We start from the raw sequence: 58,376 nt of genomic DNA, 5'->3' as shown, positions 1-58,376 counted from the left end.
CTGCATCAGCAGGGGAGACGGTCCAGAGATGATGGGTGGGGCGGGCCCGGCGGGGGCAAAGCGACAGGTGGCCAGGGCTCCGGGAAAAGAACCATGGGGCAGGAAGCCCGGTACCCAGTCAGGGTGGGTTTCACTGAGAAGCTGACAACGGAGCAAAGACTTGCACGAGATGACGGGGTGGGCCGTGCAGATACCAGGATGGTTCTGGAAATTTCAGGAACAGCAGAGGCCAGCATGGCCAAGATGCAGTGTGTGAGGGTCACAGTGGCAGGAGAGGAGGTCAGAGACTGACCAGACAGGCCACATCCAGGGATGGGGGCTTTGCTCTGAGAGGCGTGAGGACAGCTACGGGGCACATACACATCTCACCCAGCTTCTCAAAGAGGGGAGACGTGGGGTGACAGACAAACCCCAGGTGGAAAGCCCCCTGAAGAGGGAGTGAGAAGTGCCAGGTGCAGGACACACTTGTGTTGTGATCTCCAGCCCTACCAGCTGGGGGTGTGAGAGAAAGCAGGGCATCAAAGATAAGGCCAAGGGGACTTCCCTGCTGGTCCAGTGGATGAGAAGCTGTCTGCTGATGAAAGGGACATGGGTTCTATCCGTGGTCTGGGAAGACCCCACGTGCCACAGGGCAACTAGGCCCGTGCGCCACAACTACCTACCCTGCGGACACTACGGTCCGTGCCCCCAACAAGAGAGGCCACCGCAATGCGAAGCCTGCAAGCAATTAAGATCAAGCACAATCAAAAATTAAAATAAATATCGTAAAAAAAAAAAGAATAAGGCCAAGGGCCTTGGTGCAAACAGCTTGGAGGATGGAGTTGCCCTCAGCTGAACTGGGAGGCCGAGGTGGAGAGGCTCTTGGGAGGTGAAGGAGAAAGCTGATCAAGGCTACAAATCTTCCACTCCCTGCAGCTCCTGAATTCTTGCTCATTTTCTTTCTTTCTTTCTGCCACACATGTGGCATGCAGTCCCCTGCAGTGGAAACATGGAGTCTTAACCACTGGCCCACCAGGGAAGTCCCTTTGTGGTCATTTTAAGTTTCAAGAGCTGTGCTTTTAGCCTTAGCCATCTTGTTTCTCCATTACCCACGCAGTTTCTAGAACCTAAAAGGGGCAAAACCTAAAGCAGGGGCATACGCTGAGTGGACGAAGAGTCTCAGGCTCTCAACCAGCAGGGCAGCCCCATGGGCCATGCAGGAGCCCAAGTGCTTTGGGGCAACATGGGTGATGCCCCCAAAATGGACTGCTTGGCAATTGGACGCAGGGAGGAGGGTCTCATCCTGGGGCATCTGGGATCTCCCACGGGAGCTGTCCATCACATGGGTGTGAGCAACAGAGACGCCTGAGGACTTCCCGTCACCTTGTCCACTCGGGATGGAATCACAGACAGACCAGGACAGATCATGCCGGAGCCCTTCCTGCCTGCCCGAGCTGGCCACGAGGAGTTGGCTTAGCGCTGTGAGCCACCTCATCCTCCACGCTTCACTCCAGATGTCCCCGAGGTGGCCAGTCCGAGGAGGGAGGGGATGCTGGGTCCCGATGACCTGCAGGCTCACATCAGCGTCTACAGGACCCTAGTGGAGGTCCCGGAAGGACAGTGACTCACCTGTTCTCCTTCCTTCCAGGCAGAAGCTGGTTCTCTAGGGCACTTTCCCCAGCTGCTGCGGCTCTGGGCCCCGTCCCCTCCCTCTCTCAGGAAAGGCTGGGCTGCCCATGGAGCTGGTGTTGGTGTTGAGAGAGAGGCTGGCGGGGGACACAGCGCACCAGCCGGGTGGGCCTTCCCTGTGCCTGCACAGACTAACGAAACAGCGAGACCCAAGGGGCCCCCGCATGGAGGAGCTCCACCTTTTATAACATCTCACAGTGGTTTGGGGCCACTGAGACCGTGTGCCACAACCCGTAGGCTTTAAACACCTGAAGTTTGTCCTCTCGGGGTCTGGAGGCTTGCAGTCTGACATCAGGGCCGAGCCCCCTGCAGCCTGAAGGGGAGGGTCCTTCCTCCCTCTTCCGGCTCCCGTGTCACCGGTGGTCTTGACTTGTGGCCGCATCTGCCCAGCCTCTGCCTCCACCAGCACCTGATGTCCTTCACGTGGCCGTTTCTTACGAGGACTCCAGTTGTACGGGGTTAGGGGTCACACCGCTCTGCGACGACCTCCTCCTAACTAGTTCTACCTGCAGTGGCCCTATGTCCAGAGGAGGTCAGGTTCTGAGGCTCTGGGGTTAGGACTGCAGCGCCCTGTTTGGGGGGGGACACTCGGGCAGCAGCACATCCCAGAGGAGCCCCCCACCCCAGGGTGAGGCAGGAAGGGAGCAGAAGTGTAGACTGCATTTTATCTACATGAAGAAATCGGACTAGAGCCCAGTGGCCAGTCCTCTACTGGTCAAGCCAGGCGCCTGGAGCAAAGACTGGGAGGGGGACTCTGCATCGCAAACCCAGATGTGTGGGGATAGGACCCGGATGGGTGGCCAGCCCTGACCAGGGGCCAGAGCTCGTCACGGGGTGGCCGTGGGTGGGCCGCATGTCTCCTCTGACACCAGCTGAGCTCTGCCCAGAAGGTCTAGGGCAGAATCGGGGCACCTAGCCGGCTAGTCCCCAGGCCCTGGAAGGTCACTGTCTCACCCTCACACCAGGCCACCAGCCACAGCTCTGTCAGGCATGGGGGCTTCATCCTGCTACCTCACCCACCCTGCAGAAGCCAGAGGTGATGCTGCACCCTGCGTGGATGGGGACCCCGAATCCTGGAAACGGAGTTGCATTTCCCACCCCCCACCCGGAAGCTCCATTAGCCTCTCCATTAGACGCAGAGTCGGGGTTTGAACCCAGGGCTTCTGACTGTACGCCTGCATGGTTTTTTTGTGTTTTTTTTAGGTACAAATCCACATAATATGGGCTTCCCAGGTGGCAAAGTGTTAAAGAATCTGCTTGCAATGCAGAAGACGCAAGAGACATGGGTTCGATCCCTGGGTTGGGAAGAACCCCTGGAGAAAGAAATGGCAACCCAGTTCAGTATTGTGGCCCAGAGGATCCCATAGACAGAGGAGCCTTGTGGGCTACAGTCCCTGGGGTCTCAAAGAGTTGGACAGGACTAAGAACATAAACACACCCCCCCACACACATAATATGAATTTAACCATTAACCATTTTAAAGGGAACAGTTTGGTGGCATTTAGGGTGTTCACACTGTTGTGCAAACTTCACCATCATCTGGTTCCAAGAAGTTTCATCGCCACAAACTTGCTGCCATTCACTCCCACACCCCTCTCCCGCCCCAGGTACCACCAACGTACTTGGTATCTCTCCAGCCCCAACATCCTTTGTCATTTCATGTAAATGATACCAGACACTCCCAGGCATCCAGCCATTGCACTGAGCGGAGGGTTTTCACAGTTCATCCACCTCATGGTAGGTCAGTGCCTCACTCCTTTTTATGGCTAAACTGGACAGTCCCTTGCGTGCATGGACCGCCTGCATTTATCCATCCATCCATCGATTCACTGATGGCCAGTCCTGAACTCTCAAGCCCTGTTTGCCACCACAGTATTGCTTCTGTAGACCCCTCAACGAGCAGGGCCAGCCTTCTGAGCACATCAATCAGACCCCACAGTGGCTGCCACAAGCCTAGAGCCTGGCTGCCAGGCAAACTCTTGATGTTTTCTTTTTTTAACTTAGTGGAGAGCACCATGGAAAACCTAGCTTCAGTGTCTCCAGCTTTGCTTCCACCTTTACTCAGAAGTCCCCAGGCCTTGGTTCCACTCAGAATTACAGACAATCACCATGTCCACCCTGTGAACTTCAGAAAATTGGGTGACCTTGCTGAGCAGCTGGAGGGCATTGGAAAGCCTGTGTGAGGAAAGTCACAAAGCCTTCCCTCCACAAGAATGGGGCGTTTCCAATGAGAGAAATGCAACTTTCAGGAGCCCCCAGGAGAGCTAAAATAAAGCCACTTGTGGCCAGAAGAAGTCACACCCATCAATCTAGTCAGGAGGACAGGTGGCCTGGTTGGCTGAGTGGGAGGTCACAGCATCACAGCTACAATCAAAGGCCCACAGTGGGTCTGAACCTGGCTGACCACTCAGTGTCTTATAATAAGCCAGTGTCTTATTCCTCCAGCCACAATCGGGGTCAAGCTATGGCTGATGCAATAATTAAATGACACAAAAGATCTTCAAGTCCGGGTTTGGGCTCAACAGTCAATGTGGCGGAGATGCCACACACGTGTGGGGGAAACAGAACGGAAGTTCTGAGACTGCTGAGGGCAGTTCACACGTGCAGACAGGAAAAACTAACAGAGGAGCTCCACCAAAGCACGACTTTTAAGAACAAGTTTCCTGAAGAGGAAAAGACACTTGCTACGTGAAAAGGACACAAACCTGAGTCCCATACGACTGTGGACAGACATAGCAGGGCAGCCGCACAAGGCAGGGTGGCTTCCACATCAGTGAAGGGCTTGTTGGGTACATTTTTTTCCAGGAAAAAGAGTGAGTTGAGAAAACGATCCAGGCCCTAGTAGGAGTATGCATATTCAGGCCATCACCCTTGGGTTCTGCAGAGGAATCACAACCACAAATCTTGAGTGGTAAGAAGTCTGAGACTGTAACAGCAAGCAAAGACCCATCCATTTACCAGCGTCCCAGCCTTCTGCCTCCTTGCCACCATCCGTGGTCGCTTCCAGCGAGACAGAGGGATGATATAGGTCAACCTAGTCAGAGAGGGAGGCTGCTAACTCTCGCGCTCTCTGAGAGGCTGTACACGCAGTGTCTCACTTAAACTTGAAACAACATGAGAAAGAAGCACCATTATTCCCCTGACCCTGGTGCAAATGTGGAAGGAGAGGCTCAGGCTGACCCCTCACCCCCGCCCCCAGAGCATCCCCTGGAGCCTGGGACACCAGCCCATCCGCACATGCGAGGAAGTGCAATCCTGGACCAGCTGTTGAAGCAGGAGCACCCTGAGTGCAACCCAGGGGCCCGGGCAACTCTTAGACCTTGGGGATGCCCTGCCTGTCAGAGCCCAGGGTCTGTAGGTGCCGCAGAAAGTCACTCGCTCTCAGTGTCTGTTTTGAGGGTTGTATGTATCCATAGAAACAGCAGGCTTTAGGAATTCTCTGGTGGTCCAGGGGTTAAGACTCGGTGCTTTCACTGCTGGGGCCTGGGTTCGATCCCCGGTCAGGAAACTAAGATCTGCAAGCCACATGGCACAGCACTCGCCATCCCCCAAAAAAAGAAACAGTAGGATTTGCTTCCAGTGAAACGCACCTCCTGACGACTTTTGCTTGGAATGCCACTTGATGTTGACTCCACTTCTGCTGATTAAAGATTTTTTCAGGCCATTCAGCTCTCTCCAACTGTTTCTTTCCCAAGATGAAAAATTTCAGAGTTTGTCCCTCTCCACAAATAGGCAGAGACCAAGCCAGACAGGCAGAAAGGCATCTTCACAGAGGCTCACGTGTTCCCTGAGGAAGATCGCAAACCAGGGCAGGAGAGAAGGGTGCAGCTGGGTTTCGAAAGGAAGGCTGAATTACAAGGCTCCTTCTGTGCTTGTGACTAAATTTTCTTTCAGTGTTGGGAATTTGAAACCGAACTCTTAAACAAGATTCACCATGTAAAGAGAGTATGTTCCACTGTAGATAGTTTAGGAACAACAGAGAAATAGAAAGAAAAAGAGGTCAAACAGCAGGTTCACCACCGCCCCCCCATCTGAAGGTGGCTGCTGTTACCATCTTGGTATAAATTTCTTTGATTTTTCCAGCCACTTTATAGGCACTACTACTACTACTAGGGGTTGAGTTGTTCCTTTGGGATAGACTCTGATCTGAGCACTTCACGTATATTAGTTCATTTGCAGTAGGTACTATTAATTTCATTTTACAGAAAGTGAAAATGAGGCCCAGAGTGGGGTAGGTCTGCCCAAGTTCCTTTAGCAGGTATGCAGCGGGCCCAGGCGGGGACTCAGGCAGTCTGACCTTCAAGCCATGGTCTCTGCCGCTGCCGTGAAATCGCCTTCGCATATTCTTTGCCCCCAGTTTTATTGACATATAACCTGGTGTGCGTTTCAGACGTACAGCATAATGATTTGATACATGCTTATTTTGCAATGTGATGACCACAGTAAGTTCAGTTCTCATCTACCACCTCACATAGCTCCACCGTTTTTCTTGTCATGAGAACTTTTCAGATCTACCCTCTGAGGAGCTTTCAAGTATGCTGCGCAGCGTTATTAACTATGGTCGTCAGGCTGTACATTAGACGCCGCCCCCGCCCCCAACCGGGACTTATCCGTCTCTTAACTGGAGCTTGTGCCTTTATCCACCGTCACCCGCTTCCCCACCCCCTCCCCATTTTCTGAAGCCCACATTTTGCCATGAGGAATCTGAAAATTCACTGAAGGTTTGGAAATAACAGGACAGAGTTCAGAGAGCCGGCAGAAAATCTCCAAGGCAGCTCCTACACTGGCCCAACGTCCAGCCTACCCTTCCTGTAACGGGCTTTTCTCTCCCAAGGCTGGACCCAGAGCCGCAGAGCCCCCAGACAGGAGAGACTTCCCCAAAGGGGTCATAGTGTGCAACCCCTGACCCAGAGACACAGCTCCTCCCATTGAAGTGTGGGGACAGGTCCCCGCTGGGCTCAGCTTCTCCAAGGCCAACACTCCCTGTTCTAAGAGGCCCTGGGAAAGGCTCCTCCGCGGAAGAGGCAGCGACCTTGGGCCCAGATTGCATCCTGCAGCCGAGAGTCAAACTGCTTGTTCCTCCAAACGTGGCAGCTCTCCCACAGCTCAGCACGCACCTGGGCTCCACCAGAGCACCCCCAGGGCCCACCAGATAGGACTCTGGAACGCTGCACTCCATTGTTTCTCTCATCTGTATATCAAGAGCGCATTGTGCTTAGAGGTGTACCTCCGGGTTTTTAATGGCTACACTGGATCCCACCACACGGATGTAGCAACATTTACCAAAGCCAGGCCCCAGGAAGTTTGGGTTATTTCCACGGTTGGCGACTCTGTTCTTAAAACTACAATAAACAGTCATGTAGCCAAAACTCAGCACAATCGTTACGGCCTTAGATCTATTTCTGCAAGTGGAATTACAGGTCAGGTGAGACACATGGTTTTAAAGTTTTTGACTGAAACTCCCAAGCTCTCCCTGTAGAAATGCCCAAGTTATTCTCCACCCATCCTTGTGAGAATAAATGACATAACTTTTTTTTTTTTTATTCCTACAAGTGTTGAATGCCCTGATTTATACAAAGGTAAAGATGAGTAAAGAGTATCAGAGTTCCCAAGGCTCACATGACAGATAAAACTAGGCTTTTTCAAGGAATAAGATAAATCTTGAAAACCCTTCCTTGAACACATGTCCCCCTATTTTATTTCTTTGTCCTCAAGTCAATTAGGTAAATGACATAACTTTTAAGAAACCGCCGGCTAGCACTGAAAACAGTGGGCTTCCCTGGTTGACTCCATGGGAAAGAACTCGCTTGCTAATACAGGAGACCCGGGTTTGATCCTTGGGTCTGGGAGATCCCTTGGAGAAGGAAATGGCAACCCACTGTAGTATTCTTGCCTGGGAAATCCCATGGACAGAGGAGCCTGAACGGCTTCAGTCCATGAGATTGCAAAGAGTTGGACACTGAGGGACTAAAACAACTGAAGAGCACCGCAGAGTGAGCAGAACCTGCCTGCGACAAGAAGTTCCTTTGCTGTCCACCAGATGGTGCTGTTAGCTAAGGTTTTTGCATCCTGCACGCCAAGTCTCCTGTCTGCTGTGTCTTCTGCATTGGCAGATGAGTTCTTTACCACCAGCTAAGAGTTCCAGAAAAACATCTATTTCTGATTTATTGACTATGCCAAAGCCTTTGACTGTGTGGATCACAATCAACTGTGGAAAATTCTGAGAGAGATGGGAATACCGGACCACTTGACCTGCCTCTTGAGAAATCTGTATGCAGGTCAGGAAGCAACAGTTAGAACTGGACATGCAACAGACTGGTTCCAAATAGGAAAAGGAGTATGTCAAGGCTGTATATTGTCACCCTGCTTATTTAACTTCTATGCAGAGTACATCATGAGAAACGCTGGGCTGGAAGAAGCACAAGCTGGAATCAAGATTGCCAGGAGAAATATCAATAACCTCAGATATGCAGATGACACCACCCTTATGGCAGAAAGTGAAGAAGAACTCAAAAGCCTCTTGATGAAAGTGAAAGAGGAGAGTGAAAAGATTGGCTTAAAGCTCAACATTCAGAAAACGAAGATCATGGCATCTGGTCCCATCACTTCATGGGAAATAGATTGGGAAACAGTGGAAACAGTGTCAGACTTTATTTTGGGGGGCTCCAAAATCACTGCAGATGGTGATTGCAGCCATGAAATTAAAAGACACTTACTCCTTGGAAGAAAAGTTATGACCAACCTAGATAGCATATTCAAAAGCAGAGACATTACTTTGCCGACTAAGGTCCGTCTAGTCAAGGCTATGGTTTTTCCTGTGGTCATGTATGGATGTGAGAGTTGGACTGTGAAGAAAGCTGAGCACGGAAGAATTGATGCGTTTGAACTGTGGTGTTGGAGAAGACTCTTGAGAGTCCCTTGGACTGCAAGGATATCTAACCAGTCCATTCTGAAGGAGATCAGCCCTGGGATTTCTTTGGAAGGAATGATGCTAAAGCTGAAACTCCAATACTTTGGCCACCTCATGCGAAGAGTTGACTCATTGGAAAAGACTCTGATGCTGGGAGGGATTAGGGGCAGGAGGAGAAGGGGACGACAGAGGATGAGATGGCTGGATGGCATCACTGACTCGATGGATGTGAGTCTGAATGAACTCTGGGAGTTGGTGATGGACAGGGAGGCCTGGCGTGCTGCAATTCATGGGGTCGCAAAGAGTCAAGACACGACTGAGCAACTGAACTGAACTGAAGGTTCTAGATTTCCGGTAAGGGAAGTCTGAGAAACATTCACACACACATAGACAAATCAAGTCTACCCTTGGAAATCTAGTACAGTCTCATACGAAAACCAGGTAGAAACTGACAGTGGTGGCACAGCTTCCAGGAGATGGTGGAAACACCACTGGCGGTTGTCACCATCCAGCTGTTAAGCCTTCTGCAGGTTCCCAGGAGCCCCCACTGGAGACACTGACAAGTCCACATGCTTATCCCATCCCTCCCATCTCCCTTGTTCATTCCTACTCTGGGAAAGCTGTCTTGGAGTGGCCTGGTTCCTTCCACCTGGTTCTCTGGCCCCTTAGAGCCCTGGGCTTATCATGGTTGTTAATTTTACACTCTGATGTGCAATTATTGATTGCCTGGCTATGTCTGGAGGAGGTGCTCCAGGAGGTGCTCCAGGAGGTGCCTGCTATGGGAGTACAAGGTGGAGGAGCTCGGGACCTCTCCTTAGAGCATTGCAAATAACTGCCATCCTGGTGAAACAAATTTAGTGATAAACCACAAGAGAGGCGACAGAATGAGCACCACGTAGGTTCAGGGCACTAGTCAGACAAGTCCCGTTTTCTGCTGAGACGGTTTCCTCATCTACAGTAATATCAGCAGCTCCTCTATTAAATGACACTTTGTACACCAAGGGCTCACGCCTGATAAAGGCTCGGCAAGTTTGCTTAGCTTTGGTTGTCTGGTCTTTGCCAAGCAGCACCCTCTAAAAGGACAGTGGGAAGAACAAGAGCTGAGAGGTTATTCCTGATTCCAAGTCACTGACTTAGACATCTTGCAAGCTAATATTTGTGCTGTGTGATCTTCCAGCTGCCAAGGCTTGTGGAAGTGTTTGGTTGGAACACTGCAGAGGAAGGGCTGGCCTATTGGGGAAGGGGGCAGGGGTAGGGGGGTGGGATGTGGAAGGTCCAAATGATATGCCTTGGCTAAATCCCCCTGAGATGGGATTCTAAATTCTTTCTCTGTGCACACATCAGTTTCATCAGCAAGCATGTCTGACTCTTTCCTGCTTGCAGGCCTGTGGTGACTGGTTATCTTGCATTTCCCCTTCTGACTCTGAGCACTGGTTACCTGTTGCCCCTCCGACCCAGGTGCCTCTGGAGTCCTTCAAGGCTAAGGCCCTTTCACCCTGCAGACCGGGCTCCTTCAGGAAACCCTCATTTTGTCAGTGTAACTCTGCAGAGTCCGGTTTTCCCAGATTCTTTGTCGCTGCTCCTCCAAGCCATGAGCCCTTGAATGCTGCTCATTGGCAAAGCGGTTCCCCCTGCGATAGAATGAGAATTTCCGAGCCCAAGAATGAATGAGCTCAGATGCGGACTCAGCGCGACCCTCTTCTCTGAGACTGCGCTACCTCAGCCCTGGGATTTAGGGTCTCAGGCCCAGCCTGGATCTCGAGAGCTCGCCACCCCCTCACTCCCCAGAGGCAGTTCTGATCATCTTAATATATTCCCCAAGTCCCCAGGATGAGCGGACCAAGCGGGGTCCTACCACCTCGGGCCTTGGGCACCCTCCAGGGCGGCAGGCATTGCCTCCTCTGACTGAGCCCCCAAGGCGCCCCAAATCCCACTCATCCTCTGCGGTGGCTCCAGGTCGTCGGCCCTGCTGTAACCCACCCGCTTCCGCTCGAGCAGCGGGGGTCCCCAGTGCACGCGGGAGGGGGGCGGCGATGACCACGGTGCTACTGTGGGAGGCGAGGAGCCCAGTGCTCCGCTCGCGCGCGCGGCGGAGCCCGGTTTCCCGGGACCACGTGGGAAGTGGTCATGCAGGTCACCGCGTACTTCGCGTGCGCGGAGTTGGGGCGTCCGGTTCTTCTCAACGGCTGCGGGGACCACACCCCCGGGGCGAGGCGCGTCAACGACGGCCAGCGGGCTGGGGGCGGGGCATGGCCCGCTGGGGCGGGGCCACCGTCCGATATAAATGGCGGAGGTTTCCTGGCTGCCGCAGCGACCGCGCTGGGAGAGCCGGTCCTCTCCGGTGGGCGGCGCGCGCCCGGTGTCCGGACTTTCCCGGCCCTGCCCGGCCCGACCCTGCGCGGCAGCATGGCGGGCTCAGGCCCCAAGCGGCGCGCGGCGGCGGCCACCCTCCCGGCGAACGAGGAGGAAGAACGGCAGGCACGGGAGCGGATGCTGGCGGCGCGGGGCGCGGACGGCGCGGAGGGCGAGGTGACCCTGCAGCGCAACATCACGCTGCTGAACGGCGTGGCCATCATCGTGGGCACCATCATCGGCTCGGGCATCTTCGTGACGCCCACCGGAGTGCTCAAAGAGGCGGGCTCGCCCGGGCTGGCGCTGGTGGTTTGGGCCGTGTGTGGCGTGTTCTCCATCGTGGGCGCGCTCTGCTACGCCGAGCTGGGGACCACCATCACCAAGTCGGGCGGCGACTACGCCTACATGCTGGAGGTGTACGGCTCGCTGCCCGCCTTCCTCAAGCTGTGGATCGAGCTGCTCATCATCCGGCCCTCCTCGCAGTACATCGTGGCGCTCGTCTTCGCCACCTACCTGCTCAAGCCGGTCTTCCCCACCTGCCCTGTCCCCGAGGAGGCTGCCAAGCTCGTGGCCTGCCTCTGCGTGCGTGAGTACTGACCGGGCCCTGGGACATCGGCGGGCGCGGGGAGGGTTGGAGTGGGGGTGGGTGTGCCGAGCCGTGGTCGCCGCATCCTTGGCCCTCCCCGCACTCCTGGACCATCCCTACACCCCGCGCCTCCCGACCCCCGCCCCGATCCGACCCCGCAGTTCTAGACTGAGGGCAACGGCCCCAATACCCACGTGCGTTTCATTCATTCTTTTCCACACCCCCTTGAGAACTCCGCAGTGAGTCACACAGCAGGGTCCCCGCCCTGAGCCTCTGGCCGGTAGCGCCTTCCCACTCCGTCCATCCGGAGCCTTACTTAAGCTGACCCTTACTTACCTCCTGAGAGGCACCCACGTGGAGTACCTGAGAAGCCTGTCTGTTTCTTGTGTTCTTTGACTTCCCCAAGCCTTACTGTTTGTGGAGAGAGATCGTAGTTAAAAAAAAAAAAAATCAACAAACGTCATTCAAACATGCTCAGTCAGGAAGGACTGACTGATACAAACCCAATAATAGTAAAATTGTGCGTGGGCAGTGAGTGAGTTGCTCTTTTAGACAATGGAAGGTTGCATCCTCTAGCCAGTCTTAAAAGAGGGGTGCTTAACTGCATCTTAAGTGTGTGCAGGGTGGGTGCTGGCTTTGGGATCCCAAGCTGTGCTGAAATACAGCCACTGGGCACAGCCCAGATGTTGGTGGAGGAGGTCCCAGGATGTTGGTGGAGCAGGTCCTGGTATGTTGGTGGGCTGTTTTCTGGTGGTATTTCAGGAAAAAATTTTTGTACTGAAAGCCACACGATTATCGTATCTTTGTCTATGGCTGCAAACATCTCGGGAGACGTGCAGGGTGGAAGTGTCCGGCCACCTGATTTGAGGCGCTGCCTAAACCTTGAGGTGCACAGAGGTGTGAGGCCAGCAGGGCTGGTTTCTGTCCAAGCCCCGAGACTCAGGGAGCCGTGCCATTGCTTGGAGCGGCTTTTGACCAGCAGTACACGCTGGCGCTGTTGGAATTCTGGAGCCTGGGCACCAGCTCACTGTGTGTGTTGGGTGGGGGGCTTTCAGAGGCATACTCTGGGAAGTGGTGTCCCTGGGAGACCTGAGACCGCAGAGCGGCCATGCCGGGGGAGGAGGACGTCTTGCCTTTGAGGGGAATTTCAGCAATGAACATCTCAGCTTATAAAAACCTTTGGCCCAAATCTAGGAACAGTCACAGAGATAGTTGATCTGCCTGAGGGCGGGGGAACCTGTGGCTTCCAGTGGGCTTCTCAGATGATACTTTGTGCCGAGTGAGGAAAATCCCCTCTTTGTTGACTTTCTGTCAGTAGAATTTTCATTGTCCGATTTTCATTGTTGCTAGGTCTTGTTTGGTGTGTGGGCCCAGGATGTGATGATATAACACTGCCTTCAAGGGCCTCTCTGTGATCTTGGAAAGTGGATCCCTCACTTTCTCAACCTTTTGGGTTTAAGCAGATGAAGCCGCAGGATGGATTCTAGAGCGGCTGTGGCGGGTACGCCCTCACCAGGACTCCCGTGGGCGCCAAGGAGGGTCACATAAGTTCCACTCCTTCTGCAAGCGTGTCCATCGGCCATTCTCTGCTCTTTTCCTCTGAACCACCCTTGCGAGTGTGTTGTGTGTGTGTTGTATTTTCTGGTGAAAAGGAGATTTTCAGTAACACAGGGATATGCTGTCTGAAAGAGGGAGCGCTAGTCTAGAGCCTGCCACACCTAGAGGGGGATGAGGGCTTGTCCGAGGCTGGCAGGAAGGTTACAACCACCCAAGAAAGGGTCTGCTCTTGGGCACATCTGAGATGGCAGTGAAAAGCCACAGTTTCTAATTGTTGTTTGATTATTGCACACAGGCCAGGTTCTAGAACTTCTCCTCCTCGAGAGGAGAAAGGGCCCTCCACCACGCGCTCCCTGAGCGCTCCCCTTGTGGCAGCAAGCCCATGCGCTCCAGCCCAGCAGCCCAAGGCCTGAGCCGATGCCTGGTGAACGGCCCAGGGGCCCACCCTTTGAACAGCATGTCGTGGACCCACAGTTTTGCCGGTTGTCTTTGCTGCCCCAGGCATGCCCCAGGACAGCTGGCCTCTATGCATGGTGGCTCGCACTGGCTCTGGTCCTTAGAATGATCCTGCGGACAAGATAAATGGGGGAAGGTCCCTTTTCTTGTAGGTCTCACGTGGAAATGACAGCCCTTTCATGGTGCGACCTTGGGGTTTCTGTCTTTCTAATGAGTCGTGAAGGTGAATGACACAAGCTCCGTGACTCTTTGCTGACAGCCCGGGAGTCCGCTGTGACAGCCCGGGAGTCTGCTGTGCAGGGGTCGTCCAGCACGTACTGATGGCACCTGAGATTCAGGTGACCCTGGGTTTTATCAGGGCGGCAGAGGTCACTCAGGTGAGTGACAGGATCTCTCTGGGCCCGACTCAGAAGCTGAGTTGTGGACACAGAAGGTGACCTCAAGTCGCCCAACCTCCCCCTCGCCCTCTCCCACTACCCCCTAGTTATCACCCATCTGGTGGAACCTGGCAGGTCTGCTGGTGGCCGAGAGCGGGACTCTAAGTCCACTTCCAGCTTGGTGGCCCTTAGTGGGCCTGGAGAGCACAGCTTCCCTCCTTCTCCCAGGGGTCGGGTGGGGTGCCCAAGGCTCCCCTAGGGTGAGGTGGCCCCCCCACATCACCCTCCCTGGGCAGCCCGCGTGGAGTGGGCGTGGGGTCCTCAGCTGTTGGCCTCTGGGACCCATGACCTGGGGTATCTTATACTCGTATCAGGTGAAGAGCCTGCATTCTACATGTGGACAGACTTGGGTTCTGTTTGAGAGAAATTCACTCAACCTCCCAGCCTGTTTCTGCATCTGTGTTTGTGGGAACTCTGCCATGACGGGTCTAATGCACGTGGCACCCCACACAAAGGGTCACACCATGGCCGTGATTGTTCTCGCCCTCCATGTCGAGCTAGAAGCCATTCTCTGCACCCCCTTTTAGCGTGGGGGGTGGCAGCGTTTCAGCCCACCCCACCGGCGGCCCCTCCCAGCACTGGGGCAGCCGTTGCTAGCTGGCTCCAGGGCAGGATGGTCAGTTGAGGTCCCCTCTTCCTGGCAGTGAGAGACCCTCCTGGTGTGTCCACCACTGTGTCCCTGGGCCTCAAACCAGGCCTGTCCCAGCAAGGCCAGCACACCATCCGCGGCCACTGCAAGCTGTCTGGATGTCTGCCAGCTGCCCAGCCTAAGCCCCTCGCCTCGCAAAGCAGAGGCTTCTGGGTGTTTCCAAGGAGCTGGCGACCCTGGGATTGCAGGCTGTGAGCTGAGTGCAGACGACAGCCGGGTAATTAGCCCTGAAATCCGACTTTGCCAGACAGACATGAAAGTGCTCCGGCCCAGTCACGGGGCACAGCGGGTACTCAACAGAGCGCGTGACCCGAGGGAGGCAGGAGACGGCATTTCTGACCCCTTTCCCCTGGGCCACGGGCCCCTTGATGATCCCTCAGAGTAGGCAGACCCTGCCCAGAGATGTCCACCCTAAACCTTCAATCTCAGGTTTCCAGACCCCTGGAACCGCTACCCCTATCTTGACAGAAACGCCCAGCATTGAGATCTGCCATCCCCCCACTTTACAGCCAGGGAGACAGGGTGTCCTCGTCCCGAGCTGCCTCTGTCACCCGGCGTGGGGACGCGGCCGTGTCTGTGGTGAGGGTGGAGGGTGCCGGGGTCTGGGACAGTGGCCGTCACCATGCCTGGTCATCGGGGGGCAAACACTAGTGGATCTGAGGTTTGTGTCCTGGACTCCCTGGGAAGCACTCCCCCCATATCCACCCCTCACGCCGTACTTTCCCCCACTGTGGGGAGTCAGACCCCTTACAGGGAGCTGTCTAGGAAAACACCGTATTCCTCTCATGACCTTCCCTTTGCAAATGACTTTCCAGAGTAGGGTGGCCAACAGCTGCCCCCTGGGCTCCAGCTGCCCCGTGGCCACGGTCGCTGTCCTGTGCCCACGCTGGCCTCCAGTTCCTGTCCTCTCCTTCCGTGAGAGGTGCCAGGGACCAGGCATACGTGATTCCACACCCCCGGTTGGTGTGACCTTGCTGGGTCTGGATCATTGACCAGGGGAGCTCCCAGAGCACGTGTGACCGCCCCCCTCCAGTTTTGCCCCTTCCCTTCCCCACAGTGGGGCCACTGCTCCATCCAGCAGTGGTTCTTGGCTTGTGGTTGGGGTCCTGTCTGCATCCTGGCGGCAGGCCCCCACCCAACTCTTCCCTTAGTCCTGGAGGAGTCCTGAATTCTTGCTTGGGAGGGTGGGCTGGTGGGTGGCCTTGACACCCTCCTAATGCCGGAGGGAGGGGTGTCCTTCCCCCACACCGGTCCATCCATAACCAGCCTCCAGGCAGGGGCAGTTTGCTGGGCCCCATCCACCCCACCCCTGGGGGATTTGCCTGTTCAGAAGCCTCCAGCATGCTGTAGGCAACCCAGTCTGCCCTCTGAGTCACCCTGACCTTGGCTGCTGGCTGACAACCCAGAGGAGAGTCACCCCAAGTGTGGCCAGTACAGACCGAGGCCTCTGCCCAAGACCGGTACGGGATTCAGCCCTCAGCAGGGACACAGGCTACAGGGCTGGGTCTTCTTCAGCTGGTCCTCGTCAAGGACATCCTGTCAGCCGAAAGGCTCCTGAGGGCCCTGGCTGTGTGACCCAGGGCTGGGTGCTGGGCCTCTCTGGTCCTGGGTTTCAGAACCTAGAGCAGAGCAGTGCAGGCAGGTTGTACATGTGGAGGGTGTGTGAGTTCTGACCCATCGCAGCAGGGGTCCAGTTTTGGAAGGACTGGCCAGGCAGGAAATGACAGAGCTGATGAGCCTGGCAAGGGGACCAGGAGCTCCAGGCCCACTGGGCACAGGGAGGGGCTGTCCGCTCAGGGGGTCTGGTCAGGGAGAGAAGCTCACCAGAGTCTTGACAATCATGCATTCATTCCCTGGGTTGTGGGCATGAGTCGGGGGGTCCCTTGAGGGTTGGTGGCTGGCCCATCATGGGGGACCAGGGGAGTGTCCTCGGGTCGTGTGGGCAAGGGGCCGTCTGCCTGCACTTTGGTGCAGGGTCCTCGGGCCCTGAAGTCAGCCCTGTTTGGTCCATGTGAGGACTCGTGCTGGGTGTCGAGGCTGAGGCAGGGGAACAGGTTGGGGACTGGGGCGGCCTTGCTGGGTGGCAGACGCGCATGAACGGGGGTGTTCACAGTGGACGGCAGGCTACTTCATCGTGCTTCCCCACATCCTGCTCAGGATCCCTGCCCCAGGGCCCCCACCAACGTGACAGCCCGCTTCAGAGTCAGGTCAGAACCAGCTTGGGCTGGTCCCCTCCCCTCCAGGGATGTCAGCAGTGTGTGTGTGGTGGGGCCCTAAGGACTTGGCCCAGCTGATGGGTCCCCACCCTGACTGCACTTGGGACCACCTGGTTGGGAGGTGTGATGCCCAGGCCGCCCAGGCTGACCAGGTCTGCAGTAGCACAGTGTGGGAGCCTGTCACAGGCACCGGGGCTGAAGACCCTAGGCAAGGGGCCACCGCACAGGAGTGGGGCTCAGGAGGCCTGGATGTCCTCACCCCCCTACCCTAACTAGCAAACTAGGTTTCGGAGTGGGGGCCGCGGGGTCCCATCTCCCTCAGGTGCAGCGGGTTTGCAGTGAGGTGGGGCTTTCCAGACCATAGAGGTGCGAGCCGGGGATGGATACTAACTGGAGACACCCGCACACACAGCCTCGGCTCCTTAGCACATCTTCACTTGGCCGCGACCGCTCAGTTTAGTAACTTGCAGGCTCGACAGTCAGGGCCTGCAGCAGTATTCCCACTTAGCTGATGAGGAAATACAGAGGCTTAGATCCGCTAAGTCACCAGCCCAAGATCACACAGCATGTGAGAAATCGGGACCAACTTTGAAGGGCTCCTTCCTGTGGCTCCTGGGTGTTCTTGGGGTTGTGGGAGAGGCCTTGGGAACCTCTGTTTATTCTGCAGGGCTCTGCTTTGGAAGAACCCAGTAAAATGAGATGTGGCTATATGTGGAGTTTCCTGCTAACTTCAGAGCTTGCGTGTCAGCAGATCTCAGACTGTACTGAACCTGCCTCTTTCTGGTGTGTTTGAAATGAAGTGTCAGTCCCGGTTTCAGAGGCTGGCTGAGACTTCTGCCTCCGAGCAAGGGTGGGGGAGCTCTGGCCGGGTATCACCCAGCCCAGGTTAAAAATGGAAAACACGAAACACATGTTCCAGGGCTGGTCGCATTTGAAAATGTGACTCGGCCTATTAGTAACTGTTTTCATAAGAAATCAGTGATCGACAAGGGCTGTGTCCCAACTGGACTGCGGTTTTGTGTTTGCCTGCTCCTGCGTCCACGGCCTGTCTCTGCAGAGATTGGACATGGGAATTAGATGGAATCCTGGGTCCCATCCGAGCAGCCCCTGCCCCTGGAATTCCCTCATTTTCATTCAGTGCTCCAGACTCTGGAAGCTCCAGTCTTGAGTGGCCAGTGCTGGGGTCGTTGGTGGTCCTGGAGCCGAGCTGTCGCCCTGCGCAGGCTCTGCACTCAGTGCCTCTGGAGGCGAGGCTGGCCTCCTCAGATGTTTGGGGTACGGGTGGGTCCTGGGCATTCACTCTCTTGGAGCCAGTAAAGGGGAATTACACGTCGTGAAGTCAGCTGCTGGTTCTCCATGTGGGTCCTCTGGACAGCACCTCTCAACTGTCAGAAACGGTGGGTTCTTGGGCCTGCCCAGTCAGATGCTCTGGGAGGTGGTACACTCAATGGGAGACCAGTCTGTTATTGGATGGGGGGAGTTAGGGCAGGAAGGGAAAAAATGCGGGGTGCAGAGTGCAGGCCACCATGGAGGCTGGGCCTGGGGGTGAGGGGGCTCGCCCCAAGCCCAGAGAACGTTAGGGAGTCCAGGACCAGAGCGGAGGGGCTGGTTCACCGAGTACCCTCTGAGCCCTGGGTCCCTGCATGGCGAGTGGATTTGGACAATAGGGTCAAGGCAGGACACACACCCCAGAGCGACTTGCTGCTTTTTCAGCAGTCAGCCCCACTGCCAGCCACTCTCCCAGCCGCCTTGGCCCACCTGCAGCCAGGGCTCTGGGTCCAGATGCCCAGTGAGTGACCCTGTTTGACGGGTAGAGGCTCCGACGATGGGCAGGCTGGCTGCCTGGGTCCGGGGCTCGTCCGGCCGCAGTCATGGTGGTCAGCACCTGCTGCTCTCTGGCCCGGTACCAGTTGCTGCCCCAGGAGACCAGCTGGCCTGGCTTCCTGCAACCCGTGTGGCCTGCCAGCCACTTCCTCTCCCATCTCAGGGCCCACCGAGGGCTGTCTTGGGGCGCTGCCGGGGGCCTGCCAGCAAAGCTCTGATAAAACAGTGCTCATCTCCCTGGCATCTCAGCCCCTCCCACCTGTGTGGGGCCTCAGACTGTCTTTTCCTCAAGTGTTGGTCCTTTTTTATCAAGGATCCAAAAAAAAGGCACCTCTTTCAAAGAGACTCACTGGCAGCTTCTTGATAGTGAGGTTCCAGGCTCTGGTCCATGGGCCCTTCATCCTTTCATTCTGGGGGGTGGGGGCGGATGGTCCCTGCAGACCTGGGGACAAGGGAGGGCCCATGGCTGCAGCCCCCTCACAGACATGGGGACGGTGGCTGAATTCTCTGATGAGTGGGGCCAGCCAGTCCCCAGATGCTGTGGTTCTGGATGGTTCTGTTGCCTGCCCACGACCTTGCTCTGGTGTGTTTGAACTCCGGCAGAGGCGGTTAGGGTGAGGGACCCTGAGGGCACTGAGTGCGGTGTAGACAGTGGATGCTCATCCTTCGCCCCAGCTGTCAAGGTTGTTATTTTGTTATTGGCATGCACAGAATCCAAGGGCAGCCCTGATAAGGCTCATGAGGGTTTTACCCTCGGTCAGAGAGGGAAATGGGTTTTGGTGTGTTTTGTTTTGGTGTTTTTAAGTGAAAACAGCCCCCACTGTGTTTCAAGTCCAGCATATACTGGGGGCTGGGAGGCTTGCCCCCCGTGGCTGACAGCTGACAGCCTGTGTGTGAAGAGTTATCGGAGGTGGATCCTAGGCCTGGAAAGTGAGATAACCGGTCAGGCCGGGGTGAGAGATCAGGCTGAGCAAGGCTGGGCAGAGCCTTTAGGTGCTGCTCAGATAGATAAGTTCCCTGGTGCACGCCTCCTGTTTGTATGCTCACCCTGCTCAGAGTGCCTTCTACCTGCAAGTCGGCATCGCGGGTGGGGGTGGCTGGCAGTCTGCGGACAGGACTCTGAACTCAAGCCACCTGGTCGGCCAGGTTGCAGCTGGAGTTGGCGCTCCTGGTCAGGCTGTAAGCGTGACCAGTGGTCCAGGCGGCCATGGGTTGCGAGCAGCCCCCCCAGGCCGGCCGGGGGTGTCCCTCCCTCACTGGGCAGCATGTCCTGCCCTCCCAGACATGAGGATGGGTGCAAGTGAGGGAACAAGAGTGCAAGTGCAAGTCTGTGAGTTCGTTATGGGGGGATGGTGACTTTGCAGGAGGTGGCTGGCCCACTAGCGGAAACCTGAGGCCCCGACCCCCTTGCAAGGTAGAACTGGGGCACCCCTGCAGGGCAGCAAGGTGGCATGTCACAGCCAGACAAGGCCAGGACAGACCCGGCCCTGAAGGCCTGTGGGACCAGCCACCAGGCCCCGCCTGCCCTGCCATCTGCCCACAGCCCACAGCCGCTCCTCTCCTGAGCCCACCAGTCTCTATCTTCCGGCCCCAGCTGTTGCCTGGTGTTTATCTGGGGGGTGTCAGCACTGGGAACCCCAAGGGGGCCGGCTTCCAGCCAGTGCCTGCCTGCTGGTTCCCTGGGGCGGACTGTGCCCCCTGCCCTGAAGCACAGGTGGGGGCTGCCCCTAACCATGGTGGTGACAGCAGAGACCCTGGTTCCACCCGGATGCCCCCTCCATCCTGTGGTGTGGAAGCTGAGGCGCCTTGCTGAGGTGATGGACTTAAAGCCAGGGCAGCCAGAGGCCAACCCAGCTTCCCAGACGTCCTCCCAGCCCTGCTGTCTAAGGCTAGGATGGAGCCCCGTATAGAAGACATTATGGGGAGTAGTAAAGCATTTACTTATCGGCCAAAGTCAATGAACATTAACGTCTCCTATGTTTTTATTCTTTCTGTAAAAGAAAGGAATATTACAGAGTCCCCTTTGTCCTGGGATCCAGCCCATTTCCCTCCCAACCGCAGAGCCTCCACTGTCTGAGACAGAGCTAAGCTCAGGGTCCACGGGGCCCTGGGGTCCTGGGGCTGGGCTTGGCCAGCCACACCCCTTTCCTGGGTCCACAGGGGCTGGGACGCCTGCAGGGTAGGGCTCTGGTTCCCTGAAGGGGGGCCCTGGGGCTGGGCCTGGCCAGCCACACCCCCTTCCTGGATCCTCAGAGACCTCATCTGTGGGGTGGGGAGGGGAGCTCCCGCTCACCTTGGGGCGGAGACCCCAAACCCGCTGAGGTGTGCAGAGATGACAGCAGCGAGGGCTGCTGGGCAGGAGCGCCGTCTCCCCTTCCCCGTGGCTCTGGCCACGCCTCTTCCCCGCCCCGCCTTGCCCGCCCCCCTCGCCCCGCCCCGGCTTCCGGCTTCCGCCCTGGCCTGGAGCATGAATGGAGGAGTGATGCAATCTGCCAGCCTCTTGCTGCATACGGAAACCAAGGCCTCAGGGTTGTCACTTTCCATCTGAGGAAATGTAGAACTGCCCGGAAAGGTCCCTCCTCCCCCCACGCTTCCTCGCCCTCTGCTGTGCCCAGGCTCCTCGGGCCACTGGTGGGCGGGCACTTCGGCTTGGCCTCCCAGGGCCCCCTCACCCTGGGTCCCAGCCACGTGGTGAGTTGCACCATCCTGGATGCTCAGGAGAAGGAATTCCCTGCCGCTCCACCTCTCCCCACCCACAATGGGGGGGGTGTGTATCCGAGGGGCCCCAGAGTCCCAGGTCTGCCCCTGTCACAGAGAACAGGGGTCCTTTCTAAGCCTCTGGCTCCTCTTCTGTGCTGGGAGTGGCAGTGCTGATGTGTGTAATACAGGACAGCTGTCTTGGGGCTGACCTGGAGGGCCTGGACTGAGTGTGTGTCCACCCCCGAGCCACACGCTGAGGTTCACTGGTGCCCCTTGAACACGTCGGCCCCTTCATCTGAGCCTCTCCCAGCCAAGGCTCCGCTCCTGCCGCTGAAGACAGCTTTGGTGCCCTGACAGGGACTCTGCCCCCACATTCTCAAGGCCTCACATGGGCCCCACCGCCCTGAGTCGGCTGTCCACCAGCTTGCCTCTGACAAGTGCAGGACCACCAACTGGGAGCCCTAGGGGCCTGGCCAGCGTCCCCATGAGTGAGGGCCACTCCGGGTCCATTTGTCACAGCCCTCCACTGTCGTACCTGGTGTGGGGAACATCTGAAGGTTTCAGTTTAGGAGCAGGGGCCAAAGGCAACTGGTTTTAAGGCAGATTTTAACCCCTACTTTCTGGGGCGTGACAGACAGTCCTGATCAGCCATTGCATCAGCCAGGCTTAGCACAGCAAAGAGAAAAGGACAGGGAGGGTGGTATTTCGGTATCAGTTAATTTCCGAGAGAGAAGCTGTGGGTAGGGGCTGGTGCTAACCAGAGCTCATGGGGCCATTTCCTGTTTTTCGCCCACCTGGACTGTCGTGTCTCATTTGGTTAATTAGCGTGGATTTATTTCTTTGGGGGCCTTTCTCTCACTTTGTAAAAGTACATGTAATTAATTTAGCTCAGGAGGGAGCCATGTGGCACCTGCCAGCCCAGGTTGGTTCTGTCTGGAGAAGCGCTGTGTGTGGGGCATGGTGGACAGATGTCCTTCCCATGGCTCCAGGCTGTCCGGTTAATGTTTGACTGCCAGCCCACCCAGCATAAAAGGCCCCACCTGCGCCCTGGCCAGCCCCCTGGGCAGCTGGTGTCAGCAGCGGCATGAGGCAGAGCCACTCCGAGAGCCGTCAGGCCCGGCGTGTTTCCGCGGGGGACGTGGTGGAGGAAGGCATGGGTGTTGGGGGCTCGTTCGTTCCTTTGTTTTCATCTCATCCACAAGGGATGCGGTGGAGGAGGGCATGGGTGGGGCTGGTTCCTTTCTTTCTTGTCATCTCATTCTGTTTGCTTTCGAGTTACAGAGTTGGCTGCCTTCACGCCAGGCCCCTGAGCACTCAGCCCCTGCCCCCGCTCAGGTCTGGGGTCTCCCCAGGTCCTAGGTGGGGCCTGCCTGTGTTGTTGAGTTTGTGGAGTCCGGCTTGCCTGCCCTGTGCCCCGCCCCACGTCCCCACCCCGCCGCGGGGACTGCCTTAGGGTGGGGTCTTCAGTACCTGCCTTGACACCAGCAGCAGAGTTGGCGCTGGTTCTCTGGTCTAACCAATGGGACCCCCGGCTGTACGTCTCCTTCAGCACCCCCTGCACCCTCCCTCCCTGGCTTGTCAGGCTTAGGCCTCATCCGCTGTGTCCCCGGGGGATCCTACGAGGACCCTCTGAAGAGAGGGTTCCCCCCTTGAGAGGTTAGGGTGTCGGATAAATTTGCTGAAGTGTCAGGTGGGAGCAGAAAGGTGACTGCGTGCACACCCCGCCCCCCCAACCATGGAAGCTTGTGCTTCTCAAGGGTGCCCCCTGGAGGGACTCAGGTGCAGGTGCAGGTGGGGTTTTGATTCCCCGTGGGAGGTTGAAATCTGTCCATCAGGAAACATTCCGTTATGGCAGCCTGGGGGCACCTGTGCTCAGCCTGTGGCCTTGGGTACCCTCCCTTCTAAAGTCCAGATGGTCAGACCCAGGGAAGGGGCTGGGGAGTGCCTGCCCCTCTGCCCGCGTTTCCACAGCACTCACTCGCTGCCCTGTCTCCACAGTGCTACTCACTGCCGTGAACTGTTACAGCGTGAAGGCCGCCACCCGCGTCCAGGACGCCTTCGCCGCTGCCAAGCTGCTGGCGCTGGCCTTGATCATCCTGCTCGGCTTCATCCAGATCGGGAAGGGTGAGTGCGCCTAGGGTCGGGGGGCTGCCCCTGGACACCTGGCCCCAGATCCACCGCCTTGGCTAAGGGGATTCACTGGAGTCGGTGGGTCGGGTGGTCCCAGGAGAAGCGCTGATGTTGAGGTAGGCCAAGTGAATGTGGTCACCGGCAAGTTGTCGGTCCTGGAGCAGTGGGAGAAATGGGTCCACCACGCAGACCGTGGTCCCCTGTCCACACAGGGCAGGCGTGGTGGTGACGGGGGGTTGAGGGGAGAGCTCGGTGATGCGCCTGCCGTGTCAGGAGTGCGGCCAGGAGGTGCTGTTGCCAGTGCTGGTGGATCTTCCACTTGGGAACGTGCCCCCAGCCCCCGTGCCCCACCCAGGGCCCCTGGTGCCATGCAGATGCGGTGTGGCCATCCCCACCCCTCCCACGATGGCCACCCACGTGGCATGATGGGTGGCCCACAGAGCTTATCCAGGGCGGGCAGGGGCAGGTGGAGTCAACCCCGTCTCTGAAGGGGGTGTCTCGGTGAACAGAGGCACAGCTGGATGGTAGGCCAGGCTGGCCATCTGCTCAGCTGCCACAGGTCAGTGGTCCTGTGGGGCTGAGGTCCCCACCCCAGCCCCGTGTGTAAGGAGAGACCCTGGAGCCTCACTCTGCATCTAGGTGCTGATAGAGTCGGGGGCAGGAGGTGGGAGATCAGCCTGTGTCCCCTGGCTTCCTGGGATCTCACGCCCCAGCATTTTCCTGAAGACAAGACTGTGTCTATAGCACGCTGGCCAGGCCAGGCTCCAGGTGTCAAGGGGGTGTGGTCAAGGTGGAGGGGACTCCCTGCCGTCTGGAGCTTATGGTGGGAACCGACAGGTAGGAGAAGAAACCCCTCCTGTGCCACCAGCTTGTCCCGCTGGGAACTGTGTCATGTCTCCCAAGGAGGACTTGCTGAGGGAGACTCGCTTGGACGAGGAATGCAGGGGACTGGACTTCTGTGAACACAGATTTCAGCAGGGATAGCAAAGAGCTTTTGTTCAGCTTGAATACATAACGTGTTTATAATTCTGTTGCCGTGGAAAACATCCTCCCCCTGAAGCCATTCCTTTCTGAACCTGGGAGGCAGTGCAGCGTCTGCAGAATTCCTGTCCACCGGTTTTCCTCCAGATGGTCCCCTCCCTTCTAGAGGACTTTGTGGAAACCGCCCTTTCCCCACGACCGCCGCCTGATCTCCGCTGCGGTGGCTGCCCCAGGGTCTCGTGCTGAACCTCGGCAGGAGGGCCAGGACCCTTCAGGCGGGGCTCAGCACCATGGTGCCTGGAAGGCCGCGGGCCGCACTGCACCTGCAGGGCATGACCTGTGTCTCACAGACTGGCCCATGCATTGTCTCTGGCTGTCCTTCACCCAGTGCCTGGCCCCTCCAGCCTGCCTGGAGCCCAAGGGTCCCGGGGCTGCAGAAGGGGCTGGGGTGTGGGGCCAGCAGGTCCGGTCGCAGGCCTCGGTAGCCTCACCTTTGATGCCGTGAGACTCACAGGCAGTGTTGCCCTCCTTCTCATCCTCCTTCCCCAGGACCAGACCCATGAAGAGAAAACTCGGATTGGGGAGGGTCAGCCCTGATGAGGATGGCTTTTCTGAGGCCCGGAGCGGGGGTTGGTGTGACCAGGGACCGCTCTGCAGTCCTGGCCTGAGATTGCAGGAGTGGGAGGGGCTCGCTGGGGGTGGGGGAGTTGGGCGTATGGGCCCTCGAGACCACGCCTAGCCTCTTCAGGAAGGGGGAGACTGAGATTATCTCAGATCCCAGCGGGCACGGCTCAGCTGGGGGAGGCCACAGAACAGCAGGCCCAACGGCAGGGTTGGGAGTGGAGCCCTGAGGACCAGGGCTGAGCAAGAAGAGAAGCGTGGGCAGTTTTTTGTGTTTTTGCTTTTGTCTGTTGGCCGATTACCTATAGCACCTGCAAGGCCCTCAGCCGAATGTTCCTGGATTGGAGGGTGGGAAAGGTACAGAGAAGGCGAGTCTCTGGAGCCCAGCCCTGCCCAGAGGACACACGGTGGGACCTCGTGGGTGCGTGGATGCTGTGGCTGGGGTCACCCTGCAGATAAAGGGTGCCCCTGCTGGAGGTCATGGGAGGGGACCAGGCAGCCCCACCCCACACCCCCCACAGCAGCCCCTCGACCTCACCTGGCACTGGGCTCAGCAGGAGTCCTGGGTGTGGAGGCCACTGTGGACGGTCACCATGTGCAGGGACATAGCTCCCTCGGGTCTGCCCACCCTGTATCCTGCCCCAGGGTGGTGTCGGCAGGTGGTGGGGAAGGCCCTGAGCAGCTCTGCTGGTGGTCGAGGTCGGTGGGCGGGGAGCTGTGGGGCCTGGAGGAGACCCTCATCCCGGGAGGATCTGGGGCTCGGACCAGTCTCTCCAGGAGACTGTGCCTCCTGGAGCCTCACATCCTCATATGATAAGTGGCCACAGCAGCCCCAGGCCTGTCTTTGGGTCGTGGGCAGGCGCCTCGAGCAGCCTGTGAGCAGAGCTGCTCTCTTCAAAGTCGGGGGGAGATGTTTCGGATGCTCCTGGGCCCGGCCACCCCAGTGCAGGACTCAGGGTGCCCGTGACAGAGGCCGTCTTAGAGGGGTCGGGACCACACTAGGACTGCAGGACGCTGACTGGGGCCCCAAGGCTGGGCTTCCGTCCTCCCCCAGCCACCCATGCCCCAGGAGACAGGGCCGGCGCTTGGCGGGCCAGATGCCTGGAGTAGCAGGTCATGCGCAGATGGGCCGCCTCAGCCGCGGTGGCAGGACTGATGCAGGCGGCTCACCCCCTCGGGTGCTCTTTGATGGTTTTTAATTGAGACCTTTCTGTTGGTCTGTGCAGCCCACATGCTTTGCTTGTGTGGCCCGCCCAGAAGAAATCAAAGGCCTGGCAGCTGGCTCTGTCTCCCTGCCACCCCCACTCAGCCCCGCCCTGGGTGGTCAGCAGCAGGCCGGCAGCAGCAGGGCAAAGCCCTGTGCTGGGTGCTATTGGTGCTCGGGGGTCTCCCAGCCTGTGCAGTGGGCACAGTTGGTGCTCGCAGATTTGCCTGCCCGTGCAGTGGGGAGAGGGTCCTTTGAATCTTCATACCAGGGCAGCTCCTCCAGGAGTTTAAAAGATGGATGACACAGTAGACAGGCTGGCCGTGGGAACCGTCCCATCCTCGCCCCCCACCCCCTTAGGCAGAGCCAAAAAACAGGCACCAGACCCCAGGTGCCCAGCCCAGGGTGGGGAAACGGGAGAGAGGACCCCTGACAAGCCCACTGTAGATGAAACACCTCCCCACCCCACTCCACCCCCGCCAGGGATGACTGGTCTGTGGATGGAGCAGAGGGCACAGCTGACTCTCGGCAGAGCTCAGCCCTGCGGCCAAGCACCTGCTTGCTCGGCCAGTGATGAAGAGGCAGGGTCCATGGCCAGGCTGTTTCACGTCCCAACCGTGCCCATGTGTTGCAGAGTGGAGACGGGGGCGTCTGAGCCCTCACTCTGCAGAGTGTCCTGGGGTGGCCGCAGCACAGGGCACGGACAGGGCTTCAGACACTGCAGTTTCGGTCTCAGAGTCTTGGGCCAGCAGTCCCCAGTCCAGGCCGAGCTCCCTCCGCAGCTCACAGGAGGGGCCTTCCTGCCTAGTGCTTCCCAGGTTCGTGGCCACATCACACGGCCGCCATCCTCATGTGGCCCCCATGTCTCTGTCTGACAAGGACGCTTGGGGAATAGGGCCCACCTTAGTCCATGGTGTCTCACTTTGCTATCCTTGCCTTGATTACATCTGCAGAGACCCTTTATCAGAGCATGTCGTGTTCTGAGGTTCCAGAGGGGACATGAACTGTTGGGGGTACCCTGTTTAGCACCTGGTACCACGTACACGATAACTGTGTGGAACCCCAAGAGTTATGGAGGGACCAAGCGAAAGATTCCAGCACAGTGGACGTCCTCCGCCCTGGTTGAGGGGGTGACTTTCTCACAGTCGGCCTCCCATCCGGGGAGGGGTTTTAGGGGCTGTGGCAGGAGGGGCGAGTCCTGGTCACGCTGAGGCCCTGGGATTTTTCTGGCTTTCCGCCAGCCACCATCTCCAGACTGGCTGCGGGTTCCCATGCCTGGGCCCAGGCCCAGCTGTGGTGAGGGTGACAGGCCAGGCCGGTCTCAGGGGGACACAGAGATCTTGGCGAGCCTTTGTCCTCTGATCCAGAGGGGCTGGCACGTCCCAGTGCGCACACGGCCCCTCTGAGGGTGGGGCGCCTGCACCCCCGGGCTCTCTTGGCTGGTTCCCACGGCCCTGTCTGCATGACGCAGGGGTTTGGGCTGCTTTTCCTGAAATGGGCTCCCTGGGGCCTTGTGAACACTCCCCTCCCAATCCTCCTTGTTCTCAGAGGGATCCTGGCGGGCAGGCAGGCCTGCCTGGTGCCCAGAGCTGCCCAAGGGCTGGTGTGTGGCTATCTGCTAGCATTCACCTTCCTGTGGCCCTGTGAGGTCTGCAGAGAAGCCCCAGAGAAGGAGGGGCCCAGGGGACCCCACTGAACTGCTGGAGTTCCCACACCCCAGGCCCCGCAAGAGGGCCTCCCCGCTTGTCTGCCCTGGTGACTTTCCTGTCTGCCTCTCGTGGGCCTGGGGGCCCTGTGAGGACAGAGCTGGAGTGGGGAGCTCCGTGGTCATGGGCAGGGGTGGGGTATCGGCACAGTCATTTCTCTTCGTGTCTGTCTGGTGCCTGGAGCTCTATGTTTACACAAGACTCGCACTCCAGCTTGGGGTCCGTGGGAGCCCTCGCACGTGGCCCAGACACCTGCCACCACTCTAGGGCAGGATCCTGCCCTTCAGCGTCTGCTGGGGGAGCCTCCTCGTGCCCTGTCCAGCGGCACATGCCTTCGCCCACCAGGTGGCCCCCACCCCACCCTTACCCCCATGACAGCCCCAGGTGTATCTCCGGTCAGCACCATGTCCCCTGCTTGCCGGGGCTGGTGGGTGGCTGAGACCACTGTGTGGAGTCTGGGTTCTGCCCTCCCAGAAGGGCTACCCCATGTGTGTCCCCTGCGCTGGCCGCTGGCACCGGGCAGCTGGCTGCACACATCACCCCGTGGGGCTCTGGCCACCTCACTCGGCTTTTAGCTGTTCTGGAGACAGGCGGGTGGCCCCCCTCAGTTCTCCAGAGCTGCGTTGAGGGCCCCATTCCTGACGGGATGTGTGGAAGGCATGGGCAAGTGGGGCCACTGTCCCCTCGCCGCCACCCCAAAGCTGTGCCCGTCTTGGGGGTCCCCGGCCAAGTGCCGTATGGAGCCAGCAGAGCCGGCGCCTGCTCCAAGGCGCTCGTGGGGAGGAGAGCAGCGATTGGACAGCATTTGGTTGGGTGCCTGGTGCAGCTGCGGCCCTGGTCTGGGAGGTCCTCCAGCAGACAGAAGCTGGACAGACCCAGGGGCTCCGCTGAGGGGGCCTGTGTGCGTTCACTTGGGGCAGTTCAGCGGGAAGGAGGTGACGGGGTGGGGGCAGTCCAGAGGGGCTTGCAGTAGTGGGTCGGAGCCCAAAGCTGCCCGATTCCCAGCGGAGCTCCCCCCAACCCCCACGCTGTGCCAGGAATGATGGGGTGGGGGTGGGGATATGGGGTCTGGGATGCAGGGATGTCCACTTTCCTGCAGGGGAGCTGGACACTTTGTAGACAGGGAATGAGGCCCCAGACAACCCAGGAGCTCCCCGAAGGACGGCCCAGCTACACCTGTCCTTCAGAGGCCCCTGGGCAGCCCAGTGAGATTGTTCAGTCTGAGTTCGGGCATAGCCACTGTGTTCTCTTGGGGTTTCAAGGCTACAAGTCACCCTGTACATCCAGGAAATTCTGGGGACAGGAATTCCATCCACCGTCTCGGGGCGATGATGCTTTCACGTCAGGACACCAGGCTGGTTGTCCACAGAGCTGAGTAAACCCTTGATGAAAACAAGCTTCCAGATGTCAGGGGTAAAAACCGTGGTTCTTACTTGAAAACCCAGCCTGTATTTCAAGCCTCGAATTTCTTCAGCAAAAACAGCAGCTGTTCTGCGTAGCGGTGTCTCCAGCCCATAAGTGCACGTGTGTGTGTTCCTGGGTGTGCACCCACGTGCACACACATACAGGCAGTGTCACTGCTTCAGGGTTGTGCTTGAGGTGGGAGCCAGTTCTAGCAGATGCACCGAGCTCTATCTCGCAGCCTGTGTGCAAGGAAGCTGCCCATGAATCCGCAGGAGACAAGGAGGCGTGTCCTGGTGGGGAAGTGGCGCAGGTTGAGGAGAAAGGCAGGTTCGCTTCTTGGAAGGAGCCCTTGTTGGCAGAGACCTTTGATGCCCTAGAAGCCAGTGGCGGCAGCAGCAAGGCATGTGGGGGTACGGGATCTGTGCAGACCGGGGATGGTGGAGCCACTAGGGGCTCCCCTGGGCTCTCAGGAGCAGCTGCAGAATTCTGAGAGCTGCGGGCGCCTCATGGTCCCAGAGCCAGGCCCCTGGCAGGTGGCCCGAGCCTCCATGTCCCTGATGGTGGGACAGATGTAAAGGGATGTACATTCCAGAACATTGCGTGGGGACTGGCTGGGCTCTGGGTGCTGTGCTGAGGTGCACTGTCCAGCTCTCTGCGCCGCCCCCGGCCCTGCTGATCACCCTGTGACCGGGCAGTCTCGGGACCCAGGCATCCTACTCGGATCACATGTGGGTGGTGGGCTGGGTGAGGTGCCAGCCGCCTCAGAGCCCATGCTCATCACGAGACCATGGCCTCATCTGGTGGGCAGAAGCGGCCATCCCCCATCCATCTCCCAGCTTAGGCTGGAGGTGAAGGGCAGACAGTGCAGGCATGCGGACCCAGAAACAGGCACTCAGAGTCCATCTCTCCCCCGAGGAGCTTACTGGAGGAAATGGGTGCACTTCCTGGAAGGAAGTGCAGGCTTCAGCTGGGTGGAAGGAGGGGTTCACGGGAGCCTCCCTGTCGTGCCCCAGGGGTGGCATGGCAGCCTCCGTCTCCCCATCCCCTGCTCAGACCCTCACCTGCAGGTGAGAGATTGTCCCTGTCTCAGTTTGACGCTCGGCTCCTCCAGCTCCGTGTGCCCGGCACGCTGACTCTGCTCCCCTTAGCACCTCTGCTTCTGTTGCAAGCCTCTCCCACGAAGGTGATAGTCGCTGAGTGTATATCAGTGCCACCACCACCCCCAGAGCTGGGGAGCCAGGAACTGACCCCCCGTGGGGAGTGGCTGATCCCTACTGTGTCAGCACCCACTGTCAGGCTGGTGCCTCATTATGGAGCAAGTCTTTCCTGCCCTGGGTATGAAGGGGCCATTTCACTGATTGTGTAACAGTCCAGAACAGGCAGGCCAGACACCGTGCTGGTAGCCAAGGACCCTTCTGAGACCCCCATGTTTCATGTCTATTGTGCCAGGTTGAGGGGGGGCCCCTGTGAGACGTCTAATGGAATCTGGATTTGGCCTCATTTAGGAAAAGGGAGGGATGGAGCTGAGGCCAGCCTGGTTTCCTGGGGCCCTGAATCCGGTGACACATGTCCTTTGGGGACGCAGGAGTCATAGCCAGAGGTGCCAGCTGATGGTGGGGCAGAGGTCGACCCGTGCGGCCACAAGCCCAGGACACCTGGGGCCCTTTAGGGTAGAAATGGTCAGCTGAGAAGCCAGCCCCCTTGTGTCCAAGAGCCCGTATGTCCATCTGGGTTAAAGAGCAGCCCACCGTCCTTCCTCAGCTACAGCCCCTTGGGTCTGCTGCGTCCAGGGGCAGGGGTGAGAAGCCTGGGTTTACAGCTCTGGGCTCCTGGTGCTGAGGGGGAGAGCAGGTCTCTGCCCCAGAGCCATGTCACGGGGTGTCCTGTCCCCCAGGCACAGACAGGCAGGGGTGCTCGGCACAGCTAGGGGTCTGCAGAGCCACCAGTCCCATCTGGGAGTCCAGAGGAAGGCCCTGGGGGCTGCGTTCCTCACGCTCAGGGCAGAGCCGAGCTCCCTCGGCCCCCACGCCCTTGGCCCCGGGTGGCTCGCAGGTGCATCTAATCTGTTGCATTTTTGTCTATGACCATGTTTTGCTCCAGGAACATTCCGGAACTTGTGGCTTGCCCTCGGTGCCGCACTGTCTAACCCAGAGCTCCTTTCTGTCTGTTTGGCCTCTGCCAGGTGGCGTAGCCAATCTGGATCCCAAGTCCTCCTTTGAAGGCACCAAAGTGGACGTGGGGAACATCGTGCTGGCGCTGTACAGCGGCCTCTTTGCCTACGGGGGATGGTAGGTTCTAGAACGCCTGGGCCCCAGAGCGCCCAGAAACCCACATATCTCGGTCGGCGGTGGTGATTCTGGGAACAAGAGACCCCTCACATCCCAAGGAAGCACAGAGGGGCCCTGGTGCTCTTCTCGGCCCCCAAGAAGGGGCTCCCCAGATAAACCGCTAGGGACACTGCTGACCCTTTGGAGACTGTGCGGCTGCCTGGGCGTGCGGGGAGGGGCAGGACCATCGCCATCTCAGTAGGGGCCTGGGGGTTGTGGGGGTCCCCCTCCCCACCCAGGGCAGCCAGGAAGGGTCCCATGGGACCTACGTTCTTTTGTTCCGATGAGAAAAGGAATGTATGGTAAAAGTCTGCTCTCTGAATTCTAGGAATTACTTGAATTTTGTCACAGAGGAGATGATTAATCCCTACAGGTACGTGTGTGAACAGAGGTGTGTGTTTTCATCATTTTCACCTGAGAGGAGGAAGAAGCCTCGCTGTATCCAAGAGCCCATCCTTGGGCCCAGCCAAGTGCAGTGCAGGGAGGGTCCCTGGGGTTGGGCTCATGGGGGGCGGGAGGCCTTGAATAGCATATTCCCACAGAAAGGGTAGGAAGCCCACTTCACAGATGCGGGCTGGGTTGCTGGCCCACGTTTGCACGGCTGCCCTGCCCCATGCACCGCCTTCCAGCCACGTGCCGCTCCCCGGCAGTGAGGTGTGGGCTTAGCCACCGAGGGGTCAGCTGGCCCCGTGCTGGGCCTTGTTTTGTTGACTTGCCCGCCCGGTCCTCTCAGAAACCTGCCCCTGGCCATTATCGTCTCACTCCCGATCGTCACCCTGGTGTACGTGCTGACGAACCTGGCCTACTTCACCACGCTGACCCCCGAGCAGATGCTCACGTCGGAGGCCGTGGCCGTGGTAAGATGCCAGCCCTGCCCTCTGAGCTCAGACAGGAGCGGAGTGGGCCTCTCCTTTGCAAACCACCCTCCCACCAGGAGGGGTTGAGCTGGTGCTTTGCCAGGCCCACCAGGCGTGCAGGGTGCTGGCTGCACGTGGGGGTCCCAGGAGGCTTTAACGGCGCTGGTGCTCAGGCCGCCCGGATGGTTTTAGATTGGCTCAGCGATGCTGGTCCTGGCACCAGCTGTTTTTAGAGATGAGGGGCTGAGTCCATTACACACCTCTAGCCCCACCTCAGAGGCTGGTCCACCATCTGAATAAATACTGAGCTCCTTGGGGAGGGTCGTGTGAATGAGGGCCGGGGGTGTCTCAGGAAGGGACTGCAGGGCAGGAGGTGTCCCGGGCAGGGCTCACAGTCCGTGTCCATCCAGGACTTCGGGAACTACCACTTGGGCGTCATGTCCTGGATCATCCCCGTCTTCGTGGGCCTGTCCTGCTTCGGCTCTGTCAACGGGTCCCTCTTCACGTCCTCCAGGTGAGCCCGGCCAGGGCGGCTCTGTCATGCGGGCCCCGCGGGGCCAGAGCAGGACAGGGTGTGGGTCACCACTGCACACAGCTTCCTCACGTGAGTTCTCAGGGTTCTCTTTCTTGTTACTTGTAATAACATAGCTGTCAGGATGTTCACGTGACTCGGAAATAATCCCCATCCCTGCCTAGAGGTGACAGAGCTACCCTGTCCATCCAGACCGTCGTGGGTTCCTCTGGACCTTGCTGGGCCAGGGCTAATGGGACCCCTCAGCAGCCGTCCCCGAGGGACACCGAGGCCCACAGCACAGGCCCCTCTACCCCCACATGCCCGGGTCCCTCGGCTGAGGCTGACCGCCACCCCTCTGTCCACAGGCTGTTCTTCGTGGGGGCCCGGGAGGGCCACCTGCCCTCCATCCTCTCCATGATCCACCCGCGGCTGCTGACGCCTGTACCCTCACTGGTGTTCACGGTGAGTCCCCGCTCTCCACGTAGGGGGTCACTGGCAGGTGGAGGACAGGCGTGTTCCTTGGGGATCACTTGAGATAGGGGGCCACGCCCTGTCTGGGGACCCCTGTGCTGGTTCCACCTGGTGCCGGCCAGGCTGAGGATCAGGCTGAGACGAGACGTACACAGGTGAGCGCAAGTGAGTACCCTTCATCACACGCGCCCCTGGATGCCAGAGAGCACAAGATAGTGTTTTGTTTCTCCAGAATTAATACACGGTAGTTGTTAAAAAAAAAAATCTGAAATCAGCATAGAGGCACTTGATGCCAAACCTCCCAACCAGGGTAGACATGGCCTCTGCCACCTCTGTGAAGCCCAGGGCCTCAGCCACCCTGCCATCAGCACGTCCCTTTGCTCTGAGGACCCTCGCGTGGTGCAGACCACTTATTCCGCTAAGACAGGAAGGGGCGCGTACGGTCATCCCTCCCCCCGGCACGTCCTGAGGCTCACAGCCTGCCCTCTGCTTGCAGTGCGTCATGACCCTGCTTTACGCCTTCTCCAAAGACATCTTCTCCGTCATCAACTTCTTCAGCTTCTTCAACTGGCTCTGCGTGGCCCTGGCCATCGCTGGCATGCTCTGGCTTCGCTACCAGAAACCGGAGCTGGAGCGACCCATCAAGGTGAGGGCTGGGCGTCCACGCTGTCCCCTCCACAGATAAGGGCTCAGGGCGTCCTCCCCAAGGGCACCTTGATCAGTGCGTGAACACCTGATCTGGACGAGGGACTGAGTTTGGTAGACGACTGTTGATGGCCAAGCGTGTGATTCCAGGTGCTGGGGTTCATTCAAGATCACAAATGACCCCCTAAAGCTCTGCTCTCCTAGAGCTTGTCTTCTGCCAAAAGAAGAGGGGCAGAAGAAGGCTGCCACGCCAGGCGGGTGTGGGGGGCAAGGGGACTGAATAGCCTGGGACAGCACTGAACTGCCTGGCCGAGGGGGTGGGGAGAGTGAGGATTGCCACGCTGTCTGGGGACGCCCGGGCGCTGGCGTGACCAAGGATGGGGGTGCTGCGACAGGCTGCAGGGTGGGACATGTCCCCCAGCTTTGTCCCCGATTGGTCCATTCAGACTGTCTGCCCCCTGTCCGCCTAGCCTGAGAGGGCCTTCTCCCTTTCCTCCACTTGGTAATGGGGGCAGCTCCCCAAGGGCAACCGTTTTTTGCACAGAGAGGGCCACACACCTGCCAAGGCCCTGGCGAACACATTAGCTCTGTCCCCCAACGGTGGTGTCTGATCAAGGGCGGAGCCCCTCTGCAGCTGACACAGGCCTCTTGCCTGCTTCCCCACCTAGCAGTCCTGCAGAGGCCAGGCCTGGCCTTCCTGCCTTGGACAGGTTCCCCGGGCGCCAGGGCGACCTCAGTGCCCTGGTCCACCTGGCTCCCTGCTTGTGGGGGTGCTGTCCCCGTGAGGCCAGCCGTGGTGCGGGCAGTCTGGGCTGACCTTATGGGACCCTTGCTCTCCCCAGGTCTCTAGCCAGTGTGTAGACAGAGGGTGGAGTCCGCGTGTAGGCAAGCCTCCTGGTAGAAGGCACAGTGTTTGCAGAGGGGGACGAGTGTCCCTGGGCCCCTGGCTGTGTGTGGGTGGGGCTCTCTGCCCAGCGGCTGTGTACCTGTGGTCCAGCCTGTCCACAAGGGCCCTCAGAGAAGGCAGCCACACCTTGCTTGTTAGTGGTGGCCGCGGTCTTCCCAGAGGTGTCACCCCCCCATCAGGCGACCGTGGTGGGGGGCAGGGTTCCCTCCTTGTGATGTGGGAACCTGGGAGTCCACCCTCCTCTGACCTTGAGAAGCCTGCTTGTTGCTGCTCACCCGCCGGCTCCCACTGGTCTTTGGGTAATTACTGCCTGCTGCCCGGTGCTGAGCTGGGTAAACGGAGAACACGGCAGGGTCCGCTTCTCAAGAGGCCAGCGCAGCTCAGGGAGGCCAGCCCGAGGGAACCTCAGGCCCTGGCAGACAGCAGAGACGCTGCTCAGGCAGCATGGTGGCCCTTTTGGATCAAGAAGGCTCAGCCAGGCACAGGGCTGTCTGGGGGTCTGTGGGAGAAGCCGGGTGGGCCCCGGGGAAGGCCGGCTTCAGCAGGGGTGGAGAGAGGGCTCCAGGGGTGGCTGGGTCATGGCAGGTGTGGACGGGAGGAGACATACGGAGGAGACTCCAGGCTCCCCGGAGTCAGCTGCGGCACCCCCGGCAGGTTCATCTGGCCCTCCCGGTGTTCTTCATCCTGGCCTGCCTCTTCCTGATCGCCGTCTCCTTCTGGAAGACCCCCGTGGAGTGCGGCATCGGCTTCACCATCATCCTCAGCGGCCTGCCCGTCTACTTCCTTGGGGTCTGGTGGAGAGACAAGCCCAAGTGGCTGCTCCAGAGCATCTGTGAGTGCCTCCCTGCCTGCCGGGCCTCCTCCGTCCCCCAGGGGTCTGTCCCGCCCACCTGGCTGTGCTCCTCTGACCTCAGTCCAGTGGCCAGGAGCAGCACAGCGGGCAGTGCCCCCCGCCCTGGGTCACTGGCAGGAGTGGGGGTGGTCCGCATCAGGATGTGCGAGGTCCTGGCTGAGGGGCCCGCAGTGGCCAAGCCAGGCCTGTCTGGCGGTGACCTGGCCCACGTATTTCAGGATAAGACGCTGAGCCTGGCACCAGCTAATCTCAAAACAAAGGATTCCAGAAAACTAGGCTGCTCTTGCCAAGTAACAAAAGCATCCCCCCCCCCGCCCCCCCCATCTGCCGCCAGCTTAAAGCCAGCCGGCTGACCTAGAAAAGCAAGGGAGGAGAAAACGGGATCCCTCAGAGTGGTCACAGGACTTGCTGACAGGCCTGTTCAGGACCTGCGCCGAGACCGCCGTTAGAACAGGCTCCTGGGTGGGCTTAAACACCCACCAGGGAGCAGTCCCAGAATTGCTGGCCACCTGCCTGGGGCCCAGGGCACTGTCTGTCAGTGAAATGATGTTAGTGGTCACACACACGCAGGGCCCCTCCGTCCTGAAATGCCCCCCTAGTGATGCTCGTGGAGCATCACCTGGGCCATAGCACACACGCCTGCTTCAGCCCCTCTGAGGCCTGTGGTGGGTGTGCGGGCAGCCAGGCCCATCATCCTGTTATGGGTCCCGGGGTCTGAACTGGGGTGAGGGGTGGAGGCAGCTCACTTGCTGCCTCCATTGCTAGGATCCTCCTTTGCTAGGATCCTTGACCATCCCCGCCACCTTCCAGTAATAGTCCCAGCAGATAGCCAGGGGCCTGGGGCGTGATGCCCACACGTGAATTCCTGGCTTCTCTTACAACCTCGGGACTCAGACAGCAGGGCTGGGTGAGCCCACGTCCCGTGCAGCCTTGACCCTCAGGCACCAGGCCAGGGCACCCAAGTAATGCCCTCTCTTCCCGGCAGTTTCCACGACGGTCCTGTGCCAGAAGCTCATGCACGTGGTTCCCCAGGAGACGTAAGCGACCAGAACCAGGAGGCTGCCCTGAGAGAACAGCTCGGTCCCACCATCCAGGCAGCTCTGCCGGGGCCCCCGCTGTCCCTGCCCCGGGGCCAGCCGGGCCACGGTGAACCCTGGTACGATTTTAGTCCCTTGAAGGCGGACGTCCGCGGATACCTCTCGAGCGTGGAGGCAGGAACATCGGACCAAGGAGGCCGCGGGCTTCCTCCCGAACTGGGCCTCCTCCCTTCTCACCTTTGTTTATTTGTATTATTTTTTCTTAACTTAAGTCTTGGGTCGGGTTAACATTACCAAGACAATTATTTTTTTAAGAAATGGGGTGGAAAGGTTTTCTCCCCAGACGCTGTCTGCAGCACAGCATTCTTCCGAGGGGCCAGGTCCTGTCACCAGATTCTGGATGGTGGCCTGGACACATGTGCTCGGCTTCCCTGTTTCTCCGTTGTTGTAGATGCAGTGACTTTCGTGAAACTAACCTCCGGGCTTACGTCTCATTGCCTTAAAGCCCTGCGCTAGCTCCCTCCCCTCCCCTGGAGAAGAGAAAGAACGCCTAGAGGCTTGTAGAAGCAGGGCCTTCGGGCTGGTGGACAGCGGTGCCTTGGCACCTGCTGCGGGCAGAGGGCTCCAAGCAGAGATCAGGGGCAGCTGGGCCTCCCGTCAGTACATGCAGTTGTTGGGGGTGCGGGGGGCTACACCCTGCCACTCATCTCCAGGGTACTGTCTGTACAGCCCACCCTGAACGCCAGCCTGAGCAGAGGCCCGAGGAGTCCAGTGGCTCCTGTGGCAGATGGTGGGCAGTGCGGCCTCAGGCCTGTTCTGCATCAGTTTTGAAATCAAGCTCTAGCTCTTTCAAAGCCTCACACTTGAAATCTGTAAGCAGACACCTCGACCCCTCAGGGGCTTCTCATCTGTGTCCCATGAGTGCACCCCTCCACCCCGGGCCTCAAGGGATGGGTTGCAGCCCTGGCAGCTGTCTGGGGTGCTCCCAGCTCCTGGCCGAGGCCCCGCCCCCATCACCTGTCCCTGGCGCCCAGCCTCAGCACCCCAGCTGCACCTGCTCCGGAGGCTGCCTGAGTCCTGCTGGGGCCAGCACGCACACCCGGCCTCCCCCAGCCCCGACAGGAGGCTTTTGTTGTAGTTCCCATAGCGTTCTCCCCGGGAGGCAGCCAAGGCCCAGAAGCTCGTCTGGTGTTGCTGGGCAGGCTCTGTCTTCCACGGAGCCTGCTTGGGGAGCAGTGTCATCTGCGGTCAGTTTCCCTCTAGGCCCTGCCTTGGCCTATGACCCCTGACCTCACCAGGGTGGGGTTGAGCCGAGCCCTTGGGCCTCGTTGCTCAGCTGCAGCTGAAGAAGCTGCTGCTGGTTCCCAGGGGCCACGTGAGCTCCGCGTGGCCAGTCCAGCCATCACCCACCTGGGCTCTGGGGCCCCATGTGGTCCGATAGGCCCAGAGAGAACAGCTTAGGGGTGCCCATGATGGACATTGAAGCTGAAGTGGAGGCAGCCAGATGTCCAGCCCTCCCTCCCCATGCTGGTCAGGAGACCCTGCTAGCCTGTAGCTCCCAACATAGCATCCACTGACGTCTCCTCACCAAGCGAATCCTCCCAGGCCACGGTCTGGGGCCCGGCTCAGCGTCTGGAGGCAGAACATCACCGAGGAAGCTGGAGGCCTGACGTGAGACTGTTGGGGCCTCAGTTTTCTTGGGTGTACATGGGGCACTGCCCTCTGCCTCTCTACGGGGCTCCAGCAGTCTTGTGGCAGATTTCGGCCTCCTCCCGCGGGGCCCTGGGGGCGGCACTAGGGTTACCTCGTGGTCCACCACCGGCTCTTGATGTGACCTGGCGGAGCACAGGGGCCATGTGACTCTGTCCAGAGCTTGGTGACCTCCCTGGGATGTGTGCCTGGGGGATGGGGTACTGTCACCCCTGCAGGGGCAAGGGGCCCTGAGCTCCCTTTATACGGAAAGACTGGGAGTGTGGCTCCCCAGCATCTGCGAAAGCAGGTTGGGGGCCTGGGCTGCATTCTTGGGGCTCTGGGGCCTGGGCACCCTGGTTCTGCCACGTCGGCCTTCTGGGCCGACTCCACTCCTGATCACACTACTGACAGGTGTCCTGAGCGTTCCTGCTTGTGGGTTAATCTTTTTTTAAGCCAGATTTTGGCATAACAGGCGCGTGTTTGTCCAGCCATTGTGCTTCACTTCACCCTCACGTCTCCCTGATGGGAGGGCGCCGTGTTTATTTATTGTGGGGCGGTGTGCAGCCGTGCTGCCCCTTGGGTTCCGGCCGTGTCAGCCGCCAGCCACGATGTTGCATCTGTGACTTAGCACCTTTCTCTGCTGTTAATGCTGTTAACGCTAACGTGTTACGCTTAGCTGCTTTGGGATGGGGAGTTTTGTGTTTTGTTGGGGAAATCTGTTTTTTAAGAATTGGAATTATAAGCACTGCTGATGGTCTTTTGTCTTTTCTTCTGCGCCAAGTTCTGGGTGAGGGAAGTTCCAGGAGGAGGGTGGTGATCACACAGCTTCTTGCCCGGCTTATTTAGTCACTGCACTCACTCAATTCACTCATTAACAGGTAGGTGAGCAAGGCCAGGGAGGAGGCAAGGGCACTGAGCCGGAACTTGGAGCCACTTCTTGGGAGAGGCATTGAAGCCGAGAAGAGGAGAGCAGATGGGCTTGGCCTCCTGGCACCTGCAGGCCTTTGGAGTCACCAGGCAGGGGTCGGCAACAGGGGGAGGAACATGCCAGCTTGGGGTCAGAGGGAAGGGCAAGCTTCCACAACACAGCCTCAGGATGGAGCAGGGCCAAGAGCCACGCCAGCCTTCACTTGTTGATGGCAAACTCCATTCCTCGCGGGGCCTTGCACAGCCAGGGGTAGGTGTGCCAGAATGGGAAGGGCGCCCCTGGGCTGCCACAGCCTGTCCATGGCAGCTGCTGAGCCAGCCCCGTCTGCTGGGGTGTAGGGCCTTGGGGGGCCTCTGCGGCGGTGTTCCTTGCAGCCCCTGGGCTTGGGTCCCGGTGCTGCCCTCAGCAGGTCCGCTGCGCATGCCTTTGTCCATCCTGCAGCCCCTCAATTGCTCCAGGGGCCCAGCTGGACAAAGTCCCGGGTCAGCTCTGTGAGACGTGGACACATGCATTAATGTCCCCTGTCCGTCCCAACAGCAGCAGTGAGGGGAGGGCATATGCCTGCCATGGCCGCTGATGGAAACGGGTCTGGACACAAAAAGGACGGGTCTCAAACCAGCCCAAGCGAATTGCCTAACACACTTGTCTGAGCAGAGCTGGCGGGTCTGGGTCCTCTGTGGGCAGGGAGGAGAGAAATGTCCCTTGGGGGCTGGGAGAAGAACCAGGCATGTTCACCCAACAGCCTGTGTCGCTCAAACCCTGGGCACCCAGGCACAGAGAGGATGTTTATTTGGAGAAGGGGAAGAAGGTGGAGGAGTGCTGGCTCTTGCAGGAGACCTCTCTGTGGTCCCCATATTCTTGGGAAGGGGCTGGTAGGGTGGGGGTGTGGGCAGCGAGGCAGGGGCCTCTAACATCAGGGGTTAGCCAAAACCACCACGAGGGTGTGGGATCTCGCCTGGCTGTGGGGATGGGGGCCAGGCACACACAACTGGATCCCAAGCAGAGTGGGAGGGGCCCAGGGGGAGAGCTGGGAAACCAAGCCATCATGAGCTCCCGGGGAGGAAGCAGTGCCCACCTTGTGCTCCTGCTTTGGGACAAGACCAGTTCTGTGCATCTTAAACACATGACTTTTCCCCGGCCTCCGAGATGGTGAAGGGGCGCAAAGACCTGGAGAGAATACCCCTACCCACAAAGGGGCTCTCTGTACTCAGGAGTCTGCCCCAGGCGAGCAGCTCCTTGTGGCCCCAGGACCTTTGCCCTCCTGCCAGAAACTGCTCCTAAATTCCTTCTTGTGCACGGCCACGTCACACAGGTCCATGCTGCAGGCCCTTCTAGGGGTCCAGCTCTGGCAAGGCCCAGATCTTTGTCCTCCAGCCAAAGGGTGACTTAATCCTGCAAGTAGGAACACAACTGTAATTAACTAAAACACTTAAGTTTAAATCACACCAGTGCCCCGGGTGATCAGATCTTCACAGAACTCATCTCTGCCCGTTTTCCCGGAGGAGAACCTATCCTCTCTGGATCTAAGATGGTCATGGAAGTTTCCCTCATAGCCCTCTGCAGGCTGGCTGGAGGGTGGCACATGTCCCCCAGAAGGGCTCTTACCCACCTCCTCCCCAAGAAGGAGGGCTCGGGGCCCAGAGTGGCGTGTGCCTGCCCCTGCCCACCTCTGGTCCCAGCCCTTCCAAGCCTGGTCAGGTAGTGGCCACCAGGCACTCTGGGCCCTAACCAGGGCCCTGAACTTGGGAAAGGGATGTGTTTAAGGCAAGGTCCTCGGGGCTGACTGGACCTCCGGGCCGAGACTGCAGGCTGGGCTGCCCCTCACCTCTGGGAAGGTTCCATCTCACGTGCCTATACAGCTGCAGAGGCTGGCTCCTCCATTGCCACGGCCGCTCTGTCGCGGTTGCTGGGGGAGCGGGAGGCCGCCTAGACCTGACCTCTACCCCCGCCCGTTCCTCTAGCTGCCATGATGTGCTCCAGACTCTGGCGGTGGTCCTGGGACAGCCTGCCTGAGTCTCAAGGAGCCCCGGGGGTGCGGGCTGAGCCCCTCCTGTTCCAGAAGAGCTGCTCCTGTTCTATTTCTGGGCTGTGGACCCACAGGGAGGGAGCTGACACTCAGGAGCCAGATTTGGCCTGAGGAAGGAGGTATGTTGGACAGTCACTGCAGAGAGTCCCTGACTGAAGGATGGGCCCACGTTTGGGGCAGGGTAGGGAGAGAGGGGAGGAGGCCAAGGGTCTCCACAGGGAGGGGAAGAGGTCAGAGAGGGCTGGGGTGGGTGTGGGGTGAGGGCAGCCAGGAGGGCCGTGGGGAGGTTCCCCCCCAGGCAGCCTGTTTCAGGAGCCTCTGTCAGCTCGGGGGTCTGGGCAGGGAGGGGAGTCACCAGAGTCTGGTTATGAGCAGTTCGTCCCCTGGGTCAGAGGGCGAAGGACAAGCAGCCCCTCCGGCGGCCACATGTGGCCTCGTCACAGGGGAACAAGAAATGTCCTCTGGTCTTGGGGGCAGTTCCAGAGCACGGGGGAGGGGCTGTCAGCGGGGGTTCTCCCGGACGTTCAGCCCCATCTTAATGAAGTCGGGCTGTTTTCTCCTGTGGTACCTGGCACGCTGCCCCCACCCCTGCCGGCTCCCACTGCTTCCTGCTGCCCGACACCCTTCTGAGGGCTATGGACGTGCGCCTGGCCTTGCCACCTCTGTTCCCCCATGAGCCCCTGGGTTACCAGGGCCACCTGTCCAGCGGTAGACAGCCCCTCGGCCAGTAACGGGTGCTGCATAGATTCCCAGGGTGATGAGTATGCCTGCAGGGTTGAAGTCTGACCCACCGCAGGGAAGCAGGAAACGGGTGCTGAGGCCGCCTGATCTCTTAAAACCACCGGCAGAGCAATAGGAAGCTGGCTCAAGGGAAGGGGGTTCAGGATGGAGGGGACACATGTATACCCGTGGTCGATTCCTGTTGATGTATGGCAAAAAAACATTGCAGTATTGTAAAGTAATTATCCTGTAATTAAATAAATGTTTTAAATAAAAATTTTCTAAAAAAAGAAACTGGCTCAAGCCCACGGTGGATGGAGACCATGGAGACCAACATGGTGATGAGACCGTTCTGTGGTGGCGGTTGCACAACCCTGGCAGATGCTCTGGAAACTGTCAGGGGACTTGTTCAGTGTGTGAACTGTGTCTCAATAAACCCATCACCAAAAAAAAGGAAGAAAGAGATGGAAGACTCGCCTTATAAACAGCGTGAACCACTAAGCCGTGTGTGGAATGGTGGATGCGGTTGTTGTTCAGTTGCTCAGTCGTGTCTGACTCGTTACAGCCCCATGGATTGCAGCACGCCGGGCTTCCCTGTCCTTCACTATCTCCTGGAGTTTGCTTAAGTTCATGTCCATTGATTCAGTACTGTTTTATCTAACCATCTCCTCCTCTGTCACCCACTTCTCCTCCTGCCTTCAATCTTTCCCAGCATCAGGGCCTTTTCCAATGAGTCAACTCTTCGCATCAGGTGGCCAAAGTATTGGAGCTTCAGCTACAGCATCAGTCCTTCCAATGAATATTCAGGGTTGATTTCCTTCAGAATTGACTGGTTTGGTCCTTGCAGTCCAAGGGACTCTTTAAGAGTCTTCTCCAGCACCTACCAGTTTTACCAAAAAAAAGGAGAAAAGAATATCAAGTGTATTTCCCTGAGTATGGAGGGTCTTTGTGGGTGGGCGGTGGCAAGGAGTTGTTGCAGGGGGGAGGGGGGCGGTGCTCCATCCTGCAGTAGTAGTTGCCCTGGTGCCTGCAGGAAGGGCCTTGAGTCCCTGGGGAAGGACACCAATCTTGCACCCTTTGCACCTCTGGAGTTTTCGATCACATGGGTGATTTACACATTCACAAAAGCAGTACTTTCAAATTAGCTTTTAAAAACTCAGCAGGCTCCCTGGGATGCTGGCACTGTTCTGTGTTTAGATCTAGTCCCGTGGAAATTTATCCTGCTGGGCACGAAACATTCACACGCTTCCCTGTACGTGTTTGCAAATGTGCAGTGGAGGCTCGGCTGACTGGCTGTCACCTGGATCTCATGGTGGGTCTTTGATGGGCCCTGCAGACCCCAGGATCACACCCCTCAGTTGGATGTGACTCAGAGACTATTGCATTTGAGACGAAGACCCGCCTCCATTAACACCTCCAGGGCCTTGCACACCCGCCCCTGGACCTGCCCTTCTGACTTTACTGACCCACCGCCCCTCCCTCTGTACCTCACCCACCAACATGGTCTCACAGCGGCTGGGAGACCCCCAGGGCTTTGCACCTGTTCCTCCTCCTCACCTGCAAATTCCTCTTGCCCCGCTACCCCCACACACAGAGCCCACCCTCTCTGGGCCCTGGGATCCTGGGGCCTCTCAGCACCTCAACGTCCACAGAATAGCATGAGCTGCCTGTTAGCATTTCTTTCCCTCACTTGTCGCTAAGAAAACGTGGGCAACTGGGGGCTCCCGGAGACACACGGGTGGAAGCCAGAGAAAGGGGGTGAGCTACCCTGTGAGCTTCCCCAGGACATGAGCGCTGGCCGTGTCCATGAGGCACTGTGGCCCTCCACTTTCCAGCTACAACAGTCTGGGCAAGGCCACCTACCTCCACCTGAGCCTTGGTTTTCCCACATAGAAGGTGGGTGTGGGAGGTGGGGAGGGTTAAGGGAAGCGGCCAAGTCAGTGTAGCATCGGCCTTCCCTCTAGGACCCTGAGCCCACTGCTCACTCCAGAGACAGACGGGCCCATCCAGCACCTGCTCCAGGAGCAGCCAGTGGCTGGGGGAGCTCCCAGGAAACATGCGGGGGGCCTCTGGGCACAGTGCCAAGAAGAGGCTGTTTTCTTCCCTGGGACGCAGTGTGAGTTCTGAAACCACTACTGCTCTGGATGCGGCCTGAGAAAGAGGCCCGCGCACACAGGGCATGGTGCCCGAGGAGCGGGGGAGAGGCTGCCACGAGCATCCCTCCCCCAGTGGTGCTCCAGGGCCGCAGGTGTCCCACCTCCCGGGGGGGCTGCTGATCGCTCTCAGCTGGGCCTCCCCACTTGCGCTTGGCCTAGGGGACCACTCACCCAGAGCTAACGCCGGCATCCAGTGACAACTGGACATGGCCCTGGTTGTCCCCAGCTGTTACCGAAATTGTGGCCCCTCTGTACAGTGCCGAATCAGACCTCAGAGACCGAGTTTGGGGAGAAGTAGAAAATGATAGCTTTATTGCTTTGTCAGGCAAAGAAGGCCACAGTGGGGTCCTGCTCCAAAACACTATGTGTGCTGGCCCAAGAGGATTTGATGAGGGTTTTATAACAAAGGTGGGCTCCCTGACAAGCTTAGGGTGCGGCAGGGCCTGCACGCCCTTGATCTCATCTCAGGTGGTGGTCTCCTCATCTCCACGGTTTCCTGGCTGCGTCTCCCTTGATTAGCAACTGTTGGAACCTGCGCTTTGGAACTCAGGAAAGGTCATGCAGGCCGGAGTCTTGCCTACAAGAAACAGGAGAGGAAAGGCCCTCTGTGCCTGGGAGCCCCAGGGGACCCTGCTCAGTTTCAGGACAAGCCCAAAGCCTCCTCAACCCCAGAGCTCCTGTGGAGTCAGCTGGGGCCTCAGCTGTGACCAAGTGCAGCTCAGTGGGACGTGGAGCTGATAGGGGAAACACACTGACTGAGACCACCCACCCTAGCCAGGCACCATAGTAACCATTTGCATGAGTTATTTATGACAGTTATTTTAGGAAGGAACAGGAACTGACAAGCCACCACCAACCAGAAGAGTTAAGAAAAGGTCAAAAGGTGACACTGCGTGTCCAAGCACCTCCCAAAATCCTCGCTGGCATCCATCTTGGCTGAGCAATGCTTGCGCCACAAGAAAGGACCCTGAATCAGAATGATTGGCCCAAGACAACCCAGAAACGAATCCGTCACGTTTCAGCTTTAACCTGAGACTGTGAGCCACGTGGCAGAGCAGTTCTCCTGGGTTTCCTTACCCTACTGCTCTCTGCCCAGGCGCCCCTTCCTAATAAGGTCTCTTGCTTTGTCAGCTCATGGGTCTCCTCAGTTCAGTTCAATTCAGTTCAGTCGCTCAGTCGTGTCTGACTCTTTGCGACCCCATGAATCGCAGCATGCCAGGCCTCCCTGTCCATCACCAACTCCCGGAGTTCACTCAAACTCACGTCCATCGAGTCGGTGATGCCATCCAGCCATCTCATCCTCTGTCGTCCCCTTCTCCTCCTGCCCTCAATCCCTCCTAGCATCACAGTCTTTTCCAATGAGTCCGCTCTTCACATGAGGTGGCCAAAGTACTGGAGTTTCAGCTTTAGCATCATTCCTTCCAAAGAACACCCAGGACCGATCTCCTTTAGAATGGACTGGTTGGATCTCCTTGTAGTCCAAGGGACTCTCAAGAGTCTTCTCCAATATCACAGTTCAAAAGCACCAATTCTTCAGCGCTCAGCTTTCTTCACAGTCCAACTCTCACATCCATACATGAACACTGGAGAAACCATAGCCTTGACAAGACAGACCTCAGTCAGCAAAGTAATGTCTCTGCTTTTCAATATGCTATTTAGGTTGGTCATAACTTTCCTTCCAAGGAGTAAGTGTCTTTTAATTTCATGGCTGCAATCACCATCTGCAGTGATTTTGGAGCCCAAAAAAATACTGGGATAAGCTACCCCATGTCCGAGGTCAGGGGCAGCGGCCGAGAGTGCCAGGCTGCGATGGCGCAGGAGCGGCCAAGAGGAGCTACCCCCAGCCTGAGGCCAGGGGCGGCAGCCGGGAGGAGCTACCCCATGCCTAAGGCCAGGGGCAGCGGCCGAGAGGAGCAACCCCACGTCCAAGGAGCGGTGGCTGCCACGGGTGCAGGAGGGCTGAGAGGAGCTACTCCATGTTCAAGGTCAGGAGGGGCAGCGGTGAGGAGATACCCCTCATCCAAGGTAAGGAGCAGCGGCTGCCCTTTGCTGGAGCAGCCGTGAAGAGATACCCCATGTCCAAGATAAGAGAAACTCAAGTAAGACGGTAGGTGTTGCAAGAGGGCATCAGAGGGCAGACACACTGAAACCATAATCACAGAAAACTAGTCAGTCTAATCACATGGACCACAGCCTTGTCTAAACTCAATGAAACCTAGCCATGCTGTGTGGGGCCACCCAAGATGGACGGGTCATGGTGGAGAGGTCTGATAGAATGGGTCTCCTAGGACAATTCATTTCCCAGTGTTAGGCAAGAGCCTGCTCTCTGGCCCTAGAAGGGGTCCCCCTTCCTGCAACAGGGCCACCCCAACAAGCCTCACATCCCTGGCTCAGAGGTGCTCCTGGGAGCCCACCCAAGAGGGGAGGGTCTCTTCCACCTATATGTTCCTCCCTTTGCAGTGGTCCACGTGGAATGTGGGGCTAGGGGCTGTGGGGGTTGGTGCTATGGGGTGGCCCAGACCAAACCCTGGGCACCCACCTACCGGAAGGGGCAGGGCACAACCTTTGAAAGAATGACAGAACCCGAGGCCTCAATGTAAGCTGAGTAGAACCAAATGGGTCCAAGATGGCAGACAAGTCAAACTGAGGAGACCTGGATGCTCAGTGCACACTTGTGACACATCAGCAAGGTAAATGACACACCCAGAGGGGCCAGGACAGGTCAAGGTCAACTCGCAAAGTACCCGGAAATCTCTACCCCTTCCCCAAAATAATGGAAATAATCCTCCCATTCACTAGTCTATAAATGGGCTCGATAAAGGACAGAAATGGTCTGGACCTAACAGAAGCAGAAGATATTAAGAAGAGTGGCAAGAATACATGGAAGAACTGTACAAAAAAGATCTTCACGACCCAGATAATCACGATGGTGTGATCACTCACCTAGAGCCAGACATCCTGGAATGTGAAGTCAAGTGGGCCTTAGGAAGCATCACTACGAACAAAGCTAGTAGAGGTGATGGAATTCCAGTTAAGTGATTTCAAATTCTGAAAGATGATGCTGTGAATGTGCTGCACTCAATATGCCAGCAAATTTGGAAAACTCAGCAGTGGCCACAGGACTGGAAAAGGTCAGTTTTCATTCCAATCTCAAAGAAAGGCAATGCCAAAGAATGCTCAAACTACCGCACAATTGCACTCATCTCACACGCTAGTAAAGTAATGCTCAAAATTCTCCAAGCCAGGCTTCACCAATACGTGAACCGTGAACTTCCTGAAGGTCAAGCTGGTTTTAGAAAAGGCAGAGGAATCAGAGATCAAATTGCCAACATCCGCTGGATCATGGTAAAAGCAAGAGAATTCCAGAAAAACATCTATTTCTGCTTTATTGACTATGCCAAAGCCGTTGACTGTGTGGACCACAATCAACTGTGGAAAATTCTGAAAGAGCTGGGAATACCAGACCACCTGACCTGCCTCTTAAGAAACCTATATGCAGGTCAGGAAGCAACAGTTAGAACTGGACATGGAACAACAGACTGGTTCCAAATAGGAAAAGGAGTACATCAAGGCTGTATATTGTCACCCTGCTTATTTAACTTCTATGCAGTGTACATCATGAGAAACGCTGGTCTGGAAGAAGCACAAGCTGGAATCAAGATTGCCGGGAGAAATATCAATAACCTCAGATATGCAGATGACACCACCCTTATGGCAGAAAGGGAAGAGGAACTGAAAAGCCTCTTGATGAAAGTGAAAGAGGAGAGTGAAAAGATTGGCTTAAAACTCAACATTCAGAAAACGAAGATCATGGCATCCGGTCCCATCACTTCATGGGAAATAGATGGGGAAACAGTGGAAACAGTGTCAGACTTTATCTTTTGGGGCTCCAAAATCACTGCAGATGGCAATTGCAGCCATGAAATTAAAGGACGCCTACTCCTTGAAAGAAAAGTTATGACCAACCTAGATAGCATATTCAAAAGCAGAATTACTTTGCCAACAAAGGTCCATCTAGTCAAGGCTATGGTTTTTCCTGTGGTCATGTATGGATGTGAGAGTTGGACTGTGAAGAAAGCTGAGCGCCAACGAATTGATGCTTTTGAACTGTGATGTTGGAGAAGACTCTTGAGAGTCCCTTGGACTACAAGGAAATCCAACCAGTCCATTCTGAAGGAGATCAGCCCTGGGATTTCTTTGGAAGGAATGATGCTAAAGCTGAAACTCCAGTACTTTGGCCACCTCATGCGAAGATTTGACTCATTGGAAAAGTCTGTGATGCTGGGAGGGATTGGGGGCAGGAGGAGAAGGGGACGACAGAGGATGAGATGGCTGGATGGCATCACCGACTCGATGGACGTGAGTCTGAGTGAACTCCGGGAGTTGGTGATGGACAGGGAGGCCTGGCATGCTGTGATTCATGGGGTCGCAAAGAGTCAGACACGACTGAGCGACTGAACTCAACTGAAAAGCTGAAAGATGGGGGAAAAAAACACGCTAACCACACCACATTTCCGGGCCACACTCGCCCCTGTGACAGCCCATATTCTGTTTGTGAAGTGTTTCTCTTTGAATAAATCCACTTCTTAGTTATCAGTTTGTCTCTTGCTGAATCCTTTCTGAAGTGAGACACCAAGAACCGGAGTTTCAGTAGGTCCTGAAACCAGGTCTGTGATCTCAGTTGGAAGACCGTGGGTTTTGGCTGGATCAAGTCCTAGCCACGTGAGTTAGAGCCCCAAGCAGGGTGTTGGCCAGGTTCGAGTCCTAACCTGAGGTGGACAGTTTCACTAGCATTCCCATCCATTTCTGGAGCTGGAAAGTCCGTCCTCCTGGTCTGGCCTCTTCTCCATGCCTGCATCTTTCTCTGGCTCCTTCCAAAGGGAAATCTCTGTCTCTTATCAATCACGAGGCGCTGGGGACCACTCTGGAGCTCTGGCCCGCGGCAGTGTGTTCCCGTCTATGTTCTGATGTTCACCTCCTAGAGTGCAGGGCGCCCCAGGCCAGGACAAGGAGGGGAATCATTAATTCTGCCAAGACGAACTAAACACCTCGATCCCAGGGATCAGGACCAGTTTAGTCAAGGTCTCTACCTGGTTTTCAGAATCCTGCAGGCGGCACAAATTCCATTTGGCCAACTCTCCCCCAGATCACTCAATCCTCTTCTCTCTCCCTCGAGGGGATAAAAGTGAGTTCAATTGTTTGGAAATGTTGAGGCAGCACTTGCTGGAGCCCATGACTCACAGATCCGCTTCTGGGTGTGTACCCAGCACAGATTTCAAGATGTGTGCAGGGCATGTTTGTGAAGGTTCCAGTTACTGCAGCTCATACTGGGGACTACCCGGGGTTCTGTGAACCGTCAAGAGAGAGACTGTGGTGAGGTCACGTGTGGGTAGTAAACTGTGATGAGGATGAGGGGCCAACCACAGCCACGCTCAGCAGTTCCACAAACCCCATGTTGGACGAGAGATGCCTGGACCGCACGCTCCCTGTGTGGCGGCGTCCCAGAAAGTCCAAGCCGGGGACACACCTTTGCACCAGCGTCCTGGGGCTGTGTTCCACTTGGTGCAACCCAGAGGCTTTGACAACAGGAATCTATCCCGTTGAAGTCCAGGGATCTGAGGTCCACAGTCAAGGGGTGGGCAGCGCAGTGGTCCCCTGAGATGCCAGGGAGGGTCCTTCCTGCCTCTTCATCCATCCAACCTCTGCCTCCATCCTCACATGGCCTCTACCTGTGTCTCTGAGGCTGTGTGCATTTCCCCTTCTCTTACAAAGACTCTTTCATGGGATTTAGGGCCCATCCTAGTCCAGGATAGGTCATCTTGAGATCCCTACCATAATTCCATCTGCAATGTCCCTATTTCCAAACAGCATCCCAGCCTGAGGCTCTGGGTGGACATGGATGGGTGGGGCATCATCTTAACCCATGGGAGGTTCCATGGGACTCTGCCAGCCCCGGCAGGCCCTGCCCCGTATATTGGGTGCCCCCAGCCATTGCAGGCAGACCAGGCTCAGTTGGGGGCCCTATTCAGCCCCAAATCTCCCTCACCTGTCACCTCCCAGGGTCGGTCACGTGTCACGTGCTCAGCGAGACCTTTTCAGACTGACTTCTAACCCCTCTGGGTCACCTGTCATCCCAGAGCCCAGCGCCCTTCTCCAGGCTCTCCCTGCTTCCTGATGTGAAGATCTTCAAGCTTGGTCTGTATGGAAGTCCACCTGGAAACTCGACCCAGATGGTTGTGGGGGTGGGCGGTGGTGGTGTGGGGGTGAAGCTGGGGTCTCAGAAAACTTGACAACACCCCCATCTAGACCGGAGTCTTCGGAGCAAACAACCCTCCCTGCAAACAATGGCGAATGGAGAGCCAGGGGTGAGGCAGACAGACCAGTGGGGCCTCCTGTCTCTGCTCCCTGCCCTCATCCTACAGGGTAACTGCCCCGGACAGCGAGGGCAAGGAGGAGGCCAGGGGTGCAAGGGAGGGGGTGCAGAGCTGGGCTACCATGGGCTTCTGGCTAAGATGCCAGCCTCTCAGCCTCTGTGTGCCCCCAACATGAGGGCCGCCTCCCAGGGCTGACCCTGCACACTATGATAGCCTGCACTTCCATTTCTGGATTAGCATTGATTAGGTTAATTAGCATTAAGTCAGAACCACAGACCCAGACAGAAATGGCCAGAGGGTATGGGACCCCACAGCTAGGATGACCATTCCACACTCTGCTCTTAGGACCAGAGCAACCTATCCTAGATGCCACTTTCTGTCCCACTTAACAGACCCCCAAATCCATAAGACCCTGGTGGTCTGCCCCACCCCCTGCCTGCCCCTCGCTCACCAGGTCGCCCCGCCCGGTATACTGGGTGCTCCCAGCCAGTGCAGGCAGACCAGGCTCAGCTGGGAGCCTTATTCAGCCCCAAGTCTCCCTCCCGGGTCGGTCACGTGTCACGTGCTCAGCAAGGCCTCTTCAGACTGACTTCTAACCCCACTGGGTCACCTGTCATCCCAGAGCCCAGTGCCCTTCTCCAGGCATTTTCCTAGTTTTATTTCTGGAATAAGCACTCGAATGCGGCAGACTTCCACTAAAGAAGAATTTCTCTGTTTCCTAATTTACACCCAGCACTGGAGCTGGGTTCAGCCAGGCATGCCAAACCCAGGGGCCCAGCCTTCTCCAGCAGCACCAGAGCTCTACGGTGACCAGAAGCCCAGCCCTGGGTCTGAGCCTGGGGATTGTCCCTGGAGGACGAGGACCCCATCAGGTCACGTCGGATTGCTCGGTCCTGGTCGGTCTGGGTCTGCCCCGGGCCCAGGTGCCCCTCGTTGAGGAGAATCTCTTCTGCAGGCAGCTTCGTCTCAAAGGACTAAGACCATCAGGGAATGCGAGCCCTTTGCTGCGGCCAGGCTGGACAGAACTCCCGGCTCCGGCTCAGAGAAGACCCTCCAGGGACCTTCCAGGCAGCCAAGCCGCAGTGGGGTCGCAGGGGTCCTGGCTGTTTTAACGACCCAGAATCAGAAGACAGCACTGACCACTTCTGGCTCCAGCAGGAGGTGAGTGCGAGCGGGTGCGGCCGCCCCTCCCTCCATGGCCGCTGGGCTCCAGCCTGTGGCTCTGTTTGCCTGTCCCGGCCCCCCTGGGCTGCGCTTCGCCTGGGTTGGAGGGCGCCTCCCCGGACCCTGGTCCACACAGGGACGGGCACCCTAGCTGTCCTGTGGGACTGCTTTTGGGGCGAGGCAGGGGTGGCCTGCCCTCAGTGTCCCGAGCTCTGGGTGGTTGTCATGGCTGTGTGGATACGGGTGAGCTCCGTCTGCCTCCGCGGTGCCCTAATGGTGAGCCGTGCTTCTCAGAACCAGCCCCGTGAGTCACCGTGCAGCCGAGCCACATGGATGTCGGGCTGTGGCCACGCAGTACAGCAGCTGCCACTCCCATGGGGATGGGAGAGGCGGGCTGGGGGAAGCTGTGGGTGAGGCTGCAGCCGGTCTTAGCATCAGCCTAGAGGCCTGAAAAGGATCTGGGCCCTAAGACCACATATTCCCCCTGGCCGGGTGTCCTGGGCTCAGATGACCCAGAGCTGGGGGGCTTTAGAACAACAGAAATCTCTTTCCTCCAGCCTGGAGACCAGGAGTCTGAAATCAAAGGGTCGCAGGGCTGGGCTCCCTCCACAGGCCTTTTGGAGACGGTCCCTCCTGCCTCTTCCAACTCCTAAGGGTTCCAGACGTCCCTCCAGTGGTGGCCGCCTCCCTCCAGGCTCTGCCTCTTCCAACTCCTAGGGGTTCCAAGCATCCCTCCAGTGGTGGCCTCCTCCCTCCAGGTCCTGCCTCCATCATTACATGTCATCTTTGTGTATGCGCCTCAGATATAAGGACACTGTTCATCGGACCACCCTCACCTCAGTTTGGACCTCATCTAAATTCAACTGACTCTATCTGCAGAGACCCTGTTTCCAAGTCAGATCACACCTGTGTTTCCAGGTGGAGGTGAATTAGGGGGTCACTGTCTCACTGACAAACAAGGTGTTTGTCACCAGCTCCTGGCATGTCTGGTGTAGGTGGTCCTGGCCGCTCCCCTGGGGTGCCCCAGGTCAAGGTAGCCCTGCAGTCCTGACTGGACTCCAGCCTCCCACACTCCAACCTCATCATTTCCACATGGGTAGGTTTTTCCAATGGGGAGGAATCTCCCCTCCAGCAGGAGGATTATGTGGGCGCCACCATTCAGATGAGCTGGCAGACGGCTGTTACCTCCCAGCGTCAGGCGTGTGTGTGGGTGCCCCTGAGTCCCTGCAGAGAGACGGTGACCTCAGGACATCTCTGTCAGCGTGGACACCAGGCGCGCTTTGTTTCCTCACCGTGGGCCACGTGGCCGGGCAAGGAGCCGCTAGTCAGAGGCAGACGGCGGCTGGGGAGAAGCAGCAAAGATGTCCCGGGGGGCCTGGGAGAAGGGGCTGCACAGGAGACGCAGGAGGGGTCCCCTCCAGACGCTGGCCTGGGCCTCAGGGTCCCCTCCTTGCCCGGTTGTGTCCATTCCTTATGTCCTCCAGGGGCCAGAGCAATTGGCTGAGCAAAATGGCCCTTGCCCTGGGGAGCTTGGGGGAGCCCACTGCACCGAGCTTCTTGTCAGTCTCAGGCCATAAGCCACCTCTGTCTCTTCTCTCCCAGAGTTTCTTTCTTTGCAAAAATGTGTTTTTTAAAAACTTTTAAATCGAGGTGTAGGAAGTTCCCTGGTGGCCTAGTGGTCAGCACTTAGTGCTTTCACTGCACTGGCTTGGGTTCCATCCCTGGTTAAGAAATGGACGTCCTGCAAGCTGTGCAGTGCAGCAAAAAAATAAAAAAGGAATAACTCATGTAATGCAAAATCAGTCATTTAAAAAGTACAATTCAGTGGCATTCAGTAGCTTCGCAGTGTTGTACAACCAGCCCCTCTGTCTAGTCGCAGAATGTTTCCGTCACCCCAGAAGGAACTGCTGCAGCCACTGCTGGTCACCCCCATCCTCTGTCCCAGTCCCTGCACTGTCGCCCTGGACTCGCCGCTTCTGGACGCTTTGCACATGCGGAACTGAGAGAGTCAGTTCCTACACAGGTTGATAAGTCCGGGGTCCCCGAGGAGGAGAAAGGGGTCTGAAATCCTCAAGGAGGAGGAGACTACAAACATCTTTTTTTTTTCCTCTACATTCCTTAGTCTTAGTCACATAAAACATTTGGGAACTGATGACTACACAACAAACAGCTCAGTTTAAACTCTGTACTAAGGATTTTATAACAACAATGTATCCTGCTTGAGGACAGTTTCTCCTTCCTGAAAACCTTCTGGCTAATCCTGTTATCTTAAAATGTAAATTATGGGCGTGGGTCTGGTAAAATCTTTACAACCTTGAGACATTCTTCTGACTTATTGTAATATCAAGATTGGAGAAATATCACTAACCTCAGATATGCAGATGACACCACCCTTATGGCAGAAAGGGAAGAGGAACTAAAGAGCCTCTTGATGAAAGTGAAAGAGGAGAGTGAAAAGGTTGGCTTAAAGCTCAGCATTCAGAAAACGAAGATCATGGCATCTGGTCCCATCACTTCATGGGAAATAGATGGGGAAACAGTGTCAGACTATTTTTTTGGGCTCCAAAATCACTGCAGATGGTGATTGCAGCCATGAAATTCAGTTCAGTACAGTCGCTCAGTCGTGTCCGACTCTGCCACCCCATGAATCGCAGCACGCCAGGCCTCCCTGTCCATCACCAACTCCCGGAGTTCACTCAGACTCACGTCCATCGAGTCCGTGATGCCATCCAGCCATCTCATCCTCTGTCGTCCCCTTCTCCTCCTGCCCCCAATCCCTTCCAGCATCACAGTCTTTTCCAATGAGTCAACTCTTCGCATGAGGTAGCCAAAGTACTGGAGCTTCAGCTTTAGCATCATTCCTTCCAAAGAAATCCCAGGGTTGATTTCCTTCAGAATGGAGTGGTTGGATCTCCTTGCAGTCCAAGGGACTCTGAAGAGTCTTCTCCAACACCACAGTTCAAAAGCATCAATTTTTTGGCACTCAGCTTTCTTCACAGTCCAACTCTCACATCCATACATGACACTGGAAAAACCATAGCCTTGACTAGACGGACCTTAGTCGGCAAAGTAATGTCTCTGCTTTTGAATATGCTATCTAGGTTGGTCATAACTTTTCTTCCAAGGAGTAAGCGTCGTTTAATTTCATGGATGCAGTCACCATCTGCAGTGATTTTGGAGCCCAAAAAATAAAGTCTGACACTATTTCTACTGTTTCCCCATCTATTTCCCATGAAGTGATGGGACCGGATGCCATGATCTTCGTTTCTGAATGTTGACGTTTAAGCCAACCTAAAAGACACTTACTCCTTGGAAGGAAAGTTATGACCAACCTAGATAGTATATTGAAAAGCAGAGACATTACTTTGCCAACAAAGGTCTGTCTAGTCAAGGCTATGGTTTTTCTAGTAGTAATGTATGGATGTGAGAGTTGGACTGTGAAGAAAGCTGAGCACCGAAGAATTGGTGCTTTTGAACTGTGGTGTTGAAGAAGACTCTTGAGAGTCCCTTGAACTGCAAGGAGATCCAACCACTCCATCCTAAAGGAGATCAGTCCTGGGTGTTCTTCGGAAGGAATGATGCTAAAGCTGAAACTCCAGTACTTTGGCCACCTCAATGGAAGAGTTGACTCATTGGAAAAGACTGATGCTGGGAGGGATTGGGGGCAGGAGGAGAAGGAGACGACAGAAGATCAGATGGCTGGATGGCATCACTGACTCAATGGACGTGAGTCTGAGTGAACTCCGGGAGTTGGTGATGGACAGGGAGGCCTGGTGAGCTGCGATTCATGGGGTCACAAAGAGTCGGACACGACTGAGAGACTGAACTGAACTGAATAACTAATTTTAAAAAGTAATATAACTCCCTTGCTAACACTAGCAATGGGGGCACTCTCCACCCCCCTTCTGATCCCTGTTTGTACTTTAATAAAACTCTTCTGCAATTCATGGGGCCGCAAAGAGTCAGATACGACTGAACGACTAAACTGAACTGAACTAGGTTGGTCATTGCTTTTCTTCCAAGGAGCAAGCGTCTTTTAATTTCACGGCTGCAGTCACCATCTGCAGTGATTTTGGAGCCCACATGTCGCATGGTTCTGATAGCTTATGGTGAACGGTGCCAGATTTGTGATCTCCGAAGGAGATTTAACTTCAGGAGATTTTGCAAGAAAATAAAGTCTCTTATTGTTTCCATTGTTTTCCCATCTATTTGCCATGAAGCGATGGGACCGGATGCCATGATCTTCATTTTCTGAATGTTGAGTTTTAAGCCAACTTTGTCACTCTCCTCTTTCACTTTCATTAAGAGACCCTTCAGTTCTTCTTCGCTTTCTGCCATAAGGGTGGTGTCATCTGCATATCTGAGGTTATTGATATTTCTCCCAGCAATCTTGATTTCAGCTTGTGCTTCATCCAGCCTGGCATTTTGCATGGTTTTAAATAAGTTATTTTAACTGCATATAATTAAATAAGCGGGGTAACAATATATAGCCTTGATGTACTCCTTTGGAACTAGTCTGTTGTTCCACTTCAAGTTCTAACTGTTGCTTCCTGACCTGCATACAGATTTCTCAGGAGGCAAGTAAGGTGGTCTGGTATTCCCATCTCTTTCAGAATTTCCCACAGTTTTTGTGATCCACATAGTTAAAGGTTTTGGCATAGTCAATAAAGCAGAAATAGATGTTTTTCTGGAATTCTCTTGCTTTTTTGATCCAGCGGATGTTGGCAATTTGATCTCTGGTTCCTCTGCCTTTTCTAAAACCAGCTTGAACATCTGGAAGTTCATGGTTCACGTACTATTGAAGCCTGGCTTGAAGAATTTTGAGCATTACTTTACTAGCATGTGAGATGAGTGCAATTTTGCGGTAGTTTGGGCATTCTTTGGTGTTGCCTTTCTTTGGGATTGGAATGAAAACTGACCTTTTCCAGTCCTGTGGCCACTGCTGAGTTTTCCGAATTTCCTGGCATATTGAGTGCAGCACATTCACAGCATCATCTTTCAGGATTTGAAACAGCTCAACTGGAAGTCCATCACCTCCACTAGCTTTGTTCGTAGTGATGCTTCCTAAGGCCCACTTGACTTCAGACTCCAGGATGTCTGGCTCTAGGTGAGTGATCACACCATTGTGGTTATCTGGGTCATGAAGATCTTTTTTGTACTGTTCTTCTGTGTATTCTTGCCACCTCTTCTTAATATTGTCTGCTTCTGTTAGATCCATCCCATTTCTGTCCTTTATTGAGCCCATCTTTACATGAAATGTTCCCTTGGTATCTCTAATTTTCTTGAAGAGATCTCTAGTCTTTCCCATTCTGTTGTTTTCCTCAATTTCTTTGCATTGACCACTGAGGAAGGCTTTCTTATCTCTCCTTGTTATTCTTTCAGTTTGGTTCAGTTGCTCAGTCAAGTCTGACTCTTTGCGAGCACACCAGGCTTCCCTGTCCATCACCAACTCCCACAGCTTGCTCAAATTCATGTCCATCAAGTTGGTGATGCCATCCAACCATCTCATCTTCTCTCGTCCCCTTCTCTTCCTGCTTTCAATCTTTCCCAGCATCAGGGTCTTTTCCAATGAGTTAGCTCTTCGCATCAGATGGACAAAGTATTGGAGTTTCAGCTTCAGCATCAGTCATTCCAGTGAATATTCAGGACTAATTTCCCTTAGGATAGACTGGTTTGATTTCCTTGCAGTCCAAGGGGCTTTCAAGAGTCTTCTCCAATACCACAGTCCAAAAGCATCAATTCTTTGGCACTCAGCTTTCTTTATAGTCCAACTCTCAACTCTGCTATTCTTTGGAACTCTGCATTCAAATGGGTATATCTTTCCTTTTCTCCTTTGCCTTTAGCTTCTCTTCTTTTCTCAGCTATTTGTAAGGCCTCCTCAGACAACCATTTTGCCTTTTCGCATTTCTTTTTTGAGGGAATGGTCTTAATCACTGCCTCCTATACAGTGTCACAAACCTCTGTCCATAGTTCTTCAGGCACTCTGTCTATCAGATCTAATCCCTTGAATCTATTTGTCACTTCCACTGTATAATCATAAGGTATTTGATTTACATCATACCTGAATCGTCTACTGGTTTTCCCTACTTTCTTCAACTTAGTGTGAATTTGACAACAAGGTACTCATGATCTGAGCCCCAGTTAGCTCCTGGTCTTGTTTTTGCTGACTGTATAGAACTTTTCCATCTTTGGCTGCAAAAAATATAATCAATCTGATTTTTGTATTTACCATCTAGTGATGTTCATGTGTAGAGTTTTCTCTTGTGTTGTTGGAAGAGGGTGTTTGCTATTGTTAGGGACCAAA

General features: G+C 56.8%; 1 protein-coding gene across 1 annotated transcript; it reads left to right on the top strand.

The window, feature by feature from the left end:
• The first annotated feature begins 10,984 nt into the window (after positions 1-10,984).
• On the top strand, positions 10,985-37,016 carry SLC7A5 (solute carrier family 7 member 5). The gene is made up of 10 exons (XM_068992415.1): positions 10,985-11,516; positions 23,354-23,479; positions 31,584-31,689; positions 32,057-32,101; positions 32,462-32,585; positions 32,996-33,099; positions 33,465-33,561; positions 34,067-34,216; positions 35,777-35,954; positions 36,961-37,016. The coding sequence occupies exons 1-10, from the start codon at positions 10,985-10,987 to the stop codon at positions 37,014-37,016; spliced, it is 1,518 nt and encodes a 505-aa protein (XP_068848516.1).
• Positions 37,017-58,376: the final 21,360 nt, after the last annotated feature.

Source organism: Capricornis sumatraensis, chromosome 20 (assembly GCF_032405125.1).
Source record: "Capricornis sumatraensis isolate serow.1 chromosome 20, serow.2, whole genome shotgun sequence".
Taxonomy (NCBI): Eukaryota; Metazoa; Chordata; class Mammalia; order Artiodactyla; family Bovidae; genus Capricornis; species Capricornis sumatraensis.
Note: the sequence above shows the minus strand (reverse complement) of the source record. Positions and strands in the feature narration are given on the sequence as shown.

What these genes read in the sequence shown, in the direction of transcription:
- SLC7A5 (XM_068992415.1), top strand. Translation starts at nt 10,985, where the DNA reads ATGGCGGGCTCAGGCCCCAAGCGGCGCGCGGCGGCGGCCACCCTCCCG. An exon ending in GAGATGATTAATCCCTACAG is followed by an intron (nt 32,102 to 32,461) that starts GTACGTGTGTGA and finishes CGGTCCTCTCAG; the next exon opens with AAACCTGCCCCTGGCCATTA. An exon ending in TACCCTCACTGGTGTTCACG is followed by an intron (nt 33,562 to 34,066) that starts GTGAGTCCCCGC and finishes CTCTGCTTGCAG; the next exon opens with TGCGTCATGACCCTGCTTTA.